A 72,089-nucleotide genomic window follows, 5' to 3' on the forward strand; every position below is an offset into this window, starting at 1 on the left:
AAGTCAGATGCTGTGGAAATATTGAGGAATTAGATTGACCCATGATCCTTAATGAGACAGGTTTCAGTTGCACAATGAAAGCATTTGGGCCTCTGCATCATTAGGAGACAACCAAAGTACTTGAAACATGATCTGAGTTTATAATTTATCATACTCGTATTAATTATTAATGTTAGTCCTGTCAAATTGACAGGGGCCCAGTTTTGGAACTTGAAGGGAGCCTCTTCATTACCAATGTTGCTAGCTAGTAGACATGAACGAGGTTGAGTGTATAGAAATGGAGGGGAATGGCACTGCACGATGTCAAGGATACCTCATAATCTCTGCATGCCATGCTGCGGCTGACAGACTTTTCAACTATTCTGATATGCAGGAGGCTTCCACAGAAATAGCTGCATTTTTAAATTAACATACGTGATGAATGCATAAGACCTCTGTGCAGAATACCACCATGGTTCAAAAGAATAGAAGAAAGAAAAATGAAAAAATAGTCATTAGATGACATCAATCGTAAGCTTTTGTTAGCTGAGGATATTAAATAATAAAAACCCAAAGCAGTTAAATGGAGATACAGATCAGTTATGATCTAGTTGAATGATGGAACAGGCTCAAGGGGGTAAACAACCTACTCCTGTTACTACAGTATTCTCCTTTATAAAGCCTATAGATTTCAAGAAGAAGACTGAGCAATGTAGATGCTTTTGAGGTGCTGAGAAAGAGTGATTTCAAATAGTGTGATTTTATTTCAAACAGTATAAGTGCAGGAAGGTACTGTGTGGAACTACATATTTGGAACATGCAAGGGACAGAAGAGCTATTTACTGGGTGGAATTTTATGGCCCCTCCCGTCAATGGGATTTTCTGGTCCCGCTGAAGTCAATGGACTGACTATCGCACGGCTCACCGCATTTTACGATCCCACTTCCGCCACGATGGGGCTGTAAGATTCCACCCACTGAAATAATGACCGTAGTAATATTGAAAAATAAAGGTAATAAGGTTTGTGACAGAGAGATTGAAAGCAGAGAGGAGCTAGAAGGTGAGAGGTTTTCCTATCAGATATCAAGTTTTTTCCAGCTTTGTCAGTTTTCATGGGTCTATGATTCTGCTACAAAAAGGATAAAGGAGTCTTGATTTATTAGAGCAAATGAGGGAAGCTTCTCTAGACCACTGATCTCTCAGAATCCAAATTAAACAAGTCCCAATGTCTTGTCCATTGTGAAAGCATTGTCATCATTATACAGTCTAAAGTACATAGAGGTTTTTGAAATAAAACCTCAGATTTTAATGTGTCCTGAACAGTTCTCTAGTGTCTAAAGTTAACTCCACTTTATTACCAAGCCAAGCATACAAGAATATCCCAGATTTGATTTCTGTACCATGCTCAGTTATCTTATCTCAATTGAGATGTTAGACTTGTTGTGCCCCCTCCCTTGGCTTAGAAGGGGGGAAGTCATCTTAATGACTGCAACAGTTATTCATGCTGAAAATTTTGTTTATGTGGACTTTGGCCGTGGACAGGAAAAGGCTTAGTCCTAATGCTTTCTTTGTGAGGTCTTGGTGAGTTACCTATAGGCTGCTGTTGCCACTCTGCTGAGAGCTTCCACCAGCTCTGAGTTCCCTCGCCTTCTGCTGACCCTCCACAATGAGTTGGAAAGTTGAACCCAGAGGCTTGTCATCTGACTTGGACCTCACAGATCCCCCTTCCCCAGCAGTCAGTCCAAGTGCCAGGGAGATCAGCTGAACCTGCCTCCTCCTGCTGCCGACATGTGTCAGTGCAGTGACCACCAGATTGTTCTGCTCTAGATCTAGATCTAGTTCCCACCGAGGTGTGTGTCTTTGCACTGGTGGAGAGTGTGGGTAAGCGCTGTGATGAGTCTTCCAGGCTGCTTATTTTCAGCTCTTCAGTGGAGGAATGTCCTCTTTGCTGGAGGTGCGGATCTGGATGGAGCTCAAGAACTAGCTGGCTGGCTGGCAGCATTGGTCACTTGGCAGAGCTCCCTGTGAACCAAAGTAGAAATAATTAGTGCATGGCAACAGAGTCAAAAGCAGGAGAGAGAGCACACACGGTTGCATTGAGAAAGGGATGATGTTCTACAGGATCCTCATGTGGGTGTTCACCGCTGACCTCCACATTCCTACAGGCACAGTCCATGTCCTCATCAGGCATGTCGATGGCATGTTCCTCAAAGTGAGTGAGGCGCCTAATGTTTGCCACTCCACCCCTCCCACCCCCGGTCTGGGACCTCTCCCTGCTGTTGTGAGCCAGATTCTTCTGCATGAAAACAGATGGAGAGTGTGTGAGCAGGACGCATGGCACTGTGTGGAATGTTTGTGTGGTGAGCAGAGCCATGGATGGGATGAGGAAGAAAGCACCAGAGGATAAGAGCCTGATGGAGATTTGAGGGCGTGTGTGAGAGTTAGTGGTGTTGCCCCTTGAGGTGTGAGATCCCTGTCGATGGGAATTAAAGATGAGCAACAAACGCTGGCCTTGCCAGTGATGCTCACATTGAAAGAATAAAGGAAAATGCTTCCACTGAATAGCAGAACAGGCTTGGGGGCCAAACGGCCTACACATGTTCCGTATATTCCTATGAACGAGCTATCCAATTAATTCCACTTCTCTGTATTCCCCCTTAGTTCTGCCAATCAGCAATCGGAAATAGTTTATCTTTATTTACTCTCGCTAAATGCTTCATGATTTTAAACACCTCTTAGCATTTTCTGCTCATAAGAGAACAACTGCAGCTTCTCCAGTCACTACACAGGCTGCATTTTATGGTGGTGGCCAGGGTTCCACTCTCAGGATTGAAAATGAGGGGTGCAAAAGCACTTTGGTGGTTGCAGGGTCCGGGATCATATCGGGCGGTGGTAGCCAATTAAGTGGCTGCCGCTGAGAGGTCCAATAGCACCTGCAGGATGAGGGTTCATCGATGGATGTGCGCCCTCAAAGTCAGCTAGTGGTGCCTGGGGGTGCTGGGGCCAGTAATGCAGGCCCCAGCTAGGAGAGGGGAGTGGGTCGCTCAGGGCAGGTGGCACCATTGCTGCGGGGGTGGCCATTGCTACCAGGCAGGCCACTCTGTAGGCCAAAGAATATCAGAATAGGAGATCCTCACCCTGGATTCTGCTGGAGAGGACACAAATGCTGTTAAAATGCCAGCGGAGGTGGGAAGAGGCCCTTATGCAGCTTATGCAGCTCAGCTGGACTCCAGATGAGTGGGTCATCTAACACCTTTCCCACCACTGGCCAGATGGCATGGTTGCAGGAGGACAGCAGGCATATCATGCCCTGCCTTCCCCCACCATTTTGCCAGCCATCCAGCCTCCCGGTCCCCCAGCCCTTCCCCAAAGGGCTTGTAAAATCCAGCCTCACATTACTGTAATTTCTGGTCCTTGGAACCATTCTAGTAAATCTCTCCTGTACTCTCTCCAAAGCTAACACGCCCTTCCTAAGGTGTGGTGGTCAGAATCAGGCGCAATCCTTCAGCTGAGGCCTAACCAGTGATTTATAAAGGCTAGCATGACTTCCTTGATTTTGTACTTTATGCCTATATTTACCAAACAAAACAATTACCATGTTTTTTTAAAAACAGGCTTCTCAACCTTTTCTGCAACTTTCAAAGATTTCTGTACCTAACAAATCTCCCCGTTCCTGCATCGCCTTTAAAATTATACCATTTAGTTTTTATAACCTCTTCTCATTCTTAACCTTTTTGGCTATCTGTACTAAATTACCTTGTGGATATGTTTTGTTTCATAAAGCTCCTGTGAAGCAATTTGGGACATGTTGCTACAGGCAGTCCTCGGACTTAAGACACAATTGGTTCCTGAAAACTGCATCTTAAGTCGAAACGTCGTAACTTGGAACCGATGAGCAATGTTATAAATGGGGGATCCCCACACCCTATTTTCACCAAAATAACCCAGAATTTTGCACTCAATCAATTATAGACGAGTAATATAGCAACATTAATGCACTTATGTTGTAAATAGCAATCATATTGACATTTTAAAAATCACATAATAAGCTAAAAATACATATAGAAATATAGTGGAGTCCTGTACTAATGGCATTGGAACAGCAACTGAGTCAGGGATAAAGGGGGCGCAGACTATCGATGCGCATCAATGAATGTTTGAACTTGTTCGTTGGTGTGTCATTGTAAAGTCAAAACCAACGTGCGAAAGTCTGAACAGGATGGCGATTTATAACTATCGTTAAGTGCCGCTCGTTGTAACTTGAACATCGTAAAGTCCCGGACTGCCTGTATGTTAGAGACAGTGTAAGCTGTTGTTGTTTCTTTCAAAACAGATCACATTACACCTCACTGCCTTAAATGTCATCTATGTCCATCTGAAATCTGCTGCTGACCACCTTATTGTTTGCTATGTTCCCTAGGTGAATTCAATTTAATTGAAATCAGCCACTCTCCGCTTGAATTTTTTTAAATTCAACTAAACTTTGTCCTATTCCATAATAATCTAAGGCTGTGTTTCCCATTGCTCTTCTACTGATATGTGCTCCACTTGCTCCATTTAATCCCCAGAACTAGATTCCACAGTGCTGCTTTCCTTGTTTGGCTCGATACATAGTAAAGGGAATCAAAACAGGGCTCGTCCGGGATTTGAACCCGGGACCTCTCGCACCCTAAGCGAGAATCATACCCCTAGACCAACGAGCCAATGCGATGAGTGAATTCCTCCCTTATTTCACTTTTAGTATTATCTTGTGCTGCTAGTCCGTCTACAATTTCTTTATATTATTTTCTCATTATCATTCACTGAATGCAGATAGTTCGCTGAGAGTTATTGGCTGATGTTGGCAGGGGAGGATTAACTGACCTCCCCCAAGCAAAGTTTTTTAACATTTAAACTGTTAAAGAATACCTAGTTCTTCCCCCCCAATGTGTGTAAATGAACATAAGTTTATAAAAATGCTTGGATTGTGATTTGATCATTCCCACATTAGTGGTTGCCTTGAATTCAAGTACACTGTCGGATGTAAAGAGCAATGCGCTATGCTGCAGTCTTAATCAGCCCTGTGAACCTGGACCGTACCCTCACTGCAGAACCTCTCTGCCCTCGGTGTTTTGAAACACGTCCTTGTTTATACTGCAGGACAGGTCCAGCAGTAATGTTAGCTCCCAGTAACCGGATGCTGGTACAAGTCCAACCCCCAAGCAATTTTTTTCCCAACTGGGTGTCTGTCTCCCTCTGTATGATGGGGAGGACAGCGCCGTATCATAATGTCCCTGGGATTGATAGTGCTGCATAGATAGCGCTGCCCATCCCTGAAAAACAGCGCAAAGCTACTGTTTCAGATTTTGGTGGAGTTTATACTATTATTAAAAATGCAACATTGAGCCCTAGCCCGGAAATAGGTGTCCAGCTTTCTTTTGCGGACCTCGACGGTGAGCGCTGCAAAGCTGCAATGTCCTTTCACATAATCACTGACCACGTTCATCCGTTTCTTTCAAACATACAGTAGAATAAGCTTCTGTTGACAGTTTAGTACCGTTAACTTTAGCACTGCATATTGTTTTGTAGGTCGGCTCGTTGGTCTAGGGGCATGATTCTCGGTTTGGGTCCGAGAGGTCCCGGGTTCAAATCCCGGACGAGCCCCATGTTTTGAAGTTAAACACCAGGTTACTCAGTTTCAAGATCCCTTACTGATTTTTATAAAATTTTAAGTTTTTTTTAAAAGCGGTATGCTGCCTAGGATTTGAACCCAGAGACTCTTATACGTTAAGCGAGAACATTACCCCTTGGCCAACATATTCCACTATAAACTCTCCATTGGTTGCACTGGGGATTTGTCATTCTATTGTTATATTGCAGTGATTGTTCTGGAAAATTGGCCTCAGCGACTGTACTGGGACCTCCTTCTGTGCTGTAATGGTTCTGAGATTTGATTCTATGATAACCTTAGCGTGCAATCCGAATTTAACCGCGTTCTTATAAAATTGCACGCAACAAGGAACGATTAAATGTGTATTAATAAAATGGTAAGAAATTTGCACAATAAAGCTCGGAGCGGCACTTTGTGGTTACAGCACCCTGTCACACGAGCATGTGGTTTACCACTTTTTTGTTACTAGTTTAATGTTCTGGAAGCCCCGTAACTTGTTAAAAACAAAAACAAAAACAAAAAACTGCGGATGCTGGAAATCCAAAACAAAAACAGAATTACCTGGAAAAACTCAGCAGGTCTGGCAGCATCGGCGAAGAGTTGACGTTTCGAGTCCTCATGACCCTTCGACAGAATTGTCGAAGGGTCATTAGGATTCGAAACGTCAACTCTTCTTCTCCGCCGATGCTGCCCGACCTGCTGAGTTTTTCCAGGTAATTCTGTTTTTGTTTCCCCTTAACTTGTTACTGCGTGGATTTTGATGTAACCTACATTAGCTCTTTTTTTCGAATGCATGTTTAATTTGCATTTTCCCCCGTTTTAAGACGCACGGTACAGATAATAGTCTTTTTTTTGTAATTTCAGGGAAAACTTCAGGAGCACAGGCAGCATCTGTTGAGAAATATTGGCCGAATGTTTCAAGGCGGCAACTTCGGATCGGATACAGATCTGCCGAATTTTTTAGTGAGATTTTTTTTCTTCTTTCGTGACGTCGTAATTTGTTCTGCGCATAGCAAGTCCCTTACTCCAAAATTATCCTATCCACATTGTAGTTCATCAAACTTGTTACTGAAACAATTCATTAACTTCACAATAAGGAGCATGTTAAAAGATATAAGAGGAAACTAAGGCTCATTAACTTTGCTTCATAACATCCAGATCCATGTGTAAAATTGGTCAGTTTTCCCAAAATGAACATCAAGTTTATTAACATTTGAAGTTGCATTTATACCACTGTAGCACTGGTGACTGGCGGATGTAGCAGTTATAGTGTGAATGCAGCCCAAATCCAATATAAAGGTCTAGAACACGTCAGGAAGAAGTGGAATTAAACTCTCTGGGAGAGATGTAAACTCAGATCATTACACCTGATTTACATTTCAAGTTTAGCACGAGTGTGAAGTGGTTTTGTCTCGACACCCATGAAAAACATGTGGAATGTGAGCGTATCATAATAGAGCACGACAAGTTACCATTTCATATGTGTGATCCTTCATCACACATGTATCACAAGGTGCATCAATACAATCAATGAATATTACAATCATTTCAATATGATCAATGCTGACAATCAGACAATGGTATTGGAGTTATCAACATACATCATGTTGCACTTTGAGGTGCTTCAATACAATTATAATACAATTAGCATTCAATGCAGACGTTCATTTTGAGCTGTACAGCCCGAGGGGCTCTCAACAGTTCCCAGCCTCTCAGTGCGCTGTGGCAGAAAGGTCTTAGACAGTGACCCTTCCCCATTGGGCCTTTGCAGCGGCTGCCCCAAACTTTAGTGCATCCCTCAGCACGTAGTCCTGGACTTTGGAATGTGCCAGTCTGCAACACTCGATCGGGGACAACTCCTTGTGCTGGAAGACCAACAAGCTTCGGGCAGACCAAAGAGCGTCTTTCACCGAGTTGATGATCCTTCAGCTGCAGTTGATGTTTGTCTCCGTGTGTGTCCCTGGGAACAGCCCATAGAGCACAGAGTCCTGTGTCACAGAACTGCTCAGGATGAACCTTGACAGAAACTACTGCATCTCTCTCCAGACCTTCTTTGCAAAGACACAATCCACAAGGTGAACAATTGTCTAGTTCCCACCACAGCCACCTCAATGGTTGTAATATTCATTGATTGTATTGATGCACCTTGTGATACATGTGTAAAAGTTGAATCTGATTGTACTTATGGTGATTTTGAAATGGTTTGGAATGTTCTTCCAGATATTTTATGAATAAAGTTTTTTTTTTAAAAGTGTGATCCTTCTTCACAGTGATGACTACTGTTCACACTCATTAACTCCGTCAGGGACTATAATTCACACAATCCAATCTCTTATGTCAGTAGCAGCACAGTAGCAGCCTTGAATCGTATAACAAGAACTTTATATAGCGCCTTTAACATGGGAAAATGTTCCAAGGCGCTACATAGGAATGTAATCAGACATAACCTGACACCAAGCCTTAATGAGGAGGAATAGGGATGAGTAAGTGAAACTTTGATGGAGGTGTAGGTTTTAAGAAAGATCAAAGGCAGGAGAGAGGTGAAGAAGCAGAGAGACTTAGGGTGGGAATTTCAGAGTTTAGGACCTGTAGCGCTGAAAGCACAGGTGTCAATGCGGAGACCATAGGAGATGAACAGGATCAGAGTTGGAGGAGCATGGAGTTCTTGGAGGATTGGGGGATGTTACAAAGATAGGGATAGGGATGACCATGGGGCGATTTGAACATGAGGATAAGAATGTTCTAAAATCAAGGTGTTGGTGGACCAGGAGCTCAAGTAGGTCAGTGAACACAGGGGTGATGGGTAAGAGGAACTTGGTGCAAGTTAGGGTGTGGGCAGCAGCTTTGAAGGTGGAAGATGAGATACCAACCAAAAGAGTATATGGAGGTAACAAGAGCAAGAATAAGGGTTTCACCGTTTGATATGCTGGGGCAGGGTGGAAACAATTTTTTACAACTGAGCTTTTCCCTGTAATATCTTAAGATATTGTATTACAGAGGTGGAAGCAGGTGATCTTTGTGATGGAGAGGGTACAGGGTCAGAAGTTCAGCTCAGGTCAAATACAATGCTGATGCTGAAGCTGTAAACCCTGGTCCTTCTGTTTAATTTGCTGAACTTACTCCTTTTTATTTCCCTCTATTTTTCTTCCCACCTTCGAAACCCTCTTCTTCAATTGTGTCTCCATTTACTAAGCTTTCCATTCTACTACTTCCTACCAACTGCTCAGCATCCACTTTTTTTTCTGGGTTATGAAGTGCTATACGATGTGTTCTGTATATAAGGAGCATTAAGAGAAATGGATGTTATTCTATATCTGTGAGATCTCCACTCAGTCACTTCATTTCATGCTTAAAATATTTCATGTCTTTCCTCAAAATCAGTCCTCTGACAGTGGTAAACAGTCCCACAGTACTTAAAGCTTGAATATCTGCCTTGGGTATCATTGACCAGAACTGTGCACTGATGGTATGATCTGATCAAAGCACTGTACAGTTTAAGCATATGGGCCCATGCCTCTGACCTTTCATACTGACATTCTCATTCCAGTTAAGATATACAGAAGTGCCACATTCTACTGCTGTATATTTTTCCAACTGCACCTCAGTGCATTGTCCACTCTTTTGAGTCAACCCTGCTCTCATGCCCACATGTCCGCCCTTGGCCTGCTGCAATATTCCAGCTAAGCTCAATGCAAACTGGAGGAACAGCACCTCATCTTCTGATTAGGCACTTTACAGCCTTCCAGATTTAACATTGAGTCCAACAACTTCAGACCATGAACTCTGTCCTCCATCCCCACCTGATTTCACCCACCCCTTTTATTCATTTTTATTTTTTATTTTTACATTTTTAAACATTTATTTAATTTATTTTTCCCGCTTATTTTCACTATTATTATTATTTTTAATTTATTTCCATTTTATTCATTGTTTTATCCCCAGCTTTTAGCCTCTTCGATCTTTTTTCCCACCACTGTCCCCGCCCCACCCCATGCCCACTAAGGCTATTTATCACTTTCCAGAGCGTTTACACTAGTCCGGCCATTATCACATTCTGCTTTCCACTCTTAATGTCACCGTTAGCACCTCCTTTAGCCAGAACCACCAATATTAACAACCCTTTGACCTTTTGTTTATAGCATCTTTCGCAATTTCTCCTTTGCTGGCCTTCCATCCAGATTCACCTGTTCCGCCCCTCCCTTAAACAGTATAAATTTCACCACATTTCTACTTCCCCTCAGCTCTGAAGAAGAGACATACGGACTTGAAACGTTAACTTTGTCTTTCTCTCCATAGATGCTGTCAGACCTGCTGAATTTTTCCAGCATTTTTTGTTTTTGTAACCTGGTCTTTATTGTGTGTCTCCCCTTCCTCTAATGAGGCAGAGCCTTCACTTCCATTCTCTAGAATCTCTTTGTAGATGATTCCAGTTTACTACTGTTCTCACTCTTTAAAACCTGCGTAACTGTGCTGTTGGCCACCAACCCCAACACATTTCCCATATTTCTGCTTGAGTTTGTGGAAATTGCCATCATCCAATCTCTTCTTTTTACATCCCGTCAGACATTCCCTTCCATTGCTATGTAATGTTTATTATGTATTTTTGTGCCCATTAAGGCTTCAAAGGCATTTTTAGATGATACAGTTGAAGAATGTTTTTGATGCTGTAATGTGCACTAAGCCTAGAGGGCGCTACATTCCTGAATTAATCAAATACAACGTGAACCCCTGAAAATAGAAATTAGGAGCTTGTACACAGACTGGAACAAAAGTTCAACGTCTATGCTTTTAAAAAGTGTAGAAAATAAAAAATAGTCATCCTAAGGTCTGGAAAATTGCTTCCAAAAATTAATCCCACACTCTAGGCCTAGCATCTCTGGTTCTGACCAACCTATTTTTCCCTTCTGCATCAAGGATTGAACAAAATGTCAGTACACACAATGACCTTTATGAAGCAAGGCCATTTATCTAGATGAATTAATATTACATTAAGCCTGGAATGTGCCCACCCATATGGCAAAAGCTATTGCTGCCCAGATGTTGCTTGCTCAGAAATAGCCTTGACTGCATAGATCTTACAACAAGTAAAAGTAAGGATTTACATTGAAAGTGCAGTGAAATGTGGCCTATTAGGAGTTCTTGGACTTGGCATTCCATCGATTTTACTGCAGAGTGAGAATATCTAAAATGCAGCAAAATGCAGCACTGGTGGACTTAGAAATTACTGAATGAAGATGGGAGTAAGTGCATGTGATTTATTTGTTGCCGCCCAAATAGAATTTTTGTTCTAAAGTTACACAATGATTCACACTCGTGTTGCTTTGATCTTACCCCTCTCTAGGAAACTCTGATACATGACACTTTTTGTGTCATGAAGATGTGCTTTATGCCAAATAGTTTTTAATCCACCAGCTGGAAGGCTGAATTGAGCCTTTAAAAACAAGCTTTTTAAAAACACAGAGACTAAAGTGCCTTGAACTAACAGCCCAAGGTGGCTAACCACAATTTGCATCAATATATTTTCCACATTTTAATACATTGGGATGAAGTCAGTCTGTCTGCAAAACCCATCAAAGACAATGACTTCAGGGGCGTGTGAAGGACTTGCATCTCCTGTTTCATTAGCAAGGCATCTATGGCAACCACCTGAGGTATTCAACTGTTGGAGATGGATCATTGAGGCTAATCAATTGGGATAATGGGAGCCTGGCTCAAGTTAGCTTACTAATCAAATCTCATGGACAATGGCATTTTTTAAAAATCCTGCTGGCAGTTGGAGAAGGAAAGTCACATGACAAACAAGCCCTTTGTATGTTTTAAGCACATCTTTTCTCAGAAGTACGGAGGACAAGCAGCTTAGGGAGAAGACCTAAATGGAGTCTCTGACGGCAGAGGGGCATATTTGTGGGGTGGTGAAAAAGGCATATGGGACACTTGCCTTTATCAATTGAAGCATAGATTACAAAAGTAGGGAGATTATGTTGGAGTTTTATAGAACCTTGGTGAGGCCACAGCTGGAGTACTGTGTGCAGTTCTGGTCACCACATTACAGGAAGGATGTGATTGCACTGGAGGGGATGCAGAGGAGATTCACCAAGATGTTGCCTGGGATGAAACACTTAAATTATGAAGAGAGGTTGGATTGACTTGGGTTGTTTTTTTTGGAGCAGAGAAGACTGAGAGGCGACCTGATCGAGGTGTACAAGATTATGCGGGGCATGGACAGGGTGGATAGAAAGCAGCTGTTCCCCTTAGTTGAAGGGTCAGTCACAAGGGGACATAAATTTAAGGTGAGGGGCAGGAGGTTTAGGGGGGATGTGAGGAAAAACCTTTTTACTCAGAGGGTGGTGACGGTCTGGAATGTGTTGCCAGGTGGTGGAGGCAGGTTGTCTCACATCCTTTAAAAAGTACCTGGATGAGCACTTGGTATGTCATAACACATCATAACATTCAAGGCTATGGGCCAATTGCTGGTAAATGGGATTAGTTAGGTAGTTCAGGTGTTTCTCACGTGTTGGTGCAGACTCGATGGGCTGAAGGGCTTCTTCTGCCCTGTGTGATTCTGAGTGCCTTCTGCCTCCATTTTTCTCCAGCCCACCTAGTAAGATTTGAGCCCTGTTTGTTGACTGTGGTCATCCAAGGATGCCCTGCTACAGACAGAGTTTTCTTAAAAGAATCCAAATGAGCACTTCCTTCTCCCAAAGAGCAACAAACTCAGTCATCCACATACTTAATTTGGAAGCACTGAATCCATTGAATTCAGGCTGGAACCAGGTGAGTCACCAAAATACAGATTGTCCATTCTTATATTTTTTATGGAGGATGTGCTTTTTTTAAAAAGATACAAATTCTAATTTTTCTTTTTCTGGCTGGATTTAAAAGAAAATTGAAAGCCTCTAAAGACAATGGAGACTAGTCATTTGGTTGTACAGGAGTTGAGTATTGCTGAAAAAGAGACATCTTTCTCAAAGCTTTTCATCTTGCACTCATCAGGACAATTTGCAAGAATACCAAATGTAAAGGGAACAACAATTTATACCAAATAAAGAGAGAGTTTTGATTGGTTGGCAAGTGGAATCTGATTGGTAGAGGCATTGCCATGGAGAATAGACCAGCTGATGGTGATAGTTGCCAAGCATTGTTTGAAATTTAAAGCTGGCAGCTTGACTCTGATTGGTCAAGGCTTTGCCCTGAGGAATGAACAGGTGAATGGCTTTCACTTCTTTTGTTTAGCTGAAACAGACACAATGTGTGTACATGTTCTTTCTGTTTGCATAGAATGGGGCCCTGTGTATTAATATATGTAGCTCCCAGTACATGCAAATGCACCACATTGCAAGCCTGACTGACAATCTTCAATTGATTGGAAGTGTAATTGTTAACACACTGAGGATTATTTGAATAAATGTTGTCCAATCACTGAATCATGTCTAATGTTGGACACTGTGTTTTAAATTTTGCAAGCATGGGCTGGTTTGGTACGATCTGTTGCAAACAGCGGAAGGGACATGCTGTTTGATATAATCTGCCAGTCTTTGGGATGTACAGTCTACATACCTAGCATCACACTGGCACTGAAATTCAACAACAGATGAAGTAGCAACACGAGTAGTATTTGCCACTAACAGATACTGCCGTCAAACCAAAAAGCTGTTCTGCCTATCACACAAATGAAGAATCTGATATATGAATTTCAGTGCCAATGTGATGCTAGGTATGTAGGCTGTACGTCCCAAAGGCTGGCAAACCGTGTCAAACAGTATGTCCCTTCTGCTGTTTGCAATGCGCAAGCTACACACCATACCCAATCAGCCATAACATGCAAAACTCAAAACAGTGTCCAGCATTAGGTGTGATTCCACGATTGGACACTTGCTAAATAATTCTCAGTGTGCTAAGAATTACATTGACAATGAATTCTAGATTGTCAGTCGAGCTCACAGTGTGGCACATTAGCATGTGCTGGAAGCTACATATATTAATACGCAGGGCCCCATTCTTTGCAGGCAGAATGAACATGTACACACTTTGTGTCTGTTTCAGCTAAACAAAATAAATGGCGGTCATTCACTGGTTCATTCCTCAGGGGCAATGACTTGACCAATTAAAGTCAAGCTGCCTGGTTTAAATTTCAAACAACTGCTCGGCAGTTAACTGTCGGTCACCATCAACTGGTGCACTCTCCATAGCAATGCCTCTACCAATCAGAGTCCACTTGCCAGCCAATCAGCACTGTCTCTCCATAGAGTATAAAATGTTCTCTTTACATTTGGCATTCTTGTAAATTGTCCTGATGAGTGCAAGATGAAAAGCTTCAACAACAAATGTATCTCTTTTTCAACAAAGCAATGAAGACTGGCAGATGGCCACAATATACAGCTTGCATTCCACCAGGTGGGATGGAAAAAAAAGACACTCAATCCCCTGGGGAACTTGAAAGACCCCACCTCCTGTTAGCTTTACACTATCTTGAAATTTTGCAAATGTTTCTGAGATAAGACTTCAAAATGCAATTACTTGTTCTAAAACAATGTCTGCAGCAGACATGGACTAATAGAATTTCTCTGGAATATACAGCCAGCAGAGTACTTTAAGAGATTGTCTACCAAGCAGGAGAGAGATCAAGTCACAGGCTGCAAAACAGCCGGACGTGGAATCACCACATCGAGACTAGCTGAAGAGCTGTACGCTCTTTTACTTTATCTTCTTCACAAACTATAAAAAAATCCTTAAGCCTAACCTCTTATTCTGACATCTGTACAAGTTTGTGTGTGTGTGGGCCCAGTGAATGTGGTTGTGAATTACCAATTTTTTTTAAGTTCAGGAAATAGTTTCACTAAACGTGTTCTTGATTTAGCCTAAGAAAACCTGTCAGACTAATTCTTCACAATCTGGAAGCGTAAATAGTGGGGCTTGTGCAGCATTGGCAAAGCACATCCTCTCTTAATTCACAAAAAAAACCCTGTTATGGTCAGACCTGGAGTGGTAGGATAAGGGAGTCATTTCACCCCTTCTCATTTGGTCGTAACAATATGGACTCTAATTTGGCCAAGCTATGCTTCCCCATGCCGTCATCTGCATTTATGTGTGTGAACTTGGAATGCATATGTGTGAAAGTTGGTGCGTATTTCATATTTTGCTTATATCAGCTTCAGTATAATAAAGCTAAGCTCTTTCTTTGTTAACCTCAAGAAAACCTGTCCCATTGGTTCTTTTATGATCACAGCGTGTAAACAGTTAAGTGCTCACTGGGTTGGCAAGTGTATCCTTTTCAACGAAAAGCCTGTTATGGTCAAATAAGGAGAATGCAAATATCCTTTATTCAAAAAATGGGGGAGACAGAAAGCAGGAAACTACTGGCCAATTATCTTAGCATCTGTCATAGGGAAAATATTAGAAGCTATTATTAAAGATGTTATAGCAGGGCACTTAGAAAAATCAGGCAGAGTCAACATGGTTTTGTGAAAGGGAAATCATGTTCAATCAATTTATCAGAGTTCTCTGAAGTAGTCACTTGCATTGTGGATAAAGGGGAATGGGTGGATGTACCATATTTAGATTTCCAGAAGGCTTTTGGAAAGGTGATACATTAAAGTTATTGCGGAAAATAAAAGCTCATGGTGTGGGGGTAACACATTGGCATGGATAGAAGATTGACTAGCTAACAGAAAACATGGGGTAGCCATAAATGGATCTTTTTTGGTTGGCAAGATGTAACAAGTGGTGTACCACAGTAATTAGTGCTGATAAAAAAGAAGCATATTATCTAAATGGTGAGAAGTTGCAGAGCTCTGAAATTCAGAGGGATCTGGGTGTCATTGTGCATGAATTACAAAAGACTAGTATGCAGGTACAGCTGGTATTTAGGAAAGCTAACAGAATGTTCTTGTTTATTGTGAGTGGAAATGATTACAAAAGTAGGGAGGTTATGCCTCAGTTGTACAGGGCACTGGTGAGACCACATCTGGAGTACTGTGTACAGTATTGGCCTCCTTATTTAAGGAAGGATGTAAATACATTAGAAGCAGTTCAGAGAAGGTTTGCTAAATTAATAACTGGAATGGGCGGATTGCCTTATAAGGAAAGGTTGGACAGTTTAGGCTTGTGTCCACTGGTGTTTAGAAAAGCAAGAGGCGGCTTGCTTGAAACACTTAAGATCCTGAGGGATCTTGACAGAATGGATGTGGAGAGGATATTTCCTCTTGTGGGAGAATCTAGAACTAGGGGTCATGGTTTAAAAATAAGGGGTTGCTCATTTAAGACAGAGATGAGGAGAATTTTTTTTCTCTGAAAGTCGTGAGTCTTTGGAACTCTCTTCCTCCCAAAGGGAGTGCAAGCAGAGTCTTTGAATATTTTTAAGTTAATGGTTAATGGTGACTGACAGTTAACTGCTACGGTGCATTCTCCATGGCAACACCTCTACCAATCAGAGTCTGCTTGGCAACCAATCAACACTCTCTTCAAATACAGTATAAAGTTGTTGCTTCCCCTGACATTTGTATTCTTGCGATTGTCCTGATGAGCGCAAGACAAAAAGCTTCGATAAAATGTCTTTTTCAGCAATGCTCAAGTTTGATACTACCAAACGACTATCAGTAGGTTATGTTAATTAGTGAATGGTAACCTCTTACAATAATCAAGAGCTCATCTCCTGACCTCATTATAGCCTTGGTCCAAACAGGGACTAAGGAGCTGAACTCAAGATGGGAGGAGAGAGTCACTGCCCATGACTTCAAGGCAGAATTTGACGGAGTGTGGCATCAAAGAGCCTTGGTAAAATTGAAATCAATGGAAATCGGGGGAAAACTCTCCACTGGCTGCAATCATACCTAGCATAAAAGAAAATGGTTGTTGTTGTTGAAGGCCAATCATCTCAGACCCATGACATCACTGCAGGAGTTCCTCAGGGTAGTGTCATAGGCACAACCATTTTCAGCAGCTTCAACAATGACCATCCTTCCATCATGAGGTCAGAGGGATGTTCACTGATGATTGCACAATGTTCAGTAACATTTGTGACTCCCAGGATACTGAAGCAGTCCGTGTCCATATGCAGCAAGACCTGGATAACATTCATGATATGTGGCAAGTAACATTCGCATCACACAAGTGCCAGACAATGACCATCTCCCCTTGATGCTCAATGGCATTACCATCACTGAATCCCCTACTATCAACATCCTGGGGGTTACCATTCACCAGAAACTGAACAGGACTAGCCATATAAATACTGTGGCTACAAGGCCAGGTCAGAGGCTGTGATTTCTACAGTGAGTAACTGATCTCCTGACTCCCCAAAGCCTGCCCACCATCTACAAGGCACAAGTCAGGAGTGTGATGGGATACTCTCTGCTTGTCTGGAGTATGTGGCTCCAACAACACTCAAGAAGCTTGACATCATCCAGGCCAAAACAATTTGCTGGGTCTGCACCGCTTCCACCATTTTAGACAGTCATTCCCTCCACCACTGACACACAGTGGCAGCAGTGTGTACCCTTTTCAAGATGCACCCTTTTCAAGATGGACTACAGCAACTCCCCAAGGCTCCTTAGGCAGTACCTTCCAAACCTGCAACCTCTACCACCTAGGACAAGGCAGCAGACTTATTGGAACACCACCGCCTGGAAATTCCCCCCACGCCACATACCATTATGACTTGGAACTACATTGCTGTTCCTTCATTGTCACTGGATCAAAATCCTGGAACTCCCTTCCTAACAGCACTGTGGATGCACTTGCACCAGATTGTCTACAGCAATTTAAGAAGATGGCACACCACCACCTACTCAAGGGCAATTAGGGATGGGCAACAAATGCTGGTTTTCCCAGTGATGCCCACATCCCATGAATGTAGAAAAAAAAGTGCCTACATAATCTCAACCAGCTGGGAATTCTATGTTCACAAGAAGGAACTGACTTCATGTCCTTGACAAGAGGTGGGGTACTTGGCAGTTTATCTGAATGAAGGGTAGATTGGTTTAACTATTTCAAATAAACAATTGTTATTTTTCAATAGTTCATAGGGGATATTGCTAAGTCAACATTATTGAAACAAAGCCTTAAATGAATTCTGATGAATGTTCAACAATGACTGCATTGAAAAAAGAACCTTTTCATCTAGTCAAATATCCCAAAGCACAGGAGCATAAACAGACAAAATTGACACCAAGCCAAAGAAGGAAACATTAGTATAGGTTTCCAGAGGTTTAGCCCAAGAACTAGGTCCTACCTATAAAGGAGGAGAGGTGGAGAAATGGAAAGGTTAGGGAGGAATTCAGACCTTATGGCTAAAGGCATGGCCACCAATGATGGGGTGAAGAAAATGGGGGGCTACACAAAGAGGCCAGAGTTGGAGGAATGAAATTTTGGATGATCTCATATTTATAGAGGGTGAACAAGGGAAAGCTGGCTAAGTGAACATTTGAATAGTTGAGTCTGGAGATGGACAAATTTATGGATAAGTATTTCAGAAGCTGATGGGCTGAGACAAGGTCAGGGATAGGAGATATTACAGAGATGGTGATGGAGAGGTTATGGGACTAAAAGATCAATTCAGGGTCAAAGAGGATACCAAGTTTGCAAACCTTTTGGTTCAGCCTGAGGCACTGGCCGATCAGAGATGGAATCAGTGCCTAGGCAATGGAGTTTGTGGCTTGAGCTGAAGACAATGGCTTCAGTCTTCCTAATGTTTAATTGGGGGAAATATTGGATCATCTTGGACTGGATGTGGTATTAGCAGTTTGACAACAAAAAGGCACTGGAAAAATCGAGAGGAGGTGATGAGGCAGAGCTGGGTGTCATCAGTGTACGCATGGAACCTAATGTGTTATCAGATGATGTCAGCAAAACATTAATTTATCTCTTCCTCTTTTAGATGTTGATCAACCTGTTCATTTCAAACATTTCCTATTTTTAAAACCTTAACCAACATGAGGTTTGCTATTTATGTTGGCCATAATGATGCATGAATACTTTACATGTTTTTACAATATTCCTCTGTGCAATATTGTAACAATGATGTTGACCTGCTAAAATAGCAGAGAATAGTCATGCGAGCGCACTACTCATTCATCTGCTATTATCGGCAACTGTGAGAGTGAGCCTATCTTGTTCTTTTGTCTTGTTAGTGGAAGTAATTTTTTTACATGCATCATTTTAAAGAATCTAGATGGCGCAAGAAATGTTTTACAGAAACAATCTCCAGCCCTCAGGAGGATCTGGCAGATCCAGTCTGAGGTTGACAAAATTCCTATTGATTGTTAGCATGATTCTACATTTACTCACATCTGCTCTAACCAGATAGTGTGAGCTTGCAGGGGCACTGGCCATAATCCTTCAGCCTTTCTTAGTTCAAAAAAGATTGTAAGGATAAGCCCATCAATTACAGAGCAGTCGGTTTAACCTCAGTGGTGGGGAAGCTTCTAGAAACAATTATTCGGGATAGAATTAGTAGTCACATGGAAAAATGTGGGTTGATTAGGAAGAGCCGGCATGGATTTCTAAAAGGGAAATCATGTTTAACTAACTTGCTGGAGTTTTTTGAAGAGGTAACGGAGAGGGTTGATGAGGGTAATGCTGTTGAGGTGGCGTATGTGGACTTTCAAAAGACACTCAATACAGTGCCACACAACAGATCTGTGAGAAAATTTATTGCTCATGGAACAAAAGGGACAGCAGCAACATGGACACAAAATTAGCTGTGTAATAGGAAATAGTGGGTAATGGTCAATGGATATTTTTCGGGCTAGAGGAATGCTTGTAATAGAGTTCCCCAGGTGCCTTGCTTTTCCTGATTTATATCAATGATCTGGATCTTGGTGTGCAGGGGGCAACTTCAAAGTTTGTGGATGATAAGAAACTTGGAAGCATTGTAAATTGTGAGGAGGACAGTATAGAACTTCAAAAGGACATAGACAAGTTGGTGGAGTGGGTAGATAGGGGGCAGATGAAGTTCAATGCAGAGAAGTGTGAAGTGATTCACTTTGGTAGGAAGAACATAGAGAGACAATATAAAATAAATGGCACAATTCTTAAAAAGGTGCAAGAGCAAAGGAAGCTGGGTGTATATGTGCATAGATCATTGAAGGCAGCAGGGCAGGTGGAGAGAGCAGTTAATAAAGCATACAGTATCTTGGGCTTTACTAATAAGGGCATAGAGTATAAGAGCAGGGAGGTTGTGCTGAGCTTATGTAAGACATTGGTTAGACCTCAGCTGGAGTATTGTGTACAGTTCTGGGTATCACAAAATAGAAAATATGTGAACACATTGGAGAAAGTGTAGAGGAGGTTTACAAGAATGTTTCCAGGGATGAGAAACTTCAGTTATGAAGATAGAGGCTGGGACTGTTCTCCTTGGAGAGGAGAAGACTAAGAGGAGATTTGATAAATCATGGGGGGCCTAGGTAGAGTAGATAGGGAGAAACTGCTCCTGCTCAAAATCAAGAAAGAGAGGGCACAGATTTAAAGTGATTTGCAAAAGAAGCAAATATGATGTGAGAAAAAACTTTTTCAAACGGTGAGTGGTTCAAGTCTGGAATGCACTACCTGGAAGTGTGGTGGAGTCAGGTTCAATCGCGGCATTCAAGAGGGCATGAGATTATTATTTGAATAGAAACAAGATGCAAGGGTATGGGGAAAAGGCAGGAGAATGGCGCTAAGTCATAATGCTCATTTGGAGAGCTGGTGCAGACACAATAGGCTGAATGGCCTCCTTCTGTGCCATAACAGTTCTGTGATTCTTTCCCCAGTTACTGTGGTGTAGCAAAAAGGCCGACTCTAACCTTCATTATCGCCCCTACCCACCACACTGCCATGCCACCACCCCCAACTCCTCCTGGCCATCCAATCACTCTCTCGGGTTGAAACAGACTTTTTGCAATCACGACATTCAATTTTATATTAAAAAAATTCACATTCACTGTCCATACCCTCACATGAAGAATGGACATTTGGTACAGCTATCAGACTTTCAACAACATCATCAAATGTTACAGAAAGAAAGACTTGCACAGCCACAGTGCTTTTGAAGTATAGTCACTGTTGTTTTGTAGGCAGCCAATTTGTGCACAGCATGGTCTCATAAACAGCAGGGTGACCAAATAATCTGTTTTTGTGTTGCTCGTTGAGGGATAAATATCGGCCAGGTCACCAGAGAGAACTGCCCTGCTCTTCTTCAAAACAGTGCCATGAGATCCAGTCAGTGGAAACAATCTTTCACTATGAACATACCATTACCTTTCCCAATCCTGAAAGCCCCTACAAGTTACCCCTTATCTATTATCTGAAAGACGGTCCATATGTTGGTGCAGCACTGAGAGTGCTGCTCTGGAGTGTCAGCCCTTATTTTTACGCTCAAGTCCATGGCCAGGACGTTTAGAATGGCGTGGCTTCCTGTCCTGCCATCCAAAAAGCCGGCAGGGAACACACCCAGTTGACACTGCCTGCCCCGCAGCCATTTCAAACTTCAGCAATTGTTAATTGGCTGCAGGCGTGAATTCAGCCCCTCACTTGGGAGGAAGTCCTGCCTCAGAGAGCTGCCAGCCAGAATGAATAAAAGCGCCAGAAGCTGCAGTGGACAGGACTGGGACTGCATGTAGTTCCCCGAGCCTAAGTACCAGGATTTCAGGAAGAGTTAACTTATGGGTCTCGCATGGCAGGGAGGGTAGGGGAGGCCTCAGGGTGGGATGGACAATGGGGGGGATTTTGTTTTAAATTATTCATTCATGGGACGTGGGCCAGCATTTGTTGCCCTGGATCAGAGGGCATTTAAGAGTCAATCACATTGCTGTGGGTCTGGTGTCACATTGTAGGCCAGACCAGGTAAGGACAGCAGATTTCCTTCCCTGAAGGGCATTAGTGAACCAGACATCAGGGGAGAGGCCGGTGATGCGGAGGGAGGTCCTGCAGTTGTTGAAACTTAAGCGGGGTGGGGGGGTGGATGCAGTAGTGGGGAGTCGGTGAGATCTTCTACAGTTAAAAGGGGCTTCTGATAGAGGTGCCGCACCCCCTTCCCATCCAAAGCCTAAACCCAATTATTTACAGGCTTCCCCCACACCTGGGAACATCCTCCACCAGCCTCAGAATTGATGCTGTGTGTGAAAAGGCCCTTAATTGGTCAATAATTGGCCACTGAAGGGCCTCAATTGGGAAAAGGGTGGTGGCTATTCCAAGATCTCACCCTCCCCAGCATAAGATTGCTGAGAGGTCGGGGTGGGTGGGAACCCAGCAGGAAGCCCATCTGCGATATTTCATACTCACTTCCCACCTACAAATCCGCCAGCGGGGGAGTGTAAAATTCAGGCCCATATATATGGAAGCAGGCCATTGAACCCATCAAGTATGCATTGATATTTTTCTCCACGTGAACTTATCTAGTCTAATACTGCTCCTCTGCTCAATCCCCATAACCTTAAATATCCCTCTGTTTTATGTACACTATAATTCTATCTTGATTTCGTTTAGCTTCATTAACAGTTTGTGACAGAGAATTACAAATTCTAGCCACCCTCAACATAAAGAATATTTTTCTAACTTCCCCTTTGCTTTTTTATTATCTTAAATTAGTGCACTTTTATTATCATCTCTTCAATCAGTGGACACAATCTTTCACTCTGAACAACCTTTCTCAGTCCTAAAGACCCCTACAAGTTACCCTTATCTTTGTCAGTTCTCATGGAAATAGCCATAATTTCTCAAGTTATTTTTCATAATAGTAACCCGTTGCCCATGTTAACATCCTAGTGAATCTACACAGCATGTTTTCAATGTTTTTATGTCTTCCCTATAATTGAGTGCCCAAAACAGAACACAATAACAGATTAGCATATTGTTTTCATTTGTTACAAATTCCCAATTCAATCATGTAAATAAAAACAATGTGAATGACAGTGACATTTTTTTTTATTCATTCATGGGATGTGGGCTTCACTGGCTAGGCCAGCATTTATTACCCATCCCTAAGTTGCCCTTGAGGAGGGCATAATTGCCATCATAATGTGATCATTACCATCACTGTAACAAAAGTGGCATGCCATTCTTCTGGCTTTGTTTTTCATGAACAGTGATCCCTTTGAACAATGTATTGACAGAAATTTCAAATGCAAGGTCAAAAATTTCCTTAGAAGTATAATGGCCCAGGTTTTTGTGGCAAGAATAGTGGTGAGGCAATCAGTGCTCACTGTTATTATGGAATAATTCAGGCAGCAACTTCTGTCATCTGCATACACAGTTAACTGTGTAAATCAGAAGGCTGGTGTCCAACTTGCCCAGCCCCTCTACAAGTTGTGCTACACCAGAACATTGCCAAGGGATCTGGATTGAAAATACATGGAAGGTCATGAGTTTTTCTGTAGATTCCACTAAATACATAAGCATCCCAGAAAAATGTTATGGTTTGTCCATTGAAATGTATGTGAATTTTTAATGGTGTGATAAATCTTAATTACTACCAAGCAAATCTCTGTGACTGAAAATTTTCCTTTACAAATGTGGAGTCTGATTGCCAAAGATTTTAGTATTGTTGGGTATTTAAAAATAAAATTAAATATTTAATTTTGCTTTTTCCGTTTCTCTTTCTTGTCTCTTTCTTAATCCCAACTTTCTTTCTCCCTCTATAAGTCACTGTCTGCACATGAATTTATGTTGAGTTATGTATTTTAACTTATACTTCTTGGTTTAGACCCTTGCATGTCTCAGCAAAGATTCTTCAATCTGATTGGTTGAATAACCTCATTGTTTTTTGTCCTTTTCACCGCAGTCCCTGGTTACTTGTTATGGACAATGCCAGACACCCGATGACCATAAGCTACTGCTCAAAAGTCCATGAAAAGTTTTGTGGGAAATGGAAGTATAATGAGTGGTAATCACCATTCATTCATCATTGACCACAAAGTCAGGTCAATGTAGTTCTCTAGGGCATTATCACAACATTGATTGTACACTACCCAACTCATTCAACAATATCATAAATATATAGCACCTTTAATATAGAAAACACCCAAGGAGCATTAGAGAAGCATAGACAAAAATTGATAGTGGCTCAAATAACGAGGTTATGGAGAGGTGACAGGGTTGTGTCAAAGAAATGGTTTTAAGGAAAGTCTTAAAGGCAGAGAAGGAGGTGGTGAAGTGCAGGACTAAGGGGGAAATTGAAAGATTAGATTCTAGACAACTGAAAGCAGGGCTGCCATTGATGAAGAGAATGGTGCTGCACAGGAAGCCAGAGCTGGAGCAACAGCAGTTATTAGAAAGTTCTAGAGTTGGATACAAAGAAAGGTAGGGCAAGGCCATGAAATATTTTAAACCAAGGGTCCAGGTTTTGTGGTAATAATAAAAGTGAGCTATCAGTATTTGCCATTATTATGAGAATATCACAGAAAATTCTGACATCGGTATGTGCACAGTTAAATGTGAAAATCCAAAAACTGCTGTCCGAGGTACCTTGCTCCTCCACAAGCTTCAATAGATTGGCACCTTGTCAATAGTCTAGTCATTAAAACACCTTTAAGGACATGAATGTGCATTACTTACCCACTAGTTACTAAACACTTCAGAAAAAGTTAGGCTTGTCCATTCACATTTAAGTGCATTTTTAACATAGTGTTAAGTCTTACTTATTGCCAAGCCACCTCTTATGCACTGAAAATTTACTTTCCAAAAGATTGGAGTCTAATCCCTTCAGATTTTAGTTATTTTTGGAGATTCTTTAATTTTTTTTTAAAAAATTCACTTTTATCTTTTTCTTTTAATTCCATGTCTTTTTCTCTTGCATTACTTTGCTTTCTGAACATGATTTTACATTGAATTAAACATTCTCATTTATATTTCCTGGCTTAAACTCTGCATTTCTCAGTGAAGACTCTTCAATATAAATGGTTGAAGGGATGCCTTGCCCTGTTCATACAGGTCCCAGATCCCCTGTAGAAAATGCCATACTGTTTCAGATGCCCGATAATTATGAGTTGCCAACCAAAAGGCCACACACAGTCTGTGAGTTCTGTAAATGCAATAAAGGCAAGTGCCATTCCATCACCACTGATTGAAAAATGCAGGCAGATTGACCATTGGGGGACCCCAGAAGTAAGTAGAGGTGAAGGAAGAGAAGTGATACTCTGGCTATGACTGGATACTTAAGTGTGGAACCAAGTGAGGAAAGTCTCACTGGGCTGGAAAACAGAGGAGTGGTGTTGGGGGAAGATGGGTGGGGTTGACTGTACCAAAGGCTTTAGGGAGTTCAAGGAAGTTCAGGAGAGTTACATGGTCACAAAGCATGTCACTTGTGACTTTGACCACAGCCTGGGTATTGTTGCAGGGGCTTAAACCTTTTTGGAGAGATTCAACAATGCAGTTGTGGGAAAGCTGAACGCAAATTTGGGAGGTTCATGTTCAAGAATTTAGAGAGGAACTGGAGGTTGGAGACTAAGCTATAGATGGCAAGGACAGAGGAGTCAAGTAGTGTTTTTGAGGAACGGATGCTGATAGTGATTTTGAAAGGGATGCATCAAGTACCAGAGAGGGGAACCATTTACAGTACAGTCTACATTAGCATTTAAAATGTGTGATATATGCCTGCTGGGTTTTCCCAGAATTTTTATTATGCTATATTGTTCAATCGGTTACACAACCATTCTAGCTTCCAATCAATACATTTATTTTCATAATAGCGTTACATTACTAAGCATTGTTTTCACGAAATAAAGATTTTGGCACTCTATTTGCATGATAACTTTTTGTAGAAGTTTTCACTCCTGTTACTACCAGAGCCAGGGACAATGATGGGAAAGGATAAAATGATTTTCTTCTTCCACCATCCACACTAGAGCGAGTTTTAAACACCTCTTTTCCACATGGGGACTGCTAAACAAATTTACCTTACTTTACAAAGTATTTTTTTCGCAACCTGTCTACAGTTAATCTGGTCGGAACAAACACCGGCATTGTTAATGTGTATTCAATGCTTGGGCATGTCCTGTCTGCTCCTTTTTATTGCGATAGCGCCGCCGCTGTTTGCTTCATCTCTGGGCCATTCTCATGCTAATTCTGAGCTTGGCAACCTCCATTTCAAAGACACTTCAAAGGTGCGACACATCTGAGCAGCGCACTGCACTCATCCTTCAAAGCGAGATCTCGCAAATCTCTGGCCCTACACAGATATGTCAGATATGTATAGACCCTGAGGAGAGGAGGGCGGTACAGGTATATAACGTTTCATATTCCTGTTAATTGGCTTATACAGTATCTCAAGTCACTGAACTCGGCAGATCTTATCGATTAGCGAGGCATCTACGCTAAAAATAGCCCTTCCCTATTTTCCGTTCTCACAAAATTGATGCAGGACAGCCAATAAGGCAAATAGTAATCGACTGAGGAGCAGATAATCAGGGTTTATAGACCGTCTGGGTCCAGTGCCGATCAAACGTGTATATTGGAACAGATTTAATGTTTTTTTATTAATGTCTCTTTTGTCCGTCCCCAAAGAGGAGCTCTCTTCAAAATAGGAAACGTTAACGAAAAACCGGTTGGGCATTAGAGATATAACATTGGACACCATCAGTTTGGCACTGGGAGCAGTGGAATTAGGAACGGTTTTTTTTCTGATTGTAATTTACAGCGGACGGGTAAAGCATGGGGGGAGGGTGGAGGGGGAAGTGGGCTGTTTACCTGTTGCATAATGTTCTTCGGGTTTTGACTGCTGAGAGGTGGTTGTACGTATTAAAAACGTCTGCTGCACTGCAAAAGTAGACTTAACATTGGGTTCTGTTCAGAGACGAGGAGGGGGTCAGTGCAGGGTGCTACCCGCCTTATTGAACGATGGATTGTAAGCTAGATCTGGGTAAAAGCTGAGTATACATTTGAGTGTGCTTTTTTGCAAACTGGGAATGAATTTCAAAGTCAGATCCCGTTCCTCTCGTACAATAATAAGCGTTTGTTTTACCGGGACAGTCCCTGGGGCAAACCCCATGGGGGTTGGTGCTGGCAAGAGCTACACTGTGTGTATTTGCCCAGCGCAAGATTAAAATGAATAGGAATCCGTCTCTCCAACCAACCCCAACCAACCCCCGCCGCCCACCTCAAACCTTCCACCTTTGATGTCCCGCAGCTGCCGTCAGCCCCATTCATTCCATCTGATCCACATGGTTGACTGGAGTGGCTGACAGCTCGCGTCACACTGAGGTATAAAAGCAGAGGGGGGATTCCGGGCTCCTTACAAACTTCATGAGGAAAGATCCTTGTCACTGCAAAACGGGCTTCCCGAGCGCCGAGCTCTTTAACCAATCGCAAAATCCCAATCAATCAGGCCGGAATTTCGTATCGACAACTGCAGCGGGAGAAATGTTTTAAAAAAAAGCAAAAAAAAAGAGGAAACTGAGATTGTGTCTTTTACAACTCAACCTTTTGCGGCAAAATCAACGGGACAGAGATCCGGCAGCGGGCTGAATCCTTTGGAAGGGTTTCTGTTGGCTGGTCCATCTCCTTTCACTGAGGGACACCGTGACATTGATCACATCGTCCCAGCCATTTCCAACAAGAGGTAAAAAGGTTTCCCGTGGCGGTCCCTGGAAAGCCAATGAAAGGTGAACCTTTGCGCCAGGGCAGCTCCTCCACTTAATTACAAACTCCCTCTGTCTTATTTTCAGGTCCCGCCTCAGACCGAGAGCTTTGTATCAGGAGTGCCTGCAGGTTAGCATCCCGCCTGGTTATTCGGCGAGATTGAAAATGGACATTGGAATTCGCTACATTTTGCTGCTGTTGGTGTTTCAGTGGCGGCTGTGCGGCGCTATACAGTGGCTGTGAGTATAACTTTCTGACTCTGCAGGTTTAGCTCTCGAAACAACCTGATTTTTCAGTGTTTTTGTTTCTCGATAGAAGTCAGGGCATTTTTTTTTCAAATTGAATCGCGGTTTATGTTGATACGCGGAGAAAAAAGGAGATCTTTTAAAACATGCAGTTGAAAAGTCGTGGGTAACTGGATCTAAAGAGTCAGTGGATTTGGTAGATGCTTTGCATCCTCTCGTTTGTGATTTTAACAAGTTGTGTAAAGTTTTGCTGAATGTGTACTTTTTAAATGTTCCAAATGAAGCAGAAATTGAACTCGTGTACACACGCGCACACTTATAATACGTCCTTTCTGTTTAACAGTGCCATCGCTGTCAGCGGCACCGCTTTAGGCTGGAACCAGACTCAACATTGCAAACTGGCTGGCTTAGTCCCAGACCAGCAGCAGCTTTGCCGGAGGAACCTGGAGCTCATGCACAGCATTGTCTTCGCGGCCAAGCAGACGCGGCTGGTGTGTCAGAACGCCATGGCAGACATGAGATGGAACTGCTCCTCAATCCACCTGGCACCCCACTTCAATCCAGATCTGAACAGAGGTAAAGCACGTTTCTTCGTGATACAGTAAGCGACAGTCCTCCCGTTAAGGGATTAATCTCAGGGCTTTCAGCGCATGGTCCACGTTGACATCTGGCTGCAGTATTAAGATGGTGGGATGCATTGCGGTCCTACAACTTGTTATAACATTGAACGATGGTTTAGTGAAAGAAAGATAGCGCCATTCACACCCCTGGACATGCAAAATGCTTTGCAGCCGATGAATTACATTTTGAAGTGTAGCTTGTTAAAATAACAGGAAACACAGCAGCCGGCTGTCCACACGGTAAACTCTCACTAACAACGAGAGAATTCTGTTTCAATAATATTGGTTGAGGGCTAAATATTGGCCAGGTCACCTTGCCCTTCAAATAATGGCATGGGGTCTACCAGAAGAGGCCTCGGTTTAACATCTCATCCAAAAGATAGCATCTCTGACTGCAGCTCTCCCTCACTGCTGCACAGGGGTGCCAGCCTAGATTATATACACACACTGCCTGGGGCATAGAGAGAGAGACTTGAACTCGTAACCTTAGGATAAATATGTGAGACAGCTACCACTAAGCCAAGGTTGACATCAATGAGTTCAGTTGTCCGAGGGCATGTTTTGAAGAGCAGAGTCCTCTCCTACTGACTTGGCTATCATTCTGCCATTAATATAATTAATACATTTTACGTCTGTATGGAACTTTAATTTATATAGTCCCTTATGTGTTCAGGATGTCATAGAACCTCAATTATTATTTAATTTATTCAATAATTATTATTTTGAAATGTGTGAGTACAGCAGCCAATTGTACACAGCAAGCTCCAACAAACAGCCAATGAAAGGTAATTTTTTGGCACTGTTGGCTGAGGGAAGAGTGTTAATCAGGGCATTGGGAAAGCTTGCTTATCTTCAGATAGTGCCACCTGAGAGACATGAACATCTTCCTGAACAGACAGGGCCTTGTGTTTAACAACTTACCAAACAATAGCAGCTTCTGTGGTTCATTTCATAGCTGTCACTGAGCTGCAAGATTGTGGGGTCAAGCCCCACCCTAGGACTTAACTTGCAAAGTGAGGGCTGATAATGCAGTGGAGTGTGAATGGTAGTGTTGGAGGTGTAATCTTTTCTGTGATACTTTAAAGGTGGATGTAAAAGATTCCTTGGCACTATTTTGAAGCAGAGTAGGGGAGGTCTCCCCACTCTCCTGGTGAATATTTATTCCTCAATCAATATTATGAAAACAAATTGGTCATTATCACATTGCTGTTTGTGGGAGTTTGCTGTGTGCAAATTGCCTGTCACATTCCTTGCATTAGTCAAATAAAGTGCCTTGGGATGTTGGTGGTCATGAAAGGCATCATGTCAAAAAAATCTTGCCTTTTATAAAAATCCAGCACTCACAACTGGCATTTGTTTAATATCTTTAGCAGAGAAACATTTCTAAAGGTACTTCACAGTGGCCTAATCAAAAAAACTGAATGCTGAGCCAAAGAAGGAGATATTAGGTGGGTTGACCTCAACTTTGATCAATGAGGTAGATTTTCTGGAGAGGGAGATTGAAAGGAAGGGGAGCTTACAAAGGAAATTTGAGATCTTGGGGCCCAAAGGCTACATCCTACCATGGGATGGGGTGTTGGAACAAGAAGAATGGAGTTTTAAGAGGCTGTTGTAGGACTTGATGAAGCCATAGAGGTAGGAAGGGGCAAGGCCATGGAGGAATTTAAACACAAAGATGACAATTTTACATCAGACATTGTGGATTGGCAGCTAATCTAGGTCAGCAAGGACAAGGGTGATTGGGAGTGGGCTTGAGTGTGGGATGGGATATGAACAGCAAAATATTAGATTGAAGTTTACAAAGGGTGGAGGATAAGTGACCAACTAGTCAGATACTGGTTATTCTTTGAAAGAAAAGTTATTTTTTGCTTAGTGCTACTTCTAGAATGTGATAACATCCATCCAGGATTGTTAGCAAAATTGAACCACATGGGATAAAAGGGGCATGAGCAGCATGAGTACTAAATTGGCTAAGTAATAGAAAACCAGACAGATGTGCAAGGCTTCAGGATTCCCCAGGATTCAGTACTACGGTTTTTGATATAAATTAATGACTTGGAATTGGAAGTCTAGTTTCAAAACTTGCAGATGACATTGAACTTGGAACTGTAGTAAACAGTGAAGAAGAGGACATAAACAAACTGAAATGGGTGGACTCATGGCAGACAGAAGTCAATGCAAAAATGTGTGAGGTTACATTTAGGTAAGAATGAGGAGAAACAATATGAGCAAAATGGTACAACATTAAAGGGGATGCAAGAAGCAACAGACTTTGTGCCATTTGCACAAATCTTTAAAGACATCAGGACAGGTTAGCAAACCAGTTAGTAAACATATGTGATCCTAGGTTTTGTAAATATGACATAAAATATTAAAAACCAGGAAGTTATGTTAAATCTATATAAAACTTAGTTCAACGCCAGCTGGATTATTGTGCCTAATTATAGGCACCACACTTTAGGAAGAAAATGAAGGCTTTGGAGAGACACAGAAGAGGTTTACTTGAATGGTTCCAGGGATGAAGGATTACAACTATAGGAGTAGACTGGAGAAGCTGGAGTTGGCTAACAGGAGGTTTGATAAATGTGTTTAAAATCTTGAAGGTTTAGTTAAAGGAAATGAAGATGACTGCTTTATGCAGCTGAACAGTCAATAACCAGAAGACAGAGATTAATATTTAGCAAAAAAAAAATAGGTGACAAGAAGAAAAGCTTTTTTACGCAACAAGTGGTTAGGATTTGGAATGCACTGCCTGAGACGATGGCAGATGCAGAATCAAAGTAGCTTTTGAAAGGGAATTGCGTAAATACATGAAGGAAAAAAATTGCAGACATGGGAACTAACAAGGTTGCTTTTCAAAAAGGCCGTTCAGACTCGATGGGTTCATGATCTTCTCTGTGTTGTTCTATAATAGTCTATGTTATATAACCGCAAGTTAAATATTAATTTTTAAGGTTAAATAAAATTATACTAGCACTGTATCTGTGCACCTACTGTTCTTTAGATAGCGTCATCTCATGATATTTCTCTGAATAATGTCTTTCATTGTATTGTCTGCCATTGAATGGATGTTTTTTTAAATAAAACAAAAGGGTGGTAACCTTTAACACTGTGCAAAGCTGGAATAAGACAGGGCATTTAAAACAAAGAGTGCATGAGTGAAGTGGTCTTAGTCATGCATGAGTGAAATGCGAAACGTGCTCAACTTTGCCTGTGCACAGCATTTATAAAGGGCAACAATCAAAGAACAGACTTTTGTTTTTGCTGTCTGGTTTTATCAAAATCACTGCACAGTTGACCCAGAATTTGTTGCAAGATTCAATCGATCACTCCTAAAAGAAGATGCTAATACTCTTGTGAACATCTTGCCAGAGCTTTGAAAGTACAAGTTTCTTCACTTAAGCATAACTAGATTGTTCTTGATGGTTGATGATCATGATTTCAGGAAGCTGCATTAGTATCCTGAAATACATTCACTTATAAAATCATCGCCCTCATCTTGAAATGCTTCCATGGCATTCATCTACTGTGCCTCTGCAATCACCTCCAGTCTGACAACTTAGTGTGCAGGCCCCAGTTTCAGGACATTTAGCATTCCTTTGCACCACCATCTGCAATAGAACTTTCAGTCATCATGCCTTTGTCATTTGGAATTCCATCCCTAAAATCCCTTAGACACATTTTGCAATTTTTCCAACTGTTTGCTGTCTGCAGCTACCCTATAATGCACCTTGAGCTAGTTTATTACATAAAAGCCATAGAATATATGCAAATTGGTTTTACATAATTTAAGCTCATTCTGTCAGGTGCTTTTGGCACCTCCTTGTTAAAATTCCTGTAGATTAAAATCAAACCTTTTAAATTGGGAATCAGCGTTGTATCAATACAGCAGCCTCCTTTAGTTTGGGATTTGCCTTCAGCATTAAGCTTTATCAATTATATAAACCACGATAGCGAGGCCATTGATATTAGCAAGTGAATTACAAAGTCACTATAATGAGGATAATAAATTTCTCCCTAATTCACCATTCAAAATAAACTGCTATCCTATGAGGCCCTGAGCCAGTGACCTAATTTCCTGTGAGATCCTATATTGAGGGATCAAACAGCAAATCCCAAAAGAAAGGGAAGTATTTCATGTATTTAAAGTTTAAAAGAAAGCTGAATGTCCAGGGGCCGGTTATTGAAAGCAGTACTGTACAATCTTTAGGTTCAGCTGATCCCGCTCAATCTTTGCTCTGACTGATTGCGTGCACCCTTTGATTGCATTGACACATTTTAAAAAAGAACCATTCAAGGCTATGCAGTTGAATCAATGGATGCAGGTGATACCGTAAATCACAAATTAAAATTTTCTGTTGATTTATGGTTGTCTTCTTTACTCTTTCAGTCCAATTCTCATATGATAATTTGCTTGCAACTCATCCTTTATAACTGCATTATTAGATGTTGTTGGATATCCTGAAGTTTTTTGGAGTCAGAAGGTAATTTCAGCTAAATTCTGAAATAACTTCAGAAGGGTCCATGGCAGTGTAATTCATAACTGATTCATAGCAGGAGAGGGTCAGTGTGCTGTTGTTCATTCTCTCTTGTATGTACCCTTCATAAATACGAGTGGATCGCTCATGGTATTGCTCATTGTATTTGATAACACCTCATAAGAACTGAAGCATCAAACCATATAACAAGAAATACATTACAATAGAACAAATACATCCTACTTGCATTTGAGATATGTTTTGGCAGAACTTTTGAAAAGCAATAAAAAACAAATGTTTACACAGTGCACAGACATCACTTATCCCTTTCGTCTTCCTTGGAAAGTATTCCCCTGGCTGCTTTAAGGTAAGATTCAACAATCACATTTCAAGTGAATAAATGCTGAAAAGTCATACTTCAAGTGTATGAAGGAACTATTATGCCTGGGAGTGTGATGTCAAGGCACTAGACCTTCAAAGTGTCATGTAGGGCAAAAACATTGTGATAGGCTCATTCGGTTTCGTTACTATGCACATTTTTGATTTACTAAATGTGAATACATCAGAAGCCTCAATGAGGAATGAGCAGTGCAGGGACAGAACTTACAGAGTTACATAAAAGCTATATTTCATGAACCAGCAAATACCAAAAGGCAGTCAATCAAATTGCTCTTTTAATTTCTAACAACTGTTGTTTGTCTGACATTTTCCATTTTCAGTCAGACTGGTGTATGGAGCCAAAAATATTTACAGGAAAATCACTTCAAATATTATACAATTCTGAAAAAGATTCAACTAAATACCTAATATTAATCATTTAATGTTAAAGATTCCTGGAGGGTGCTTCTCTCACCTAAGCCTACATTTTTGCCTGGAACTTGGGGCTAGAAATTACAACTAAGCCAAATATACTTTGCATTTTCAGCTGCCATGGAAATATTGTGGACTTATGCGTCTGTGCAGATACATAAGAAAGATGCATCAAACATCAGCAATTTGTACATTTAACACCATTAATAAAATAATTACGATCTAATGTTGAGTTTGGAATGAGTTTTTTTGCATTTCTGAAGACGATTTCTGTTTTTGTTTGTGCCACCAGGGGATATTGATGAGGAGTAGGCCCGGATTATCTGAAAGACTATCTGTTTATAGCTATTAATTATCAGAGACTTAATGGGGAAAAAGCTCCTTGGGTGGTGCTTTACCAATAACAGCTAGGCCTTTTCCTAATTTTTAAAAAGTTCCTTTATGGGATGTGGGTGTCATTGGCTAGGCCAGCATTATTTTCCCATTCCTAATTGCCCTTGAATTGAGTGGCTTTCTTGGCCATTTCAATAGGCATTTAAGTCAACCACATTGCTGTGGGTCAGGAGTCACATGTAGGCCAGAACAGGTTAGGATGACAAATTTCCATCCCTAAAGGATATTAGTGAACCAGATGGGGTTTTCTGACAATTGGCAATGATATTATGCTCATCATTAGACGTCTAATTCCAGATTTTTTCCAGGGAGCTGGAGTATTACCCTGGGTCTTTGGATTATCAACCCAGTGACAATACCACTACACCACTGCTTCCCCCATTAAAACATGGTAGCTGAAAATCCACAACACACAAGGGCTCTGTTAAAACCTGGTTTACATTTTTCTTTTTTAATTGAATCAGTGTATATTTTCTCACAAGCTGTGTACATATGTTCACACAACATAGGTGATGACCATCAGTGGTGCAACATGCACTTATCTAGGGGATCCATTGTGAGGAGTGCGTTATAAGTTGAGAAATGGGCACTAATCATGCTTTACTTAGTGTAACAAACCAGAAAAATCTGGGAGTTGGTGGTTGTCGAAAACAAGTTTAAAGGTCTCTAAGAAAAGAGTGCTTGCATTTATTTAGCACCTTCAACAGCCTCAGGATATCCCAAATTAGTACTCTTGAAGTCGATGTTATAATGCAGGAAATATAAGTCAATTTGCGCACAACAAGGTCCCACAAACAGAAATGTTTTTAATACTGTTGGGTGTTGAGGGTTGAGGACACTGGGAGAGAACTTCTTTGCTCTTCAAAATAATGCATGTGGTTCTTTATGTCCACCTGAGAGGGCAGACAGGTTTAATGTTTTATTCAAAGGATATATATATATATAGCACGTTTTTAAGTTAATAACTGAGGTTGACTGGTCTTAATGCATTTTTCATTTGTTTTGTTTTGCATCCATTGCAGGAACAAGGGAATCATCCTTCGTGTACGCCCTCTCTTCTGCTGCGCTCAGTCACTCCATCGCTCGGTTCTGTGCCTCTGGCGAGTTGCCAACCTGCTCCTGTGGTCTCATCCCAGCAGAGGTTCCCGGGCCTGACTTCAGGTGGGGTGGTTGTGGGGACAACCTCCGCTATGGCCTGCAGCTTGGCTCTGTTTTTGCAGATGCACCAGTGAAAGGCAACAGGGCTGGAACACAGGCAAACAGGCTGATGAACAAGCACAACAATGATGTTGGCAGACAGGTAAATGGCTAACAGGCTGAAGCATATTTTCCCTGCACCATATTCCATGGTTAGACTGCACATCAAAAGATTGTGCTAATATCCATTGGGTTACATATCCTAAATCAGTGTCAGTGTAAACAAGCCTCACTTCAACATACAATTTCAAATTAGTGTCAATTTGCACCTCAAGGCCAAATTCAATAGGTATTGGAACAGCAAATGCTGTCATTCTACCTACTACATTCTCATCCCATGCCATAGATGAACTCTTCCTTCTGCACAGTGTAACCATTGGCAACTGCATTGAATTCACTACTGAGATTGTACACCACAACTGGGAAGCTGTACCCCAGCCATGAGTTTGAGCTATAAACTAGGAAGATTCCCTCAGTCCAGAGTCAAGTTCAGAGTATAATCTGGCAGTGCTACCCATCGACAGTTTATCATAGGCTTAGGGTGGCTCTATATACTGAAGGTATACAGAGTAACTAACCTGATTCCACAAAGCCTGTCCACCATCTACAAGGCACAAGTCAGAAGTGTGATGGAATACTCCCCACTTGCCTGGGTGAGTGCAGCTCCCACAACACTCAAGAAGTTTGACACAGTCCAAGACAAAGCAGCCGCTCGATTTGACACCACAACCACAAACATTCACTCCCTCCACCACCGACACACGGTAGCAGCAGTGTGCACCATCTACAAGATGCACTGCACGAATTCACCAAGGTTTCTTACACAGCACCTTCCAAACCCATGAGCAATACCATCTAGAAAGACAAGGGCAGCAGGTAGATGGGAACACCACCACCTGGAAGTTCTCCTCCAAGTTATTCACCATCCTGACTAGGAAATAGTAGTGGATGGGGTGCCAATAAAGTGGCTGCTTTGTCCTGGACAGTGTCAAGCTTCTTGAGCGTTGTGGGAGGTGCACTCATCCAGGCAAGTGGGGAGTATTCCTCCATACTCCTGACATGTGCCTTGGAGATGGTGCACAGGCTTTGGGGAGTCAAGAGGTGAGTTACTCATCATAGGATTCCTAGCCTCTGACCTGCTCTGTAGCCACAGTATTTATATGGATAGTCTTGTTCGACAAGATGTAAACTTTTCAAGGGTTTTTCCAGCGAGGGTAAGAATTGAAGCTCTCGTCAGTTCAATGCTTTCTAATTGATTGCAATACAACACACTCTCTGAAGAAGCATAGAATCTCTGACAGCAACTTTTGGATTCCCATGTTTAACTGCGGACTCCAGAAGTTACTGTCAGTTTCAGAGGAGTAATGGCAGCAAATATTGACACAATCATTATTACTGCAAAATCCAGGCTATACAGGACAAGAAACACAGCTATATATACAGAGCTGTAGATACAGAGGAGTTATTCAGCAGTACTCCATATACTGAGAGAGTACAATATCAACAGGACAACTCCACTAATAACAAAAACTTATATCCCGCACTTAATGGGCAGAATTTTCCCAACCCGCTGGCGGCGGGTGTGATAGGTGGCATGCGCAGAAAATATGGCGTGAAGACAGGTTGTGATCGCCTGCTTAGCCCACCAATGGTGGGCCGTGTTTCCCACCATCGGTCAGCGAGAAGCTAATTGTAATACATTAGCATATAATTAAAAGGCCATCCCGCCAGGCTCTTGGAACCCCGTCATATCGTCCGTCCATGACAGCAGAAAAGCACACCGACGTGTTTCACAACAGCACACAGGTAACGTGTACATGGTGGCCTTCACTTTGGGGGATCTGAGGTGAGTGAGGAACAGCATTCTCCACAGCTCGCCTGTTTTTTACAGACCTCAGGGACGCCTGGGGATAAGGGGCAAGTGCTGGCCAGTGTCAGAGGGGATGTCAGGCTTCTAGCCTACCCGCCCATGCAAGCAACATGGTGGCACCAAAGGGTCACCAAGTGCTCCATACCTTCCCACACTCCCCCCACCCAGCCCTATCCCCAGGACTTCAAGTCACCACTTTATTGGACTGCAGAGCATTTGGGCTGCACACATTGTACAATCTCCTCACCGACACTGGCCATGTAGCAGTCACTGCTGGAGGCACTCACAGCCCCTTGAAATCTCAGCATCCGGGTTTGGACCAGTGTCCCCCATGTTGCAGGTTGACAGGGCAGTCATGCAGCGCACTCATCTCTGACCCATCCGAGGGGTGACCAGCACTCTCCGGGAAGCATTAAGAGGCAGTCACACAGGGCCAGGAAAGGTGCTAAGTAAAGTCATGATAACCACGTCTCTCTCCCTTTCATGCTGCAGGAGAAACATGTCAGGATCATGGATCCTGGTGACTTAGCTGTACACCTGATGGCTTACAGAGACTATAGAAGACAGAGGAGAGAGTGACTGAGGCACCTGGACGTGCAAAGGCAGGAGCAGCAACCTCATGAATAAGGGGCAGCAGGAGCTCCCACACACGACAGTGGAGCATCAGTGAGCCATGGCTGGTCGGCATCTAGCGACACCCAGGGTTGCCTGCCATTACTGCAGATGACTGAGAACCAGTGTCGTTGACAACAGCTCATGTCTAGCCGCCTGGTGACTCACATCTGCCACTTACTGCAGGACTTGGTGCCAAGTGGACATGGGAGGCATCCACTGCCAGTGGCTGTGAAAGTAGCCGTGACGCTCAATTTCTATGCCGGTGGCTCCTTTCAGGGCTCCACAGGTGACCTCTGTGGGATTTCATAATCCGCCACCCACAAATGCATCCACATGGATGCCATCTTCTCCATGGCACACAACTTTGTGCATATTGCCCAGACTAAGACAGCCAGGATGCAAGGTGCATCGGATTCGCCCTGATCTTGGGATTCCCACAGGTGCAGGGTGCAATTGACTGCACTCATGTGGCACTCAGGTCTACATCGCCACACTCAGTGAACTTCATCAACCGCATGGGCTTCCGCTCAGTGAATGTGCAGTTGGTATGCAACCACCAGAAATGCATCCTGCAGGTATGTGCATAGTTTCAGGGAGTGTGCACAACGCCTTCATCCTGAGTCGCTTGCAGATCCCTGCAGTCTTCCAGGGTCCACAGAGACTGCAGGGTAGGCTCCTTGGGGACAAGGGCTACCCACAGATACTGTGGCTGATGACACCTATGCGGCAGCTTCAGACTGCAGCAGAGCGACACTATAATGAGGCTCATGCAGCACTTGGTGGAACAGACCATTGGGATGCTGAAAATGTAGTTCCGGTGCCTGGACCGGTCTGGTGGAGCCCTGCAATATAGTCCACAGAGGGCGTCACTCATCATCATCGTCTGCTGCGCCCTTTACAACCTGGCACTTCAATGGGGAGACAAGCTGGCTGAGGAGGAGCTGGAGGTCTCCTCAGATGAGGAGGACGCCGATGGGGATGAGGGTGAGGGGGTTCGGTGGTGATGTTGACAGGGATGAGGCTTTCGCACAGGCAAGATGAGGCAGGTGCGCTCGGGAGGCCCCCATAGCTGCCAGATTTGTGGAGGATGATGACGACATACAGTGAGGTGTCCCCATAGATTCTCACATCGCAGTTGTTAATGTTTGACTCCAGTCTGGCTTATGGCAACGCCAAAAACCTCTGAGAATGCACCTCTCATGGAGACCCTAATAGTCGCTCAATCGCAGGAAGAGGATGACAGCATGCAGTGAGGACACTCCATAGATCTTCACATAGCCTCTGAGAATGTCTGAGCTTGCTCTCCCTGATCAGGGCCAGCTCAGAGATGCAGCCATGAAACTTTAGACTCATCTGATGCTCCGTCCACCTTCAGCACTTCAGCCCTTCAGGAGCTGGTGCACAGCATCACTGGTCGCAGATGCTGGTGTGATGGGGTCAGCCCCATCTTAAAGGTGCTGAGAGCACACAGAGAGTATGAGAGAACTCTGACGCTTGCCCATTATATTCTGGCAGCAATGACCAGCACCACCAAGGTTCAGCATCAGTAATGTTTCCAGGGAGTGTGAGGCTGGACCATCACTGTTGTCTGAAGGCTGCACAGAGCACAGGGAAGAGGCCGTGGACTGAGACAGCTGCTTTTTATCTTGTGCAGAAAGAGAAAGGTTTCACATCTGAGTGACAAGAACACTGCTCATCAGAACAAGGAGCCATAGGCTTGGAGACATTCTTGATATGTTTATTGATAACAGTGAACAGTGCACAATTGATTAACACTCGTGCCCAGGCTGTCCAACTACTTTTACCTAACTTTCCTAACTCTGCCGCTATGTCTTGGTGCTCCCTGGACATCCACAGCAGAGGTGGATGCAGCCTGCTGACTGTGACGCCCTGTCTGTGATGACTTTGGTGGGTGTCCTCTGGAGGACCGAGACTTGGTGGGTCTCAGCCTGCTTTTGGGGTCCTGCTGTGTGGCAGTGGCACCCTCCTCGGCCTGTGAAGCTGGAATTGTGGAGGTCACAGGAAGAGGGAATTCAGATGGGCCGATCACTCCCAGATTCACCTGGGTGGATGGCCCCAGAATGTGCACCTGCTGATCCCCCTCCCTATGGGTGTCCGAGGGCCCGTGGCTGACTCCGTGAGTGGCAGGGGTGGCTGGAATGCGATCGAGCTTCCCAGCACCCCTCTCACATACACACAGTTGGAGGCCAACTATGGCATCAGCGATGGAGTTGAGCCCGCACAGCAGTACAGGACTGATGTCCTGGATCAAGATCTCCATGGCGGCTGCCATCCTGCCAGTGTTGACCTCGGTGCATTGCAATGCCGGGACTATCACCTCAGCTTGAAGATAGACGGATTCCTCCATCGTGCCTTGCAAGCTGAGGAATGCAGCAGACATCCCTTCCTGATGTTCCCAAGCTTGCCTTTGCAGTTCCAGCAACTGAGGTATGACCGAGTTCAGAGGCTCATCATCTGACTCGGAATCAGCAACATTCTGGCCTCCAGCAGTCCTCCAAGTGCTGGGAACCTGGGAAGTCCCTGCCTCCATCTGCTGTGGATCAGAAAGTGCGATGTGCTCACCAGATTTGTGAATCCGAGGCTACTCTAAAGCTAAGTCCCACTGAGGTATGTGTCTTTGCGCTGGTGGAGGGTGTGGGTAATCGCTGTGACGGGACTTCAGGGAGGGTGTCTCCAGATTCTCTTCAGAGGTTTCTTTAGGGCTTGATTGGAGGCCCTCGGCCATGGACTCTGTCGACTGTTTGGCAGATGTGCCTGCAAAAGCAAGGAGAGATAATTAGTGCGTGGCAGCGGCCTGTGAAACAGGACACATCACTCACAGCATGGTTGACTGATGGATGTTGCACTGCTGTATCCTCACTTGGTAGAGTAGCGCTGACCTCACTGTCAGCATTGGACTGGTCCCGGTTACCGCCAGCCAGCTGGATGGCTCTTTTTTCAAATTCTGTCAGAACTTTGATCTCTGGCATCCATCCACCTTTCCCTCCTGTTGTGCCAGTTTGTCCTGCACGGAGAGAGATGGGGAGAGTGTATCAGGACTCCTCCAGATGATAAGTATGCCTGGCCTGTGTGGGTAGTAAGTGGTCCCATGGATGGGATGAGGACAATGATGGTGTGTGTGAAAGAGTGAATGGTGATGTCACTTGCACTGGCAGTGAGTGAGGGCCCTGTGGATGTATGATGGGTTTGTGACAGTTTTGAGTTGGGGATGATGAAATGAGTGACTTACCCTGGCGGCACTAGGTTGCTGTCCTCTTTAGGGAGTTTGCGCTGACCACCGCTGCCACCGCCTCCCAGGCTGGGTTGGTGACTTTGCTGTCCATCCTGCGGCCAGAGTGGGGGGTAGACCACATCCTGACGAGCCTCCACGGCATCCAGCAGTCACTCAAGGGACCCATCGTTGCAGTCTTTCTTCCTTTGCTGGCCATGTCTCCTGGGCAGCAGTGGTGAGCTGGTGGCAGTGAGCGCTTTGTTGGTGGCTGCCCCTTAAAGATGGCGACCGGCGTTATGTAACAGCGGAGTAATGGCGGAAGGGCAAATGAGAGCCTGCTTGCCGTGGAAACAGTGTGTTTCGCGGGAGTGAATATATAATGAGGCAGGCTCGGGAAGGTACGGCGTGACCCTCCATTTTCATCAGCAGAGAGGACTCCACTTTACACACCCGCTACCACACTTTTGTGCAATTCTGGGAAAATTCCGCCCAATATATTAGTGAAATGTTCCAAACTGCGTAACAGATGAAAATGCAAGAGTTAGGGGAGGTTATTTAACTTATGGAGAGGTAGGTTTTGAGAAAGCTTTGAAGGAGAACAGAGATGTAGATGAGGGGGTTCAAGAGCATTAAAGCAACTGGCTGAAGGTGGAATGGAAGAATTGGGTAGATGCAGGGAGACAAGTGAGAGCAGCAATGGCTGGAGGAGGTCACAGTGGTTAGGAAAGGCATTGTAGAATTTGAAAGAATTTATAGAATATGACAAGATTATTGATTCAGTACATTAGTGATGAGAGCCCATAGAGCTTGGTGAAAACGGGGCTAGTATGAAACTTGGACATATGAGCAGTAGAGGTTTGGGTGAGTTGAAATTATGTAGGGTCAAAGGTCAAGGAGTTGAAAAGGCAGCAAGGAGAGCATTGCAGAGATGGCTCCTGGTATGAGTCACATATTGAGCAGATATCCATGACCTGGGCATTTCAGACCAACCCACCGGCAAGAGTACACTGTATAATGCAATAGCTCCACCTGTAAAAGTATGTAGAGTACACAGGGCAACCCTACCTACTGAGAGTATACAGAGCAGTTCCACATACAGAGGATATACAATATAACCAGAGCATCCCACATACTTAGAATATGTAGCGTACCTGGGATAGCCCCACTCCTGAAAGTTTAACTTAATCCACCCATTACAAATCAGTAAATATCAGTCCTTAGCCGTACTTTTCCGGGGAGGCAGCTTCCAGAAGCTTAGGAAGAAAAATCCAAAATCACAGCACGTGGGCCTTGAAGGACATATCTTAATCCAAAAGAACATTGACAGAGAGATCTCTGACTAGATCTCCAGTTATACTGTCACTGAGGAATAATGTGTCATCTGAGATTGATACAAAGATCAGAATTTAATTTGGTTGAATAGTAGAGAAAATAGTGGTGACATTAGCATTGTTGCATCAATGATGATTTGCACTTAAAAACATCAAATTAAGCTATAGCATTGAAAGCATTAAACCATGTTGCCAGAAGTCCACACTGGAGCACGTACATCCTTTTGCTGTAGCAAACAGTGGGTTTGTATTCGGGAGAGATGAAATCAATAGAGCCAAAGGACTTTCTTTAGCTGAACCTTCACCCAAACTGACGTGTGATTTTGTGTTATAGTGAGTGTTTTGGAGTAGGCTAATCACTAGCTTTGTCAGCATGAGCGTTCCTGTATCTGAGATGATCGAATATTTTTTGATTCCTCTGTCCCTGGGACCAGGGAAGGAGTAGGGAGAGAGAATGCTGTTTCGAGTACAGTTGAAAGCGGAGTTGTGAGAATTGATGGATATGCCTCCTAGTGACCAGGAAGGTTTATGTAGACCTCTACCTTGGGAGATTAAATGGTGAAGTAGAGGCTAGATGGTATGTGGATGGTCTGGTCTAAATTAACCTTATTCCATACTTAAATAATTCTACCCAGTATTGGTGTCCTTTGTATTATATGCAGGAAAAAAACTGTTGTTACTTAGTCTTGCTAACATGATTTTCTCTTACCAGGCATTGATTAATTCTTTGGAAACCAAGTGCAAGTGCCATGGTGTTTCTGGCTCATGTTCTGTAAAAACATGCTGGAAGGGATTACAGGAACTAAACAAGATTGCGGTGAACCTGAAGTCAAAATACCTGGCAGCCACCAGAGTGATTCACCGTTATGTTGGCACAAGGAAACAGCTGGTGCCTAAAGAGCTCGATATTAGGCCAGTTAGGGAAAGTGAACTGATTTACCTGGTGGGCTCACCTGACTACTGCACAACAAGTGAAAAGCAAGGCTCCTATGGCACCCATGAAAGGTAGGGGCCAGGTCAACTATGGTTCTCTCATTGCCTTGATTTTCTCTATATATTCATTACCTATTGAACTAGAAGTGATGGATTTATTCCTCTCCTGACCACATTGGGATTCAGTCCTGCTGGGATGCAATTCTGTAAGTGCCGTCTGCCCTCCAGCTCTTTGCCCTGCCCAGTGACCATTCCTCCGTGAGCTCAGATGGTGAGAATCAACAACTTATCAACTGACCCACTTTGGGCAATAGTTTCAATATATCTTGTCTCCCTTCTGAGGAAATAATCATCAAACCATATGCACTGCGTCAGTAACTCAGTATTACTCTTTTCTCTCATTGGAGTAGAACAGGAGATCTCTGCTGCTCTGAGATCTGATCTAACAGCCTCACAAGAGTCGTAAAACATTTATAGAGGTCTATACTTTTAAGAGCAAGGTTACACTATGGCACTGAATGGCTAAAAGCTTAAATATTTGTGATAACATTCTCAAATCTCACAAAGATAGGAATTGCGAAAAGAAACAGAAAGAGAGAGAAAACAATGGGGAGAAAAGAGGGCAAAATATATTAATGTTACTTGATCAGCCCCTGATGTCCATATGGTAGATATAGCTTGTGGCTTTTAGCAACATTTGTATAAAACTCATGACTGGCAGTTAGGATTTATCAAATGTGGAATCAATTTGACTGCAGACCACAGCTGAGTAACTCTCTCTTCACCAAAAGTCTATATACACTTGTACTTTCTAAAAGGGATCATGAGTTAGTGTACAGAAGTACAAAACTTCACCCACCCTCTCCCATAATAGTTGAGGGCCACAGCAACTAATTGTAATGTCTCACCTAAACTCTGATAAAAGCACAGGCCTGGGATCTGTCAGGTGAGAATGCCAGTTTTGCCAGTTATTAACTTAGGGTCACACACATGCCTAAGACTGTAGTACTCAGTCATTCTGATCAGTAGATGTATTCCATGGTTTACATGTCCAATTTCATGGTAAATATAGTAGTCATTTGTTAATTGAAATTATTTTTAACTGCTCTTCCTTATTTGCTTCACCTATAGACAGTGCAACAAGACTTCTGTGGGCAGCGACAGCTGTAACCTGATGTGCTGTGGTCGGGGATACAATGCATATACAGAGACAATTATAGAGAGATGTAGTTGCAAGTATCACTGGTGCTGCTATGTAACCTGCAAAAAGTGTGAAAGGACAGCAGAAAGGTATGTGTGTAAGTAACCGCCAAGAGCCTTACTGTACAAAATGGCATCATAGCACTAGACTAAATTGAGCAGTATCTGAGAACATAAACTGTGAGGAGAATTTTAAATATCTGGAGACGGTTTCCAAAAAAGACCAGTATTCCTTGGATACTACTGGGAGAATGAGTGGAATTGAGAAACCTCTGTATTGAAAGAAAGGAACAGCAGATAAAGGCAAAATTTAAAGAGCCAAGAGAATGGACTCTGCTAATCATCTTCAAAAGATTGGCAAACGGACACATTTTCATCTTTCAAAAAGATTCTTTTGTTCCTTTACTGTGTTCAGTGGCCTGAAGGACAGCTTAAATGTTTGGCAAGATGAATGCCAGCGATTTGAGGGAAGAGAATGGCATTGAAAAATAGGAGAGCTGTGATCAACAATGATCGTTTGTTGAAGAGAAAGAAAATGAAGCACAAAACCAAAAAAAATGCTGCTTACCCTGAAAAACATTAAACAGGGCACACGTTACAGCGTTGAGGGGACAAATATGGCCTTGAGGCAGATCATCTGTTCTGAATCCTTACACTGAAATGCTGTGAGTATAATGCAGCAAAGCAGATCTCGAGCAATACGGTAACAAACATTCCACCTCGTTGGGAGTGTTACTCTAAAGCCATTATAAGATTACAAATTACGATGTGCCTGAGCTCATTATAACGTGCAATAAATGTGCCATCCTACCACTGACGGATAAAATTCATTCGGAAAAGAACTTTTTGTAAAGGTTTCAGTGTTGCCAAGTACTTGGCAGTTCTTATTTATAGAAGTGTTTTTTTGTGGGGGTGGGCGCACTGGGGGTGGTGTTGGGAGAAGGCAGGCTAAATTTTTCACATAGGCTGGAGTATCAAGCTTTGGTGAGGACAGTTCCTATGTACAGGAACAGGGGAAGGTGGAACTATAGCATTCTGTCACTTTCACTTTGGTAGCAACCAGCTAATATCTCCACTTCGTATTTCTGTTTTATGTCTGCTTTATTATTTATTTCCCTAAATAAAACATTTTTACTGGTCTGCAGCTCTGTGACAGTCATTTTAGAGATTATGTGAGTGGGATTATGCATTAATTTATGATTTCTTCCTGTTTATCTTACTTCAAACCTATCTCAAGCTATAGAACCATCAACATCATGGGGGTTACCATTAATCAGAAACTGAACTGGATTAGCCATATAAATACTGTGGCTACAAGAGCAGGTCAGAGGCTAGTAATCCTGTGGCGAGTAACTCACCTCCTGACTCCCCAAAGCCCGTTCACCATCTGCAAGGCACAAGTCAGGAGTGTGGAATGCTCCCCACTTGCCTGGATGAGTGCAGCACCAACAACACGCAAGAAGCTTGACACCATCCTGGAAAAAGCAGCCTGCTTGACTGGCACCCCATCCACAAACATTCACTCCCTCCACCACCAATGCACAGTAGCAGCAGTGTGTACCATCTACAAAATGCAGTGCAGAAACTCACAAAGGCTTCTTAGCACCTTTGAAACCCATGACTGCTACCATCTAGAAGGACAAGGGCAGCGGGTACATGGGAACACCACCACCTGGAAATTCACCATGCTGACTTGGAAATATCGCCGTTCCTTCACTGTCGCTGCATCAAAATCCTGTAACTCCCTCCCTAAAAGCACTGTGGGTGTGAACTGTGTTCTCACGCACAATTTCACATTTTTGGGGATAGTTAATCCCCTTATTAACTGATGCAGCCCTTGGGAGCAGAGTGGGAGGTTTCGGGGGTGGTGGGTGAGCCATGGAATCATGCTGGAAGCTGGGGTGGAGAGCCCATTGCCTTCTCGACTCTCTCATGCCCGATGACTTCAGCGGCGAAAAAAGTCAAGGACGGCCTTCCTGCCTGGAGGCCAATTGAGCCCTTTAAGTGACGGGCCGAATGCCAGGTGGGTAGACTGCCCAGTAAAAGCTGATGGCCTCTCTGCAGGCTCAGTACTGTGTGGGGGTGGGGTGGGGTTGGGCGGTCCTAATCAAGCACCCTGTGGTCCCCGGAGGCTCCCCTTACAGCAAGGGCTGTCCTCTGAGAAAGATTCCCACCCTGCCCTCAATAATACCAACACCCCCCTCAAACCTCCCAACCTCCTCCAACTGCAGCTACTGGCCTCAGTAAGCCATGCCCACTTACCTGGGCTCCATGGTGACTGCTCCTAGCCAGCATTAGTACCAGCAGTGGTTACCACTCCTGGTGGCACTGCAGGAACTGAGGAGCTGCCCACCATCTGGCCAATAGCTCTTGGAGGCGGGACCTTCATCCTTAAAGGGACAAAGCCCCAATGAAAAGCAGTTAATTGCCCGATGGCCATTGAACTGCTTCAGGGCTTCAGGATGTGGCCATGATGGGATTGTCCCCTCCAGCTTCCTGGCCTGCGTCAGGACCACTGCCACTGCCATTACATTCAGCCCCAAGAGTGCAGGGGTCACTCCCTCCTATAACCTGCCAGAGATCGTTTTAAGTATAATTTTTATTTGCAATTTATCCCTTTCGGCTCTTTGAGCAATCTGGATGGCAGGTGTCAACAGGTCATCAGCTATGGTTCGGTAAGCAGTTGTGTGAAGGATTCTATGGCACTATCTTGGAAGGGCAGTGGAAGTCTCCCCGATGACCTGGCTAGTATTCATTTCTCAACCAATACCTAAAGAAACACCTTATCTGGTCATTGTCACATTGATGAGCAATGGGCTATGAAGCTAAAGTGTCACCTGCCTCGAGGAATAAAAGTTTCAAACAGACAGTACAAATAAAAAATCTGAAAGAAGAAAATGATGGAAATACATAGCAGGTCCCAAGAGCATTTGCAAGGATAGTGGGCTCTTTTAATGAATGCCTTATTCCCAACCCTAATATATGTCTTTCGCCTTATAGATTTATCTTATTGCAAAGGAACACGTGCAGTAATTGGCTTGGAGGAAAACATTGACCTGCTTTTGCATTGCTGTTTATAAAGTAACCAGCTTTATAAAGTTATCAATAAAAAAGTGCAACTCAACAGAGAGGTTCTGGCGACAGTCTAAACACTGTGAGGAGCTCGAGTGTTTTAACACGTGCACTTAACCCAGTGCTTGGCCTTAAAGATACTTTAAAGCATCTATCCAAATAAATAGAAATACATAACAGCCTGTAGTGTGTTAAACAGTATAGAGGGAACAGAGAATTATAGGCTTCTTGATCTTTCAGTGATAAAAGTAGGATGTAGTGCTGTATTGAAAGTCAGAAAGGCAGGTCAGGAAGGTTCTATCCATAACAAAAACAGAATTACCTGGAAAAACTCAGCAGGTCTGGCAGCATCGGCGGAGAAGAAAAGAGTTGACGTTTCGAGTCCTCATGACCCTTCGACAGAACTTGATGCTGCCAGACCTGCTGAGTTTTTCCAGGTAATTCTGTTTTTGTTTTGGATTTCCAGCATCCGCAGTTTTTTTGTTTTTAGGTTCTATCCATGTTCAGTCCATGCTGATGGAGCTGATCTGGGTAGTGTAGCCTCAGTGACATTTAGTAAGGAAAAGGAAAATCAGAAAGGGTTTCTGTTGCTCTCCAGTGACTCCTGTCAGATAGTAAGTAGGTGTGGGTGTTGATCAAAGACTGGTTAGTTCATGCATCTAAACTGCATGCTGACACTCATTAAGTATTTATTTTAAAAAGACATTTATACAGCACCTTTCATGACCACTGGGTGTCTCAAACAGTTTGTTTTGAAATGTAGTCACTGTTATAATGTAGGAAGTGCAACAGCCAATTTCTGCACTGTAAGATCCCACAAACAGCAATGTGACGATGATGATGACCAGATAATCTGGTATTGTGATGTTAATTGAGAGATAATTATTGGCCAGACCCCCCTGTTCTTCAAATTTGTGTCATGGGACCCTTTACACCCACCTGAGACAGCGGACAGGGCCTCGGTCTACTGTTTCATTTGAAAGATGGCACCTCCAACAGTGCAGCATTCCCTCAATAACGCACTGCAATTTTGCAGCCTTGATTTTTGCGCTCAAATCCTGGAGTCTTGAAAATTCTATAAAATGTCTTTAAACATAGTAAAATATCCCAGACGCTTCACTGGAGCATAAATTTGAAAGAATCATAAGGGGATATTAGGGCAAGATCTAACCTCGAGACACCAAGACTAATTACTTCAATGATGCAATGAGTGGGAGGGCTGTGAAACAGCACAGCATGAGAGGAGAGAGGGAAAATTGAAAAAAAATGACCGGTTCATTAATGATGATTAGAACAGTGCATGGAATACTTACAATTTTAATTTTTATTGCAGCACCACCAAGTGGTTAATTGAAGAGTTACAGTATCTAATGTCCCAATCTTTGCTTTATATCGTTGCTTGGTGTGCAGTGCTCTTATTTGAATTGCTCCCTTTTCTTCCAGTCTTCTGCCCTTCCCTCCTGAAGGCACTGATTCTTGCTCGCTGTGATTCTGTGGAATATTAACAGCCTATCACGCCTTTTGGAGGTGGCCTATTGCCATTTGTTTTGCTGGATCAGCAATGGGAGCCACAATCAAAGCACCAGTGCAGTGCTTAGTGCTCCATTGCTGCTGAATCTCCACCGTTTTTTCGGTGCCTTGAAATGGGTGGCAATTGGTGGGCATGGGTAGGAGCCTCATTAACCCAAGTAAATTGAGGCCCTATGAAACCAATAGGATCCCAGCACAACTTTGAAGTACCACTGGGTGGAGCATCGACAGTGCCTGCTCTGCCCACTGCCACCTGACCCGCTGTGACCTAACCAGCTGGTCCTTAACTAGACTGCCACAGACTTTTCAAAAAAAGTTTAAAAATAGGTTTGTAAATATTTTTGTGGTGTCAAGAAGAGCATTACAGAAGCAACAACCATAATAACTCTGGGTATTGGGAAGTTGGTTATGAAGGAAGTGGATTTTGTCACTTGTTTGGAAAAAGGCTTCAAGTGACCTCACTGAAGCTTCTAGGATTATTATTCTGAGCCAGGTATATTTTTCCCTACAAGAAGAGCTTCAAATGCCACAGGAAACAAATTAAAACTAAGAAATTTAGGACTACAGAAGGTCAAGCAAAAGCTTTTCATCAAATTATAATAGGTTGGGGAATATGCGCATGAGATAAATGAGTTAATTTCAGTTAAACTAGTGTTTGCAAGGAAAGGCTTTGTCCATTTGTTTACAGGATGTTTGCCCCTGAGAGGGTAATGTTGTGTCATGTTGGTACACCTACTCTGCTGTTAGGTGTGAAGTCTCAAGATTTTGACACAGTAATGATGAAGGAACATTGACAAATGCAGCAGATGCATGGGAACATGCATCATTTGCAAATTCCTCTCCAAGACACTCACGGTCCTGAGTTGGAAATATATCGCCATTCCTTCAATGTCACTCAGTCAAAGCCCTGGAACTCCCTCCCTAACAGCACTGTGAGTGTACCTACACCTCATGGACTGCAGCAGCTCAAGAAGGCAGCTCACCACCACCTTCTCAAGGGCAACTAGGGATGGAAATAAATCCAGAGGGGAACTTGCAGGTAGTGGTGTTCCCATGCATCTGCAGCCTTTGTCCTTCTAGATAATGTGAGTCAAGGGATTGACAGGTGCTGCTGAAGGAGCCTTGGTGAGTTGTTGCAGTGCATCTTGTAGATGGTAGACACTACTGTGTCCATGGTGAAGGGAACGATTGTTTAAGATGTTGGATTCGTGCTGATCAAGCAAGCTGCTTTGTCCTGGATGGTATTGAGTTTCTGGGGTGTTGGAGCTGCATTCACCTAGGCAAGTTTCTGGGGTGTTGGAGCTGTATTCACCTAGGCAAGTGGAGGGTATTCCATTACACTCCTGACTTGTGCCTTGTAGATGGTAAACAGGCATAGGGGAGTCAGGAGGTGAGTTACTCGCTGTAGAATTCCCAGCCTCTGACCTGCTCTTGTAACCACAATATTTATGTGGCTGGTCTGATCAATGGTAACTCCCAAGGTATGGATGGTGCGGGATTCAGCGATGATAGTGCCATTGATATCAAGGGGAGATTTTTGGACTTTTTGTTGGAGATATTGCTTGGCACTTGTGTGGTGCAAATCTTACTTGCCAGTTTTCAGCCCAAGCCTAAATGTCATCGAGGTCTGACTGCATGTGGCCACAAACTGCTTCATTGGGCAGAATTTTATGTCTCGCAGACAGGTGCCGCTCAGCCCAATCAGGTGTAAAAATTATCATCACACACTCGGTTGGCGGCGCCCGCCGACAATTAAAAGGCCCATTAAGCCCCTTAATCAATTAATTGAAACCTACTTTTTGCTGCCCGTCCAACCTTATGGTTGGCGGGCGGGTGAATTGGCCAAGCGCTCGTTGGATTCTTTATCCATGGGAGGGATGAGGTTTCCAACGTTAATTAACAAAAATATAAACATTTTTAAACATCATTTTTAATATGTGCCTGTTCATGTGACTGAGTCATATGTGGGGACATGTTTCCTTCATTTTAAAAATCTTTCTTTTTGTTTCTACAATTCTTCAGTTCCCTGAGGCAGCTCTGTGCCTTCAGGGAGCTTTCAATGCATGCTCCCCCACGTGCATGCGCAGACTTTAGCGCTCACACTCCTCCCGTCTCCACCCCGGCAGTGCTGAGCTTCTCAGCGCGTCTTATCACCCTGGCTGGCTGTTAATTGGCCACAGCGTGAAATCGCAGTGAGCGGCCAATCATGGGGCGGCAGACTGTTTCCCAGCCGCTCCCACACCCGCCCAACAATTGGAAAATCCTGCCCATTATCAGAGGAGTTATGAATGGTGCTGAACACTGCAATCGTGAACAAATGGCCTAATACATTTTACTGGTTTCTTAAAAAAAATCATATTCTTTTGGGGAATGTTGTGTCATTGACACAGACCAATAATGTTCACGGTCAGTATTGTTACCTACCTCTCCTTCTGCTAAGTGTCACAAGAAGATTCAGAATTTACCTCAGTGAGATGTCCTTATTGCTAAACACCATCTTGCAGTTGATATCATCTGCTTCATGAGAGTGTTTGCGCCACATTTTGAGTTGTAATTGTAAGATCAGCACCATTAGGTAGGATTGGCTATTGTCCAGATGCTGACAAGCTGGCGAAAAGTAAACTGACAAGGTTACCTCCAGTGAGGTAGCCCCGCAATTTTAACCTCTGACTTGTCAGAAGTTACTACACATGAGACACAGCAGACACAGAGGCATGATACCTGGCCTTGTGTGTTCCTAGACGTGGGAGGGAAGAAAATTCAGGCAGAGTTCCCAACCCTGATCACACTGATTCCCTAATGGGAAGTGTGTGCGCGGATCAGACTCAGTTGTGGTGTCCCCGTAGTTCAACCTGCTGACAGCTGCAGTATGTTCATGTGAAGAGTCACTACTCGGGTGAGATTCTGGAGCATCTGTGGAAATATATCTCTTGAGTCAGAAAAATAACAGAAAATAAGCATTGAGCAGGTTAATGAATTAGATTTCTCTGCACATTTGCTTCCCTCACCCAAATTCAATGATCTCCTCTCCTATCCTGTTAGCACAGATTCATACTGGAGTAGGGTTTGCTGGGTGCCGGCAGCCTTCCACTAACTTGCCCAGGAGGCAATTCTTCAGATTTGAGTCCAGACAGCCTGCATTCCTTCATACTGGGTGGTGCATTTACCTACTGAGATCATCAGGATAATCCCTCAGATTTTCTTAAGAACTGAAATATTCCAAAGTTTCAGTCAGATTAAGGGCAAAATCAATGGAAGCAAACAAGTGTGTTTTATTCCAATTTGAATGGAATTTGTGCCTATATGTCACAGAGGAGGAGAACAAGTAATTAAATGGAAACACTGCAAAGCAGCAGTAGAGTTGGATCTCAGAATTCATGCAGCTGTTTTCCCTGAGATTCAGGAGTCTGATGACCCCTCTTTTTCACTCTATCTTCCCTCTAAACTCCTGGCCATGGCTGACCTTCTCCTGACCTCTCTGAACTCTGCTCACGCCTCCCACATTCTCCAGTTTGTTTCAGTCATACTGAAGCTCTTTTAACATTTTGCTTGTAGGAAATTATTTTACGATCCAACTCTGGAGCAGCAGAGCAGAAGTGTATTGAAAGATGGTCATTCCATTAGAAAGTACTATGTCTATATTAAACAATCGAAAGCTCTCCGGGTGCGGAAGGAATTAGAATTCCACAAATTATGTAGCAGCACTGTGCACAGGAACAGAGCTCACGTCTGGAAGGAATATTAAAGAGACTGGAAATGTTTGTCTTTCCCACTGCCTCCACCTTTTTCCCTTCTTCTAACAGCATGAATTGATGCTGGGTCCAGATCCATAGAAACTGTCAGTGTTCTAGCACCTTGACCAAGCAGTTTATTTTATTTCGTATTTTTAATTGCAATTAGTCTTTGTTTACACTTCTCTGCTATCCTGTCTGCTTTCGTGTGGCACTGTGGCAGAAATGGGGAATTCAAGCAAAATGAAGCCTAACGCTGGCTGACTACTTTGTCAGTAATTTTCTTCCCTGTGGTCACACTGGGACAGCTGTTGCCCACTCTTGCTCTACTTTGGGTCTTTGAATATATTCAAGGCTGAGTTAGGTAGATTTTTGATTGACGGGTGTCAAGGTTATAGGGAAAAGACAGGCAAGTGGAGTTGAGGCCACAATCAGATCAGGCATGATCTTATTGAATGGCAGAGCAGGCTCGAGGGGCCGAGTGCCCTACTGCTCCTAATTCTTGAGTCCTTGTGTGCCGCATGTAAATGGCAGCACAAGGCCCAGATTCCTGCAAGATTCATCTTTTCTCTGTCTATGTTAATGCTGCTTCTGAAAAACACCAGGGGAAAGGATGTAGCAGGCTCTGGGAAGCAGTAACAATTGCCACAGGTGGCCCCATTGAGAGAGAGAGAGAGAGAGAAAGAGAGGGCCTATTAATGGTCCTCTCTCCTTGTGTTCCATCCCCATTACTCACCACTGTAGGCCTTGTTTACTCCTATGTCTACAAGGCCAAAGCTCCTCCTGTCCTCAGACATTTCTTCCCCGTTAATTTTGTTCCCACTTCCCCAACCCCACGTCCAAGCTTGTGGTGGTCCTGCTACAGTACTGCCGGAATCTCCCTTGGAGCTGAAGGTCGCCTCCCAATTGGGAATCCTGCCAACAGTCTGTAATGCATCGATAATATGCATCAGCCCAAAAGATGGATTGGGTTTGGGACAAGATCAAAGTGGTGGGTGGAAGTTGTTCTGCCAGAATTCTACTCCAAAGAGGGTGGGATAAAATTTGGCCCCTGCTGGGTCAGTTTTACCAATGCGAAAAGGGTGCAGCAAAAGTCAGTATTGGGAATCAGCATTGTTCCGATGAATATGTTTACAGATACTGCTACATTGGCATAGAATTGCTCAAGTGCCCATGGTGACGGCCTGAAATAAATGTTAAGCCTCTTACATATGTAAATATGGAGGGTAAAGGTGGTGCAGGATCCCTGCACTAAATTGGTCAGCAACTGAGCAGAGCGGGCTGCAGGATTATTCAGCAGCCATCACCAAATATGTGGAGCCAGCTCTGCAGCACATCTCAAGGCTGTTTCCAACTCATAATCAGTCACTCTCTTCCAGAACTTACCCGAGGACCAATGCCCTAATTGGGGAACTGCCTTTGAAGAAGCAGCAAGTGTCAGTAGCTCACCCAAATCATTGTGGTGAGCCTTAAGACTAGGATTGCCAACTGTGATTCCTGGAGGTTTTAACCCTTACACTCCAGCCATTAGTCGGCCAACACATCCATCCTTGTGACGCACTGCCTTCCTAAACCAATTGCAAAGCAAAAAGATTCATTACCCAATTGGATGATGTTTGACTATCAGCCAAACAGCCTTTTTTCCCCCATTTTCAATGTTTTTATATCTGGGAAAAAGAAATGTTAAAAGAAGATTACAAAAAAATTTTTTTTTAATGTCGCTGTGATTTTTCACAGGTTTGTACACAGCAGTGTCCTGAAGATTGATCTTCAATTCCTGGAGACTCCAGGCCAATCCTGGAGGGTTGGCAACTGTACTTGAGACCCAATTTTGGGCTAGCCTCAAGCCTCTCAGTAGCGCCATCTGCATGCCTTTTATTAATTACTGAAAACTGGCCAAAGTCAATTTCTATCCCAGTATTCCCAAATAACGTGTTGACAATCACAACACTAAATTCCATTTATTTGCTGTATTTAAAAATGAGCAGGGTATTTATAAAAGGTAGAATAAAAAACAACTGATGTTAAGAAATAGTGGGAGAATTAAGGGAGATGATGGTTTTAAGAAAACCTTTATTTATGATCACAACTAACTTATTGTCCCATACCTATTAATAAGAGGCAAGATATTTGGGTCACTCAGCTACATTTTAACAGAAGCAGCAGATGCCTGTACTCCTTGGTTTAGTTGTGTCCTACAAGATGGGGAGTTCAAGTTTCTTGCTCACTAAAAACTGAGAGAGCAGCAACTTGTTCATTATAAAATGGGCATCAAATAGTTGTAGTGGATGTCGATCCCCAGGCATGTCTGCGACACATCTCCGATACCGTGACAAGTAAGGAAACGCTGGGGGGGGTCTGTGATGCCCGATCAGGTGATTTTTTTTTTTGGGTGATAGGGACCAGCTGTGAGGTCTTCTAAATGCATGAAAGCCCCTGCTCACACCAGGGTGTCAGTCCTTATTACTACTTAAAAGAATTGGTACTTAAAAGAAGAAAACTGAAAATAAAGTGAATTACAGAAAATGAACCAATCCTTACAACAATAGCACAAGAAATTGTAAATTATTACAGCAACATGAGAAAATTGTCATTACAGAATTACCAGCTACTAAAATAATGCTTCAATGTGGCATAATACACATGCTAAATATATGCAAATATCCGGTGATGGAGCAAAGGAAGGACACCTAATAATATAACCATGGTAACACCATGGTTATAGCTTGCATTTATATGACACCTGTAATGCAGGAAAAAAAGCTCAATAATTTCCCTCTTCACTGTCTATAGCACATTCTGGGTATATCCTGGCAGGACAAAATCACGAATGTGGCAGTCCTCTCAAAGGTTGAGCTCCTGAGAGTGTTGACATGATTCAAACAGAGGTGGCTTTAGTGGACCAGGCATGTCTGCAGGATGGGAGATATACGCATAACCAAGGACTTTCCATATGGTGAGGTAGCCAGGACCAAATGACCAGTGAAGGCTCTGCTTCAACGATGTTTGCATGAGTGTATGAAGGCCCTAAAGATCAACTATCATACCTGGGAGTCACCAGCTGGCGAAAGAGGGAAATAGCAACACTTCCTCTGGTCTGGCGTGCATCGCCATGATGACCAGTAGCTTCTACAGCTTGGCAAAAGGTGCCAATACCATAAACAACACATACAACGTCACTTGGCAGCTTCATATGTCACATTTGTGGCCAAGGATTGGCCTACACAGTCACCGTCTCTCTAGGATTGGCCTTCACAGTCATCAGCTGAAAGCACAACTATCAGTCATGGGGCACAGGGAGCAGGGGGAAGGAGGGATGGCGGTGGAATGATGTTTTATCTCTTGCTCCTCATGGTCTGAGTGGCTAGGCCTACAAGACCTCCTGCCTTCTCACCACTGTTACCAACTTTGCAGGATTGGCCTGAAGCTTCCAGGGATTGAAGGTCAATCTCCAGGATACTGCTGTGTACAACCCTAGAGAAAAATCATTGGGGCATGAAAAAATATTGGGATTTTGTCATTTCTTTTGAACATTTCTCTTTGCCAGATATAAAATTATTAAAAATGGGGAAAAAGTGCTGTTTGGCTGAGATTCAAGCATCACCCAATTGAATAATGAGTCTCTTTGCTTTCCAATTGGTGTAGGAAGGCAGTACATTACAAGGATGGATGTGTTGGCCGACTACTGGCTGGAATGGTGGGGTGGGGGGGGGGGGGCAAGTCATGTGATTAAAATCTCCAGGAGTATATTTAATCATAGTTGGCAACCTGTAGTAATTATGGTTTTACTTAGTGTGCAATGTATCTTTAAGAATAATGCTTGTTAGGCAGGACCATATGACCTGTAGTATCCAATAGGAGAGTAGCACAGGCTACCTCAGCAGTCTGTGTAGGGATAGAGTTGGAGTTGAAGGCACATGTGTAGTTGCTGCTGAGTATATTATAAATAAACGTAAAGTTTCCACCCAAGAAATGTCTGCTGATCAACACTGTCACTAATAATACAACTCAGCCACCCTACAACAAACTGGTGATGAGGATAAAACAGGATTGAACAGAAGAAATCAAGTTAAAAAGAAATCGGCAAGTAGATCGCCCAGTGATTGTAAGTAGAAAGCTCTGTTAGAATTGAAGAAGTTATCCTCTCTCAAAATGCCACAATTTGGGAGAATTGATCCTTTGAACCTGCCACAGATGATTGGTCTCAATACATAGAATGCCTCACATTCTTTTTTCAAGTGAACAAGATTACGGGGAAGAGAAGAGGTGAATGATCCTCTTCAGTACTTGTGGGAGCAAAACTTACAGATTGATTTGAAGTTTGATGGCACCCAGTGCCCCAGATTTGAAAAATTTTGATGAATTGGTGGATCTTGTGAACGGTCACTTTCAACCCGAGCCCTCAGTCATGATGCAGAGGTAAAGGTTTAATTCGCAAAATACAGCCCCGAGTGAAACAATTGCATGCCACATGGCAAATTTGAAGCAGCTAATGGAACATTGTGAGTTTAATACGACTCAGAATGATATGTTCAGAGATCATTTAGTGTGAGGTGTGAAAGAGGACATTATTCGGAAAAGATTATAGTTCGAAGTGAATCTGGATTTCAAGAAGGTGCCAGAGATAGCGCTGGCCATGGAAAGTGCAGTAAAAAATTTAAAAGCAATACAGGGTGTGCAAAATGGCACTGTCCTCCTCATCAGGCAGGAAACCTCAGCCGAAAGAGGCGCAAAAAAAGCGAGACTCCGCCGAGAAATGGGATGCAGCCCTTGCTAGCCGAAGAATAAAGAAAAATAACTTTGCAGCAAAATTGAAGAATAATTTTAATGGAGGCGGAAACAATCAATCTTTTAGCGATTGGCATTTTAAAAAAAGGAATGCTACTATTGTCACAGAAATGGACATATAACGAAGCAATGCAAGGAAAGAGTCACACAGGCTTGTAAACAAAAGAAGAAGCCCAATGAAATCCACAATTTAGAAGAGCCTGAAACAACAAATTCACACATTTACTCGTTGTTTAATCTGAAAGTTGGAAAGACAGAACCAATATTGGTCATAGTGAAACTAAATAGCAAACTTGCTTGAATGGAAGTGGACATGGGAGTTTCCACTACAGTAATTGGGGAACATACCTTCAGATATTTGAATAATGGTGAACATCAATTAAGTTTAAAGAAACAGCCGCTAAGCCAAAAACATGTACAGGTGAAGACATTCAAGTAAAAGGCATAAGCAGAGTAACTGTCCATCATGGAAGCTAGTCAGCAAAGTTACCCTTCATGGTGGTAGCAGGTGAAGGGCCAAGCCTCCTGGGGTGAAATTGGTTAAGGGAGATTAAGTTAGAATGGGCTAAAACTTTCCAGTTGAGAGCAAGTGGACTACCAGAGCTACTTAGAAAGTATGCCACCATCTTTAAGGATGAACTGGGGAAAATCCAGGGCCTGCAGGCCAAGATTCATGAGGCTCCGGAAGCAACTCCTTGCTTCATGAAGGCGAAACCGGTGCCATATGCCCTGCGAGCAAAAGCTGGCATTGAACTGAACAAGCTAGAGAAACTGGGCATTATAAAGCCTGTTAAGTTCTCAGAATGGGCAGCATTCATAGTCCCCGTCCTTAAACCCGACCAAAGCGTCCGAATTTGTGGAGACTACAAACTGACGGTTAATCAATTAGTTAAGCTAGACAGACACCTCATTTCAAAAATTGAAGACCTGTATATCAAGCTGGCAGGAGGGACAACATACAAAAAGCTTGACATGAGTCATGCTTATCAACAATTAGAGTTGGATAATGGCTCCCGGGTACTTGTCACAATGAATACCCACAAAGAACTGCACCACTATACATGATCTTTCACAGAGCAATGGAAAGCTTACCGCAGGGACTGCCCTAGGTGGTAGTCTATTTAGACAATGTATAGGTGACAGGATTCACTGAAAAAGGGCACTTGGCAAGCTTAGAATAGTTCTTAAAATGTTTCTTGCAAGGAATGATCAACTATTATGGGCAGTTCTTACTGAATTTGTCTACATTGCTGGCCCCCCCTGCATTCTCGACTGAAAAAGAACCAATGTTGGTCCAGGGAGGTGCCCCAGAAAGAAGCTTTCATAAAGGTGAAACAATTGTTGCGCTTGTCCAATCTAGATGCCAGATCCAAGGATTGGTGCTGACATGTGATGCATCTCCCTATGGAGTAGGAGCGGTGCTCTCTCATCAGATGGACAATGGCAGGGAACGGCCAATAGGCTGCGTAACAAGAACGCTCACCACCGAGGAAAAGGGACACTCGCAGATAGAAGAAGGCCTGTCCATCATCTTTGGTGTCAAGAAATTTCACCAGTACGTACGCAGCCACCATTTTACAATCGTTTCAGACCATAAACCATTGCTAGGATTGTTTATTGAGGACAAGGCTCAGCAAGAATACAGTGATGGGCCTTAATTCTGGCAGCATACGAATGCATTTTTGTACAGAGACCTCGCGATCAAATCACAAATGTCGATGCCTTTAGTCATTTGCCTTTACAAGAAAATGATGAGCATGTTCCAGTTCCACAGGAACTTGTTTTACTGTTAAATGTCTTAGATTCCCTGCCAGTATGTGCTCAATAAATAAGAAACTGGAAAGTCGGCATCCAGCCCTACCTCAGGTAAGAGAACAAGTGCTACATGGTTGGTCACAGGAGCCCGTATCTGACGAAATGAATGAAACCGCACTTCAACAGAAGACATGAAATAACCAGCCAGGATGGCATCTTATTGTGGGGAGCACAAGTGATAGTTTCTCCAAAGGGGAGGGAGCCACTTTTAATTGAACTACACAGTGCCCATCCAGGAATTTCCTGAATGAAGACCATAGCACACAGCTATCTATGGTGGCCTGGGATGGGTGGCAAAATAGAATGTTTGGTAAAGCACTGTGTGCAATGTCAGCAACTGCAAATATTGCCAGTGACAGCTCCATTAGACCCATGGGAGTGGCCAGATAGACCCTAGGTGCAGTTACACATTGACTACACTGCACCTTTCCTGGGAACAATATTTCTGCTCATTGTTGATGCCCATTCAAAATGGTTGGACGTATATGAGGTGAAGTCACCAACATTGGCCGCTACAATTGAGAAACTACATCAGAATTTTGCTATTCAAGGAATACATGAGGTGGCTGTTTCCGATAACAGCATAGCATTTACAAGTGCTGAGTTTCAACGGTTTGTCAGTCTCAACGGTATCACTCATGTGAAAACTGAACCTACCACCCTTCCTCAAATGGACTGGCCGAAAGGGCGATTCAAACGTTCAAGGCAGGCATGAAAAAGCTAACTGACAATTCCTTGGCAACCAAGCTAGTATGTTTTCTTTTTCAATATAGGACTACCCCTCACACAACAACAGGTGTTACATCTGCTGAGTTATTGTAGAAATGCCATCTCAGGATGAGATTGAGTTTAATAATGTTGAATTTAGAGGGGAAGGTGAAAAGGAGTCGGGGAAGCCAGAACCAAGGGTGAGCTGGTATACATGAAAAACTTTGGGGAAGGACCAAAGTGGTTACCGGTTGAAATAAGCACGGTGATTGGACCTTTATCTTACCACATGTAGGTGGAAGGGCAGCTCATCTGTAAACATAAGGAAGAGAGAGACAAATCACCAAGATTTGGTTCCACAAGTGACCATGACCAGATATACGTTTCCTGTTGAGGATACTCAACCCAGGACTCACATGTCTGATGTTCCTGTAAGAGTTGAGGATACAGAACTGCAAGTGCCCACTGAAGCACCTGATGTTCAGGCAACTTCAGAAAAGAAGGTTCCTGACAAAGAATCTGAAGTTGTGGAGCTGTGACATTCCACACATACCAGGAAACCACCTGAAGGACAGCACTTGTAAATTCCTTACCCAGTGTAAATATTATGTTGTCTTGTAAAATATTTACTTGTAAATATAAAATGTATAGCTGAGTTAAAGGAGGAAGAATCTAATAATTATGGTTCTATTTAGTGTGTAATGTACCATTAAGAATAATACTTGTTAGGCAAGATCACATGATCTGTAGTGACCAACAGGAGAGTGGTGCGGGCTACCTCAGCAGTCAGTGTAGAGGTAGAGTTGGAGTTGAAAGCACACATGTATATGCTGCTGAGTATATTGTAAATAAATTTAATGTTTCCACCAAGAAGTATCTGCAGATCAACTCTAACACTAATAGTATAACTGGCCACCCTACAACACAATCCTACTCCTCACCTTGCCCTGCCTCCATACTTGCTTAGAAATAGCTACATTTCTGACACTTTGCAGTTCTGATGAAAGGTCATCAAAGTTAACTTTGCTTCTCTCTCCACAAATGCTGCCTGATCTGCTGAGTGTTTATAGCATTTTCTGTTTCAAGTAAGGGGTTTGAGGTATTTGTTAAGCACAGAGACAAACTATTATATACACTTTATGAGAAAACAACATCAAAGCAAGCTCGTCTAAAAAAAATTGTATGAATAAACTATACTTTATAACATATTTAAAGTAACTATTTTCTCAAAATCCTTTCTGTGGAAAATGGTCAAAAGGTTTTGAACAGTGATGCCCTGGATTCTCCTTCTGCCATACTTTCACTGCCAAATTGGGGCAGAGAATTTTCAGTCATGGTCTTTAGTTACAATAGATTAAACATGTTTCAAGAACTACCTCAAATATCTGGGAGAAATTAATGTTTGTTCAAAGAGAAAGATTGCTTATTAGATGAGTTGGTAGTGTGGCAATAAGTCTATGGAGAGACAGAGAAAAAAAGGTCTCCAATTAAAAAGATGCATTATCTGGCTCATATCATGAGATTACAGCATTAATTTAAAACATTAATAAATTTCAAGTGTATAAGCCAACTCATTGGGATATCTATTCAATGCGCTTATTAGACCAATTTTAACAATGTGATTTAGATTTGTTCAACTTCTAAAAATAGACAGAGTAATTTTTTTTTATTTCTTCAAGCCATGTGGACGCCATATGTCTTTGGCATGATATGATAAATGATATTTTACATTAAAAATATTTAACAAGCTGCATGTAGTCTTGTCTACTTTTATTTCTACTTTCTCTATAAAGCATTTCCCAGGAAAGGATATTGTAAATATTTTCCCCACTTTGTTTCAGGTTTTCACTTCCTTCACAAAAAACAAAATTATTTTTATGCGCCCATTAAGGGACATTGGGTTACTTTTTCTTCTGTGCAAAGTTAACAAAAAATATTTTATAAACTATTGTGAGCCCACTAGTGTTTAATAAAAGATTTTAAAAGGTCTATTCGCAGAGGAAACTATCCCTCATTGTTTCATTGAAGAAAAATATGTTCTTTGCAAAGACAGGTTCAGTATTAAGCCGGTTTTAAAGGAGTTGAAGCGTGTTGCAGGGTGTTAAATGATATTCAGTTTATATTTTTGATAATCTTGATGTAGCCTATGAAAATCAGTTAAAGGGTTTCTGGCTTTCAATAAAGATACAGCTATGAACTCTCCTGGTGCCTCACTTAGTAAATATAATATTCACTGTGGAACTGAGCCTTACAGCTTTGGTTCATTTCTGATCTGTTTCCAGTCAATCGATGTTAGGGTTGTGGTGGGACTTTTACAATTGTCCCCTGTATCCTTGGTTAGGGAAGTGGGATAAAAAAGTGGTTACCATTTTTGCTCCTTCTCAACAACCAGTGATCCCTGTTGGAAAATATTGCTACGTGGACATTGGATGAGAACAGAACTGGGATTTAATTGGCTTTTGAGTTCCCTCATCATCAGTTAGCCTAGGTTCACAAATGAAGTGTTTCCCACTTTGGTGAGGAAGGCTGATACCAGTGGAAATGCACCCCAACAAATGCCCAGCATCTTCAGGAGAACAAAATGGGAATGAAAGGCCTGCAAAACTGAACCAAGTATTGGTTTATGTCACTTAACCATTTAATAGGCCAACAAAGAATAAGACTAAAGTTTTTCATTAATTCAAAAAAGGCTTAAAATAAATATCATTTTCCATACCCTTACATCTTAATCAAGAACAATTAGCTACTATGAGGATCTTGCAGCCTTGACAACAAAGGAGAACTGCTGACTCCTCCACATTTCTGACAATACTGCTGAAGTGGTAGAGGGATCCCCAAGGAGAACACAAGTATGCTTACCTCCTTAACCCTGGCCAGCTGCCAGAACGCTAATTTTCCATAAATGGGGCTCTCAGTCAACAAGGCCGGTGCACAGCAGGTAGGTTGGAGCACTAATGCTGGAATTGCAATCTAGCTGCCACAGAGGTGTTAGACACATGCCTTGTCATAGTTTCAACAGGCACTTAAGGTACAGAAAACATATACATGGAAGCCAAGGTCATATCTGGCCAATCATTTGTGAATGCAAGAATTGCACTTTATAGCAATTAAATTGGTTAAAAATGAAGCCATACAGAAATATTTGTGAAGAGTTGCATTATATTACAGTATCCAGGGGAAAGAAAGGATAGCACTGTGGGTAAAAACACCTCTATCACCACAGGGATTTAGGTTATGTTGCAATTGCTATAAGGGTTTTTGGTTAAATGATTGATCAGCCTTAATACAATTGCTTATGGGAAGATTTTCACAGCATGAAATTTCTCATGATTCAGCACCGGTTACACGGCTTTAGATTAGATTCACTCAGTGAGGGCTAAGAATGATAATATGGAAAACGTATTCTTCTGCAGAATGAATTTGGAGCAGAGTGAAGGAAACTTTACTTTGCATTTATATGACAAAGTTTGGGAAAGTTTTTAATTATCTCATTTTGATAAGCAAGGAATTCTCCCACCGCCCCTCATCCCGTGTGAGGGTGGGCCCCATAACAGAGTGCAGGGGAGTTGAGCTTGGCAAAGACTGACCTGATTTCCCAGTTAGTTCCACATCTGAGCTCAGGCTTTCAGATGACAAATCACTGCAGATCTATCTTTCTGTCTCATAATGACCAGTCCACAACGGCAGAAGTTGAGGTTCAGGTAAATAGATTTTGGTGGAATATGAGGGACATACGGGGTGGGAAAACAACTTAGGCAGGATTTTTCGATGGCTGTGTTTCCCACCCTACCACCCAAAGAGACACGAGGGATGCATCCCCAAGAAGAGTTAACTGGCTGGAGACAGGACAGGACTTCTGCCCCTCACTCAGGAAGAAGTCCTGCCTCAGAGAGCTGCCAGCCAATCTAATTCACCAGCAGTTCAGTACTCCCAGCAGCATCAATAGTGTAGTGGCCAGGACTGAGACTACGAGTAGCCCCCAGATTCAAAACCTTGGAGTCCAGGGCCAGGTAAGTGTGGGCGGTCTCACAGTAGGGAGTGGAGATGAGGTCCTAGGAGGGGTGGGAAGAGAAGGGGTGGAGGGCTTGACGGAAAGGCTGATGGGGGAGGCAACACCCATGGGGGTAGGTTTTGTGTGGGGGTGGTGCCTTATGTGGAAAGGAGGCCATTGACAGAGGTGCCCCACCACCCCCGTCTTCTCACCCAAGGCCTGAGCAGGGTGACATGCCGGGTTCCCCACTGCTCCTGATCTCCTCCTGCCAGCCTCATAATTGAGGCTGGGCGGGAAGCAGCCCTTAAAGGCCTCAACTGGGGCAAGAGCGGGTTGGCCGGCCCAGGACTCGCCTGTCCTGCTGTAAAATTGCGGAGAGGTCGAGGTGGGTGGGTGGGCTGTGGGGAGGCCATCTGTGGAATTTTATGGGTCCTCCCCACCTGTAAACCTCTGGCGAGGGAGTGTAAAATTCAGCCCCTTAGTTAGAAAGGATAAAAAATAACTAGAACTGGAAAGGTGCGAATATGAACACATTTGCAAAAATGTGGCAGTAGTATTGAAGTGATATTTTTTCTGCCTAGGAAGTCCAGGAGAAGAGATCTTGGGGTACAGTGCACACTGTAGCATTTTGTTTATTTTGACTGTGGCGGTAACATCTCTGGCTGTTATTAATTCCTCAAAGAGCGCCTGAACTAAGGAGAGAGACTGGCGTTTCAGTGTGAGTCAGGTCACTAAGGATTTGTCCTTCTGTTATTGTTCTAAGATTTCCAAACTCTTAAGAAAAACACATAGAAAGTCCATTATTTTCCAGCTTGAATGCAAGCCAACAAAAATTTTAGGGGAAAGTCACTCTCAAAGTTTATAAATCAAAAAAATGAAAACCAGGAATTATTAGCCAAATAATTTTCTTTAAAAAAAATCCAGCATTTTGTAAATTTTCATGATTATTATTTGTAAAATCTTGGCAGGGAACGGAATGAAAATAAAGGAGCAGGAAAGAAGTTTTGTCTTTCCGATTTACTGCTTAGAATCTACATTTACAGCACATGCAAAAAAGAATCATTAGTAGGAATAATGAGCCAGATTAAAGGTTAATAAATCAGGCTTTGACTGAAGCTCAAAGCTTGTGATGCTTGGATTCCACATAGAATTGAGGTGCCACTGAGAAACTGGAATAAAAAGACTGTCAAAAACAGCCAGATTATTTATCAATATAGACCCTAGTTAAATTATATACAGCAAAATGTGTTTATTAAAATCACCATTGGGAATGTCCAAGACCACGGGTGGTCCTTCCTGACAGATGGTTTCTCTAATAATGTGCAGGCAGTCATTTCCAAGTAAGCAGCCCACAAAACTGCAGCATTTCAGTTACCATATGCAGGTAGTAATAGTTTAATATTTGTCCTGGCCATTGTTATAAGTAATTGATGGGCATTACTTTCAAGATGTTTCACACAGGTACAAGGAATTCTAACCAAGTGATCAAATATGGCAGGCTGCATTTTTTTCTTATCAACTTTTACCTCCACCCTGAAGGCGTTGACTCCAATTCTACATGTCTCCTTCAAGTGCACTGATTCATGTCAGTGAGTGTTGTTAGACTAATTCAATGATAGGGAATCTGTTAGTGTGAGCTTATCTCAGGATTCGTTGGCTTCTTACTCTAGAATAGATCTTGCTGGGGGCAATGGTCTTTTGTTCAAAACATTTATTTGCATGCTAACTATTTCCAAAGGTTAAATAAGACCAAGACATAGCTGGAGCTACTCTCTAAGATGCTTCACACTCAACTCTTCTCAGTAAGTGACACCACTGTGACATAGCTCCCTATGCACATGCTCAGTAGCTATCATTAGAGTTAACCCTTTACTCTACAAAGAATATCACAGCCAGCCCTGATCCTCTTCTCTAGTATTATCCAACAACTACACAGGCTTCTAACATGTTGCGCAATCAGTAGGGGGGATCATAATTTGCCAGAGAGTATTGATAAAGCTTGGGATCTTCCTGGTCTATAAAGCTTAACTACTCATCAGATGAACTCACAAAGTCAATGATGGACATTGAACAACGTTTGAAGATACAATTAAAAGGAAGAAATGCTGTCAGGTCAAAGCTTAAAGCTTTTTGTGGACAGCGTGTCACTGGTTCCAAACATCTCTAAAGATATGGGTCAAGAAATTGGTATCATGTCAGGTGGCTAGAGAAGGGGATAAAAAACCTCACTCTATATTCCACTCCTGATTGCAATCCAATGACTCGCTGCTTCCTTGCCACTGATGTTATTCCATTTCATAGCTACTCACTTAGACGGAAGAAACCGTGCTCAACCTCAGCATCATATTCAATGCTGAACTGAACTGGATTTCATATCCATGCTTTCGCCATCACCATCACCAAGTTTTCAATATTGAACACTTCTTCCCCCATCTCAATGTCCAAGAGCTGCAAATTACATGCCTCTGCAGGGCATATTTTCAGCAGGGTCATGTAAAATAGCGTCGGTGCCCACCCCACCACCTTCCCACCTACACCCAAGCTCAACCCCATAAGAGGCATTAATTAGCCTGATGCAGGCCTATCGTCACCATCTGGGATAAGGTTCACATTCAAGAGCAACCAGATGGCCGGAAGCTCTCTAGTCTCAGCGGCGCCACCAGGAATAGTGGCCACCGCTGGAATTGCATCCCATCTCAAACACTGAGGAACCAAAAGCCAGATGCAAGGTAAGTTCTTGGGTGGGGGGGTGCGTATCATCAGGACAAAACTAGCAGGCCCAGGCAAGGGGAATGAAGTGGGTAGGGGGCGCCAGGATTGACAGGCTAGTGGTGAGGGTAAGAGGGGAGCATCATCTTTGAAGGCCCTTCATTGGGGCCAGGGAGCACATAAAAGAGACCCTTACCTCACCTGCCACCAGTTCATGCAGTTAAAGCTGGCAGGCCTCATGATGTGGGCCTCTCCAAGTTGCAGGTAAAATCCCAGCGGCAGAAGGATTGAGGCCATTTAAGGTCCCCAGTTGGCCCAAGGGCAGGCAGGCGGTCCAATAACCCTCCCACCTCAAGTATAATTCCCTGGGCGGTTAGGCAATGAGCATGGTGCCCATTGGATTTTAGGTCACCCCTACACCTTCAAATCTGTCAGCTGGGAAGTATAAAACACAGCCCAATGAGTTGGTAATTGTTATGGGATGTCGGAGTCAGCATTCGGCCATATATATGAATGATTTGGATGAAGGACTAGGGAGTTGTATTTCCAAATTTGAAGATGATACTGAGAAGGGCGAATAAGCTGTGGAGATGGGAGCAGGGTGTTAAAAAGGGACATGGACAGACTAAATGAGTGGAGAAAACTATAGCAGTTGGAGTTCAACCCAGGGAAGTGTAAGGTCATCTGCTTTGGATGTGAGACTAGGAGCTGTGGCTTTGGAAAGGATACAACCCAGAAACTTCAGAATTATTCCAGGCTTATTATGAGAACAGGTTGCATAAATTTAGCCAAACCCACAACCACTAGCATCTAGAAGGACAATGGCAGCAGACGCATGGGAACACCACCACCTGAAAGCACCCCTCCAAGCCACTCACCATCCTGACATGGAAATATATCGCTGTTCCTTCACTGCCACTGGTCAAAATCCTGGATCTCCCTCCCTAACAGCATTGTGGGTGTACCTATACCACGAGGACTGCAGCGGTTCAAGAAGGCAGCTCACCACCACCTTCTCAAGGGCAATTAGGGATGGGCAATAAATGCTGGACTAGCTGGTGATGCCACATCCCATAAATGAATTTAAAAAAGCTTATAAGGCTGAAGGATGATTTAGTCGGTGTTTGTAGAATTCTAAAGTGAAAGGCTCCAAAACAAGAGAACATAATGTTAAAAGTAGAGTTGGCCATTTAGGAGTGAAATCAGGAAGCTCCTTCTCATGCAAGGTGCAACATAAATCTCTCAAAAACCTGTGAATGTTGTGTCAGTGTATATTTTCAAGCTTGAGATCGAAAGAGGTCTATTGAGGGACGTGGACTAAAGGCAAATAAATAATGTTGAGTTCATGGTCATCCATGATTTAACTGAATGGTGCAGCAAGTTTGAGGGGCTGAATTACCTACTTCTCTTCCTGTATTTGTTCCTATCATTGCTTCAGTACTCTCTTGGCTGGTTTTCCATTGTCCAACCTCAACAAATTCTAACAGTCCTAAAACCCCATTACTATCAAATAGTCCAGTACTAAGCCGCACAGGCACATCAACCTTTCCTGCCCAAAACATCCAATTTGTCATTTTTGTCCTCATTTTCCAAATCGCTCCACAGCCTTGAAGCCTGTGGCCTGTTCTAGCTATACACTGCCTCACAGATACTTTGGGGTAGAAATTACGATCCGCTGCTTAAAATTCAGGGACAACAGTAGTGCAAAGCATACAAATTTAGCAGGGAGACAGCCTGTGTCCAAACTGCACAGCATTGAACCCAATAGTAATTTGGGTTTGGCATTCCTGAGGTATTGCAGTCATGTTCATGGCAAAACCAGCCTTCTCCTGATGAGGAGTTCATGGACCCCCCTACCCCCATGAACCTCCATCTGCAACCCCCCCCCCCCACCCCCACCCGCCCACCACACCCTGCCCCCCCCCCCCCCCCCCCCCCCCCCCAATCCAACACCATTCCGCTTAATGAGATATAATAGCAGCCACTTTCACCCCACCTGCCCAGTGGAAATTGGGACGGTTAAAATCAGTCGGGTGATTTAGCTGCTATTTTGCTGCACGCATTCCAAGAATTTTAATTTGAACCTGATTTTCTGATCATTGAAGTTGGAGTTTATTTGCCAATTATGCACCCATTCTCCAAGATTATTACTGTCTCGTTATATTTTGGTACAATCCAACTATACCCCAATTTGGGTGTTGTTTGTAAATTTTGAAATTATATTTTCAGTTGTTGAGTCCAAGGGCAGAATGTCCTGCCTGTTGGGCGGGGCCATACAGGAGCGGGTGTGGGTGGGCACAGACCTGACTGCCATCTGCGATCGGGTCCGAGCTGCCATTTTACACGGGCGGGCCAATTAAGGCCTGCCCAGCATGAAATGCGGCTCCTGAGGACAGCGGGAGTGGGCAGGCCTGGGCAGGACTGCTATGACCGTCGGGTCCAATGGCGACCCAGCGGCCTGTTTAAAAATCCTCCTGCAGACTTTGAAAGGCTGTGAATCATGGCCAGTGGAGGGGCTCCCCAGAGCGCTGCTGGTGAGCAGGCCAGGCAGGAGGGTAGGGCAGGGGGGGGGGCCACTGTGCCTCTCATTTCTCAGACGATTGCCTTGCTGCCTTCCCCCAGGAGGTAACAGCACGGCGGGAGGTCCTCTTTCTGAGGGACGGGAGGAGGACGCCCCCCGCCCCCCCCCCCCCCCCCCCCCCCCCCCCCCACCACATGACCAAACATACCTGGGAGGAGGTGGCGGAGGTGGTGAGCTCCCGCAACGTGATGCAAAGCACCTGGATCCAGCGTCACAAGTGCTTTAATGATCTGTTGTGCTCAGTAAGGGTGAGGACAATGGTGGCATTGGTCAGTGAACCCAGCAGGTCAGCTTTCCCCCCCCACCAGCCACCAGCCTCACCTCCACAGGTCTGAGAGCAGTTACTGCATTGGATCATTGACGGCACGTGTCCTTCTCTGGGTGGGTGAGCAGATATTGGCCATGTCGAGGTCACTCTGAGAGGGTGGTAAAGAGATGGGTTCTGCACCCTCAGCATGTGGTACAGTGATACCCACACAACTGTTCTGGGGGCAACCTGGAGGATCTGCACCTAGACGCAGTGCTGGAATCCCAGGACATGTCAAAGTCAGGGTGCTGACAGGCTGGGAGGGGAGCTTCCAGGTGGTGGGGCACCGATCCATCTGCTCTCCTTTGTGTTCCACGTGCTTGTGCCTCCTTGTTTTGCAAGTTTGGACCATGTGATGCCAAATATGATGTAGGCAGCATTTGGCCAAGGGGGTGCCGGGAGCAGGCCTGGCATCTTTGTGTCAGTGTTTGACAGCTGCTGGGTGAGGAGGCACTGGAGCCCTGCAATGTCGCCCTCTGGTTGGGGTGGGACGGCAGCAAAGAGATTCCAGGTACGTTGCACTAATCAATGCTCTTCCCTCCTTTTCAAAAGAATGTTCATAATGCCGCCGAGCGGGTGAGGACTGGAGGAGGGCCAGCCCAGTTGGCCATCATTACCCGGTTCGAGCAGGTGGCCCTCGATCTGGAGATGCGCCATGCGCCCAGGTCCACCAGTGTTGCCGAGGCTGGGATGCCATGGGCAGGTATGTTTGCCCAGCACTGAGGTCACCATTAGTGTCCCAGTAGCCATGGCAGTGCTGAATGTTCAGTGATTGAAGTTTGCAACATGGCTTGACCATTGCTAATGGAAGGATGAGCGCATAAAGATCCGAGGGACAGAGATGCACATTGACATTGTCGCCATGTTAACTAATCAAATGTCCCTGTTCTTCCTTTCAGCATCAACAGAGCAGGGCCAGGAGGAAGAGGCACAGGCAACTCTCACACTGAGGGCCCTGAAGTCTCTGACTCACCAGTGTCACACCATCTCTTCCAGGCAGGCACCAGCGCAGATACTAGCACCTCGGTGGGAATTAGATCATCGGCTAATGTCCCGGGGCACAGTAGTGTTGGCACTTCACAGTCGCTGGAGGAGCTGATAGAGACAGAGAGTGCCCATGGCGCCAGCAGTTGGAGGACAGCAGAGGACCAGGCACTTACTCAGCTGGTGACTGATGATGTACCTCTGGAGTCGTCTGTGAGGCAGCAAATGCTGGAAGTCCAGCATGGTGTGCGGGAAGATCTGATGGAGATAAATGAGGCTATGCTTAGCTTGGCCTCCATGGTGGAGGAGTCCACGCGGAGCATCACTGATGCAATGAGCCTCATGTCCGAGCGCCATGCTTTCTCCATGGAGAGAGTGGCGACTCTCGTGGAAAGGATTCTCCAGAAGACCAATCAGGGCTTCCTGGGGATGCGCTCGAGACAGCAAGCCCTCACATTAGCATTGACCTCAGCTGGTCAGTGCCAGCGTGAGAGATGGTATGGGCACCAAATTTCCCAGCTCAATGTCCATCCATCTACAGTGAGCAGGGATGCCTGAAGTGACCTCATGTCAGCAGCTGCCTGTTGTCTCTGCGGGTTCCTCTCAGGGCGTTCCGGATGAGGGCAGCAGGTCCTCTGCCCCTCTGCCAGTGACCATTGCATCCGATGAGGCTGCGCCGACTGGGGAGATGCCAGCTGTGCATAGGCTTCACAGGTCAGAGGACACAGGCCGCCAAGGTCATCAAGGCCAACAGGACAGCACAGTAAACAGGCTGTCTCAGATGCCAGCACCAGCAAGGGAACAGCACCTAGACGTGGCACCCGAAAGCATAAATGTAAGGCACATTAGACACACCACGGGTTTCTCATGGTGCTTTTTTATTGCCCCACAATGAGGTCATGATTAGTTGGTGTGCTGTTTAACATCACTGTCATTTTGTTTCCTTAAGCTCATTTTGTTATACTGTTAAATTTAGACATGTGACCATGGCTGAGGGTGTTTCTTTTACCCATGATGTTATGAGTGAGTTGTGTCACATTCGGTTTTATTGACAAGGCCCTTAGTTAATGTTCCTATCCAGGCAGATTTAGCACTCAGGTATCAAGAATGGAGGCTGCAGCACAGGCTTTTGTTGGAGGTCCATCTGTGGTGTTCTGGCTGAAGGTTCATTGGATTAAAGCCTCCCAGGTGTCCCTGCCTCCCTGCAGTATGCTCGGGTCAGTGTCTACCCCCTCAGCATTTCCCTGTGCGTGCTCATCCTCGGACTCACTGCTGGACTCATCATGTGCAGCCATAGCAACTGCGTCTACATCTTCTTCATCCACAGCGTCACCCATTTCCAGCGTCAGATTGTGGAGAGCGCAGCATGCAACCACTATCAGCGACACACGATCTGGGGGGTACTGGAGTGGGCCCTCTAAGCAGTCCAGGCATCGGAAGCGCATCTTGAGAAGACCGATTGATTTCTCCACCACAGCCCTTGTGGAGGCTCCTATTGTACTGCTGCTCAGCTTCTGTTCTTGGATGGCGGAGAGGCATCATGAGCCACCTTCTGAGGGGATAGTCCTTGTCACCCAGCAGCCATCCATCCAGCCGGGCTGGAGCACTGAAGAGCCCCGGCACCTGGGAATGTCTGAGGATGTAGGCATCATGGGAGCTGCCTGGGTACCTTGCACAGACTTGCAGAATCAGCATCCTGTGATCACACACTATCTGCACGTTCATGGAGTGGAAGCCCTTCCTGTTGACAAAGGCACCGGGCTCACCTGCT

At 43.7% G+C, this 72,089-nt stretch overlaps 1 protein-coding gene and 2 non-coding genes across 3 annotated transcripts; 2 read left to right on the forward strand and 1 right to left on the reverse strand.

The window, feature by feature from the left end:
- Positions 1 to 4,610: 4,610 nt before the first annotated feature.
- Positions 4,611 to 4,682, reverse strand: trnap-agg. The gene has a single exon. It is a non-coding gene; the product is annotated as a tRNA-Pro (tRNA).
- An 868-nt stretch (positions 4,683 to 5,550) lies between these two features.
- trnap-ugg lies at positions 5,551 to 5,622 on the forward strand. Its single transcript has one exon. It is a non-coding gene; the product is annotated as a tRNA-Pro (tRNA).
- A 21,484-nt stretch (positions 5,623 to 27,106) lies between these two features.
- LOC121282170 (protein Wnt-11b-like) lies at positions 27,107 to 44,463 on the forward strand. Its single transcript, XM_041195713.1, has 6 exons — positions 27,107 to 27,158; positions 27,265 to 27,417; positions 27,767 to 27,999; positions 34,747 to 35,024; positions 42,682 to 42,974; positions 44,034 to 44,463. Exons 2-6 carry the CDS (start codon positions 27,344 to 27,346, stop codon positions 44,206 to 44,208), a joined length of 1,053 nt encoding a protein of 350 aa, XP_041051647.1. The 5' UTR covers positions 27,107 to 27,158; positions 27,265 to 27,343; the 3' UTR covers positions 44,209 to 44,463.
- The last annotated feature ends 27,626 nt before the right edge of the window (positions 44,464 to 72,089 follow it).

The sequence above is a fragment of the Carcharodon carcharias genome, chromosome 9 (assembly GCF_017639515.1).
Source record: "Carcharodon carcharias isolate sCarCar2 chromosome 9, sCarCar2.pri, whole genome shotgun sequence".
NCBI lineage: Eukaryota > Metazoa > Chordata > Chondrichthyes > Lamniformes > Lamnidae > Carcharodon > Carcharodon carcharias.

Excerpts from the sequence above, each read along its gene's own strand:
- LOC121282170 (XM_041195713.1), top strand. The coding sequence starts at position 27,344 with ATGGACATTGGAATTCGCTACATTTTGCTGCTGTTGGTGTTTCAGTGG. Across the intron at positions 27,418-27,766 it reads TGCGGCGCTATACAGTGGCT|TGCCATCGCTGTCAGCGGCA; the intron begins GTGAGTATAACT and ends TCTGTTTAACAG. Across the intron at positions 28,000-34,746 it reads CAATCCAGATCTGAACAGAG|GAACAAGGGAATCATCCTTC; the intron begins GTAAAGCACGTT and ends CATCCATTGCAG.